This window comes from Euphorbia lathyris, chromosome 4 (assembly GCF_963576675.1).
Source record: "Euphorbia lathyris chromosome 4, ddEupLath1.1, whole genome shotgun sequence".
In the NCBI taxonomy this organism is placed as follows: domain Eukaryota; kingdom Viridiplantae; phylum Streptophyta; class Magnoliopsida; order Malpighiales; family Euphorbiaceae; genus Euphorbia; species Euphorbia lathyris.
Window position 1 is genome coordinate 76,734,386 of NC_088913.1, and position 72,089 is coordinate 76,806,474.

General features: G+C 38.2%; 1 protein-coding gene across 1 annotated transcript; it reads right to left on the bottom strand.

Moving 5' to 3' along the window:
- Positions 1-24,760: 24,760 nt before the first annotated feature.
- Positions 24,761-30,271, bottom strand: LOC136226723 (26S proteasome non-ATPase regulatory subunit 7 homolog A). The gene is made up of 10 exons (XM_066015363.1): positions 29,869-30,271; positions 26,827-26,919; positions 26,663-26,744; positions 26,366-26,462; positions 26,106-26,181; positions 25,933-25,991; positions 25,681-25,803; positions 25,413-25,470; positions 25,223-25,308; positions 24,761-24,952 (listed from the first exon to the last, which is right to left on the bottom strand). The coding sequence occupies exons 1-10, from the start codon at positions 30,053-30,055 to the stop codon at positions 24,869-24,871; spliced, it is 945 nt and encodes a 314-aa protein (XP_065871435.1). The 5' UTR covers positions 30,056-30,271; the 3' UTR covers positions 24,761-24,868.
- Positions 30,272-72,089: the final 41,818 nt, after the last annotated feature.

Consider the following 72,089-nt stretch of genomic DNA (forward strand, 5'->3'; position numbering starts at 1 on the left):
TTTGTAAATCTTTTCTGTTTTTTCTAAAAAAAACACTATAAGGATCGTTTTAGGACTTGTTAGAAATGATCCTCTGGTGTTTCTTTCAACATGAATGTAACAGAATTTTGAATGAATGAAATGGGGCTTTCTGGAAACCTTCAAATGTCACTATCATGGTTTGAATAGGGAAATAATATCATGCATATGGCACGTGTATTAGTAAATAATTTCTGCGCACTAACGATCTTGCTTCTTTCATGTTTATTATCAAATAAATATATAAACAGGGATATTTGGCACTCTCTTATGGCGGCTTATTTAAACATGTGCACTGCCTTTAATGAACCTGATGTCGAAGCTTGGTCACGGAAAAGTCAGGGGATACATGGTGATAGTATGGCGGCTCCGGAAGATTCTCCCCTACCGGACCCGTATGAGGTTAGTTGTGTCCAAATTGAGCTAACGGAGTTGAAGGAACTTACAGCGAGAATGTCGGGAGAGGCAGTCCGAAGGTTCTACTTGCAGTATGGGTGGCTCACCTTCTTGTCACTAATTCCGGTTCACTCATCATTGATCAGGGCCCTGGTCGAATTTTGGGATCCAAGCTATAAATGCTTCACCTTCGGAACCTACGACTTGGCTCCTACGCTGGAAGAATACCATAAGCTCCTCAACATCCCACTAAAAGATGAAAACAGATTATACGAATATAGTAAAAATGAGAATCCGAGTAGGCAACTAACCAATCTGATCGGTATACAGGTTAAGGATTTGGGAGACTTAGTGAGCGGTAGTGACTTCAACGTTGCTAGAATGCTGGAATTTGCCCGGGAAAATTTGAACTGCGATAAAGGCTCCAGAATGCTGGCGTTGCTTCTATATGGCCTCGTCCTTTTCCCAAAACATCTAGGAAAAATCGATCCTAAGGTAGTGGTTTTCTTCTCCAAAGTTGTTCAGAACTCAGTCCTCGGAGTGAATCCTATCATTGGAATATTAGCCGAGACGATCAGATCTTTGGACAATTGTCGGATATTCGGGGGCAGATTCGAAGGGTGTGCACAACTCTTATGTGTATGGATGTTAAGTCACATTCGATGCCCTGAACACTTCAGATACCCGGATGTAAAATATGAACAAAGGTACGACCTACTCAGGAATCACATAGCTTGTTATGGGAAAGCAGAATGGCCCAGGACCGGACAACCTAAGAAGAATTGGGTAAAGTTCTTCTTGAACATCCAGGAGGATAATATCAAATGGCAGGCCCCATGGGCGAATGATAGGGAGACCATCTTCAAATGTGGTACATACCTATGGGTACCGCTCTTGGGACCATGGGGGGGAGTTGGCTATGCCCCGTGCATGGTAAGAAGACAGTTTGGTTCTAAGCAATTCATACCAGCGACAGCCAACCTCAGGCAATCAGGGTTCACGTATGGAGACAACTATGCTCAGAACAATATCAAAACCATATCCCAGGCTTGGAGAAAAGTGACCACAATCAAGAATGTTCATAACAGTTCAGTTAGCACTGGGTACGAAAACTGGATCCAAACACGGGATAAGAAATTCGCATTCAATCCCCCAAGGATGGTATTGGAAGAAGTATCACCAGAAAGAATAGTGGAGATGGAAGAACGATCTGCCAAAATACCCCGGGATAGAGAAGTGGATCGTTTGCGGAACAAGGTGTATGATCTTGAACAAGCTAATCTACTCATGAAAGAAGAAAGGGATCGGGCAACCCAAAAGTACAATTGTTATGTTGAAGCCGTGGAAGCAAAAATCCAGGCATACAACACTGATGTTCACACATTACGGGCAATGCACCAACACAGTCAAGAACATCTAAAGAAGATGAGTGAAGAATTGCAACACCAACAGAAGGCAAGGTCAACGGCCGAGGGACACATGTCAGATGCTATAAGAACCTTACGCCAAGTGGCTATGAGAGCAGGGGATATGGCCCAGGATTTGGCTAATGAAAGGGCAAATTTCGTCGCACTGGACACCCAAGGAGAAGGGCTGGCAAGGTACCTCGACGAGCTCATCAGTGAACTAAGGCACTATGGGAGATACACTTGAAGGATGAGAGAGGAGTCAAATATCTTTGCTTATATGTTGTTTTGATGTTCTTCATGTATGATGTAATGAACGTGTTTTGCTTGAATGAAATCATTTGTTATCTCCACATTTTATTTACCTTTTGATTCTCCTTTTTGCAAAAAAGCATGTGATAAGATCACGACATTAATAATAATGATATATTCACAGATCTTTTAAAAGCACAAACCTGACTCACGAAAAGTTCTGCTGGCCTATCACTACCAAACCTGATCGAGAACAATGGCAGAGCAGTTGCGGGAGGAGATGGATCAGCTAAGAGAGCAGTTGGCCGGAATCGATAAGCTAAAGGAACAGATGGCCGTCTTGATGAGGCTCTTGAAAGGAAAAAATAAGAGCGGTGACGATGCAGAAACTTCAGGACCCGACTCACCAAAAGGGTCGAAAAATGGAGAGGATGAGGAAAGGCCTCCGACTAAGACTGCCTACAAGCCAAAAGTAGAAGAGGTGCCAGACCTTGATGAGGATAAGGCCGAGAAGGAGATGATGAATATGATAGAGGAACGACTAAGGAATGTGGAAGGAAGTTATGACATGGTGGACACTAGGGCCCTTTGCTTGGTCCCAGATGTTATAGTTCCGTATAAATTCCGCATCCCGGATTTTGAGAAGTTCTCGGGCTTGACAAGTCCAAAGGACCATTTGACCATGTACTGCCAGAAAATGTCATCATACATTAGTAACGACAAGCTACTGATGCATATATTCCAAGAAAGCCTGCAGGGGACCGCTATGAGCTGGTACATGCAACTGGAAAAGACCTCTATCCGAAAATGGAATGATCTAGCCGACGCTTTCATTAGGCAGTACAGACACAACATGGACCTAGCACCAACAAGGGAGGACTTAAGGAACACTGAAAAGAGAAAGGATCAGACTTTCAGAGAATATGCACAGGCTTGGAGGGACAAGGCTTCTCAAGTAAAACCAACCCTGACAGAAAAAGAAATGATTGGAATATTCTTGGAAACTCTGCATGCACCTTTTTACGGCGCCCTCGTTGCACATAGCGCGACAAGGTTCTCAGATTTTGTCATAACAGGAGAAAGGATAGAGGTGGCTTTTCGAAGTGGAAAACTGGAGTCAGCATTCCAAGACAAGCCAGGAATCAAAAGAATCGGGAATAATGGGATCAAGAAAAAAGAAGAGAATCATATGATAGACTTCACCCAAGAAGTGAAAACATATGCCCCTACCATGCCTCGAGAGAGTTACGTGGCAAGCGTGCCTCAGGGGAATGATTTCAAGAATCAAAGGGGAGGACGAGTATTTGAACCTATTGATCCGATACCTATCACGTATGCAGAATTGTTCCCTCAGTTGTTAAAAAGCAAGCAGATAGCAGTCTCCCCTCTAGGTGTCATGAGTGAACCTTATCCAAAATGGTACAAGCCGGAGCACAAGTGTGAATATCATGCAGGGTCTCTTGGGCATATGATCGAGAACTGCATGGCCTTTAAGAGGAAGGTGCAATCCCTCGTAAGGGCGGGATGGTTAAAATTCAATGAAACCAGCCGGAAGCCCGATGTGAAAACCAATCCCCTCCCAAGTCATGGGGGTGGCACCAGTACCAATGCGATCATTAGTGAAGACTGGTATGAATACAAGACCAAAGTGGACAAAGTCTACATGCCAATGGAACAGGTCTATTGGGCAATGTGCCAGGTCGGTCTGATTCAAGAAAGAACAAAGAATGGTAGTTGTCTGTATCATGAAGAGAATGTCGATCATGTAATCCAGAAATGCAACCGGTTCAGAGACAAAGTCCAAGAGTACATGGACTCCGGAATCATGGCGTTTGGGCAAGGAGTTACCGGGGCCTCTCCAGTAAGCATGATACAAGGTGATGAGGTAGCAGAGCTAGTCCGATTAGTAATAGATTGGACGCCAAAGGAACCAGAAAAAGGGGAAGACTTTGTGACATCCTTTGCAAAGATAGACATTCAGACCCCACACCCTTTCCCTTACAATAGCGACAAGGCGGTGCCATGGGTGTATGGGAACGTTGTCACAACCCAGACATGTAACAATGCCCAAACTAGGGAAGAGATCACTGGCGTTTCTGGAATGACCCGAAGCGGGCGTTGTTTTTCTTCAGAAGAGATTGCAAGAAAACGCCAAGAGGAAGTTGATAGACGAAGAAAGGGCAAGGCAAAGGAGGGTGAATGCCCTATGGAGGAGGAACTTGAGGCTCCCCCCGCCAGGAGTTCTGTGGATGATCAAGACGCACTTGAGTTTCTAAGGATAGTGAAACAAAGCGAATATAAAGTGATTGAGCAACTGAACAAGATTCCTACTCGAATCTCTTTACTATCTCTGATCCTAACTTCAGAGTCCCATCGAGTTGCATTACTCAAGGTTTTAAATCGGGCTTACATCTGCCATGAGATCTCTGTAGAAAGTATGAGTAATATTGTGGGCAATGTGGTGGCATCCAACTATCTAACCTTCACCGATGATGAGCTACCAAGTGAAGGAACTGGACACACTAAGGCATTGCACATAACAGTAAAATGTAAAGAATTTTCAGTTGCCAAAGTGCTAATTGATAATGGGTCCTCCCTGAATATCATGCCAAGAACAACACTGGCAAAGCTACCAGTTGACGGTTCGTACATACGCCCGAGCCGGGTGTTTGTGAGAGCATTTGATGGGACTAGAAGAGAAGTAATCAGAGATGTAGACTTGCCCATCCAGGTAGGGCCGACTGTATTCAACGTAGTCTTTCAAGTCATGGATATATACCCGGCCTACAGCATGTTGCTAGGAAGGCCTTGGATCCACTCTGCTGGAGCAGTACCTTCGTCTCTACATCAGAAGATTAAGTTCATTGTGAATGACCAGTTGATAGAAGTATTTGGGGAGGAGGATATGCTTGTTAGTCAGTGCTCATCATTCCCTTTCATAGAGGAGGTGGAAAACGCGATCGAAAGCGCATATCAGGTGTTTGAAGTAGTAAATGCTATATACACTGGAAATGGGCTATGTTCCTTTTCCCCAAGGCACTCGCCGACCGCCTTGATGGTGGCAAGAGAGATGATTCGGGGACAGGGATTAGATAAAAACCTGGCTCAATACGGGGAGGACTTCGATATAGAAGGTAACCGCTTCCGACAGGGGTTGGGATACAAGCCAAAGCCAGAAGACAGGGCAATGATTCACACACTGATGAGGGAAAGGAGATTGGCAAGCCTAGAGGGTAAACCAATAAGGGACCACTCAATGAACATCCCTCATATTGGTTATACTTTCAAAAAGGCACGAAGCCAGCCGGCCCCAATTAGAGCAATCATCGAAGAAGAAGAAGATAACGGGGGCGGGGACTGGGTTTTCGCCAATGGGCATGAGCTGCGAAATTGGAGGGCATTTGAATTGCCAACTCTTATGTAATGAACCTGTGATATGTTCTTTAAATTATGCCTAAGATTTAAAGAGCTAATGTATGTTTAGGGCGCTGTTTTCAAATAAAGTTCAAAGTAATAAATATGCACTTTCTATCGTACAAAGACTGGCATGAGATGTTACCATTCGCACTCCACAGATATAGAACCACGATGAGGACATCAGTAGGGGCTACACCATATTCTCTTGTTTATGGGATGGAGGCGGTCGTACCAATAGAAGTGGAAATCCCTTCACCAAGAATAATCTTGGAGTCCAGTATCGAAGAATCAGAGTGGATTCAGAAGAGATACGACCAATTAAACTTCATTGAAGAAAAGAGATTGGCTGCAATCTGCCACGGGCAACTATACCAGAGGAGGCTCATCAAGTCGTTTGGTAAGAAAATGAGAGCTAGGAGCTTCCAAGAAGGGGATCTGGTCCTGAAAAAGATCATCCTTAGACATCAAGACCCCCGAGGAAAGTGGGCCCCAAAGTATGAAGGACCTTACGTTGTCAAGAAAGCATTCTCCAGAGGAGCACTAATCCTTGTTGACATGGAAGGAGAAGAGATACCGAACCCCATAAACTCAGATGCCGTTAGGAGATATTATGCATAGTTCACGAGTAACTTGAATATCAAAGTTGTATATCTCTCCTTGAATGAACAAAAGTGACTTGTCGATCTTTTGTTTCTTAGTAACTCATTCCATATATAAATAAAAGTCCGTACTATATTTCTCCGCCTCCTAAAAAGAAAAAAAATGTCTATCCTCTCACCAATGTGCATATTTATTACATAAAAAAAACACTTTATTAAATTTGACATAACAAAGGAAAGAGTAAATAATAAAAAAGGGATAAGAAAGAAGGGGGGGCACATGAGACTGTTACACAACAGGCCCGAGACTCAAGAAAAAGAAGTAGAAAGAGCACCATATGAGGTCGCCTCATGTCATGCTTAGGACTCAAATGGAGAAAGAAAGAAAAACGAAAGGAAAATACACGTATATGCGGACGATAAAGAAAAGAAAAAGAAAGGATAACGATGAAAAAATGCTTCCTGCAAGGAAAGTCCCTGAATCAGTTCCAAAGTACAAAAATTGTGCTCTGTCATTGCTACCTTGAAAGATCATGTGGGTGATGTGGCCAAACGAACAATTCAACTTTCAGAAAAGTGCTAATAGAGGATAAACTAAAAGGAAATATATATATATATATATATATATATATATATATATATATATATAAGGAGATGTGTAACGTGATAAATAACTGGAAAGTTCGTACATAGGATCACCACAAAATTTCCATACAATGAAAAAACATTTTCTTTAAAGTAGTCGTCCACACGCCATGCATAAGCATCATTATACATTTTCCATTGCATAGCCCTGATGTTCTTACCATAAAGGCTAAAAAAAACTAAAATAAAATAATAATAAAAAAAAACCTAGAGAATCTTCAGCAGAATTAATCCGGATCGGAGATCAGTAACAGTTAAGCGCTGTCTACATCCAATGCGCATTTTTGGCGGGGAGCCGCTCACAAAACTCACACCGGTTGCGGGAAGTCGCTCTAAACACTCAAAGAACAGTTGCAACGAGACGTGGCTATCCTTGCAGGAAGTCACCGCATCTAAGTAGAAGGGTGCAGTCGAAGCGTCTAAGCAGCAAGACGCGTTGACGAAAACATCTTTAAGCAACACCTGACTGTCTAAGCAGTCCGAATGGCAAGACAAGACAATCACCGCACCTAAGCAGCAGGGTGCAGTCAAAGCGTCTAAGCAGTAGGGCGCAACGACGAAAACATGTTATCAACAAGACGTGGCTGTCCTAACAGACGGTCACCGCATCTAAGTAGCAGGGTGCAGTCAAAGCTTCTAGGTAGCAGGGCGCATCGACGAAAACGTCTTTAAGTAGCATGTGGTTGTCTTAGCAGTTCGGCCTCTGAAACTAGACAGTCATTGCATCTAAGTAGCAAGATGCAGTCAAGACGTCTAAGCAGCAGGACGCACCGATGAAAATAACTCAAAACAATATGTGGCTATCTTTGCAGTTCGACTAAAAGAACAAGATAGTCACAACACCCATCCAAACCTGAAGAATGGTCGGTCAAAGCCATTCTGAGACACTTCAAGCACTTCAGACGCACACAGGCAAAAATCAAACAGGAGCAGGGAGACTGCAATCACTCACTTCTAACCCTTTCTAATAATAAACCGGCGAAAATGTGTATCTCGGTCTACTTTGTATACTCCATTTTCAATGGAGATATACAAAGGGGAGCAACTGTAGATACCCATTTTTGTCCGGGTCCTTTTTATTGTCTTTTTTGTCAATTTACTTAAAATCTGAACAATTCGTAAATTATTCAAAATATGTAATGTTATCTCAAAAATAATTCGCTAGGAAAAATTGTATTATTAAGGCTAATTTGTCACATTGCAGTATAGGTTGGTATAAATATCGGTTTATATTCCAAGGGCGGCTTAATAGAATTAAAGTACAATTTTAACCTATTATGAATTCGACATATGTTCCCGTATTTTGAATAAAATCGAATTTGCTTAAATTTGAGCTATAAATTATTTATTTAGTCGAGTCGTCAATTTATGCTAAATCAGTGTGACTCGTAAATAGTGAGCCGTAATTAATACCGTGTTGAGCAATTCTTTAAATGCCCTTCATAATCACGGTCCAAACTTGTTTTACCAAATGGCCCGCGATTGATATTTTTTCATGATTATTATTCGTGTTCTTTTTATTAGCCGTGTACGTACGTTTAAATTATCTTGTCTCCAAATTTTAATTGTCGAGTTATTATGGTTAGAGTTGCATTTTCGAACTCTTATTAGCAATTAATTAATTTGGCTAATTGGAGTATGCTAATAAAGACAACAATATGGAAAGAAACTCAAGCTTTATTAATATATAAATACATAGGTACATTTACATTCTGCTACAAATATCTAATCTGTGATTACATTCTTTTTTGCAGAAAAATTAAAGTCTAACACATATATATAGCGGACCCGGAGGCCCGCACTTCAATATCGGGAGTTTCTGTACTCCACTTCAAACTTCGAGGCAACTCAAGGCCCTCGAAAAGTAGGGTCAAAGCCCACATTCGAACCGAGGTAACCTAATTACATCTGAGGCAACCGAATTAAATCCGAGGCGACCGAATTACATCTGAGGCGACCAAATTACATCCGAGGCAACCAAATTTAATCGGGGCTATTGAATTTAACCACGTTAAATTAAAATTCAACCGAAGCAGCAAAGGTCATCCGAGACAAAAAAGTTCAATAGGCGTTCCAAAAAGTTCAAGGACCAAATGGTAATTTTGGTAAGTCAAGCAAGAGGAGAAGCCTCACAAATTCAAAAAGTGCGGATTCAGCCCATGCTGAGGATGGAAGACTTCAGAAGCTTCTGATTAGTGAAAAGGTAGGCAAATATCCTTCACACTCCTCAAAGGGTAGGGATGTAATATATGAATTACCCAAAAGATAGTCTGTAAATCCATCATGTAAACCCATCATTTTAGTATAAATAGGGGCAAGGTCCCACGACAGAGGGGTGGTGGAGGAAGGAAAAGATCTCTCCTTTTTGTTACTGGATATGGTAATCTTAGTTACTGTGTCCAGTGATTGAAGAAGAAGAGAGCTTACGAAAACTCAAAGCTGTAATAGGAACACAGACATACATAATCAAAGGTAGTAAAACTACCACCTTTACATATCTTATCTTTCAATAACGTATATACCTGCTTTAAAGCTTGTTATTTTGTTTATTTCTTTTTGCTCAGCTCTCATATTCACAAAGTATATTGTTCACATGAGGTTAAACAAAATATGAGCTCAGATATAAGCGAATGATAAACTGAAACTGGGTTTCACCAAAAGAAAAAAACATCAAGTTCATATTTTCTTAAGACAAAAATGCCTTCCCAAAATCTAACAAAGAGATGGTTACAGTTTTTGCCTAAGAAGAAAAGAATCGACATTTTTACTGGTAAAAAGCTTTTCCTTTCAAAACAAAAGCGTTTTCATCATGGCCCTCTCTCATTTCTTTTCGTATATGAAAAAAGACAACCAAAAAATACCAAGCATTCATTTTCATCCAGTAACATAGAACAGGAATGGAGCTGAAATAGCAGCATTAATCCTACGTTTGAGTTCCAGAAACTCAAAAAACCAAAAAAATACCAAGCATTCATTTTCATCCAGCAACATAGAACATGAATGGGGCTAAAATAGCAAACGTTAATCCTACATTCGAGTTCCAGAAACTCAAGGAACCAAAATACCAACATAGCAAGCATTCATTTTCCATCCAATAACACAGAATAGGAGTAGATTAGGAACAGCACATAGCACTCTCAAGTTTGAGTTCTAGAAACTCAAGAAACCAAAGAAGCCCAGCACAGCAAGCATTTAGCCCAAAAACACCGAATATGGTTATAAGAGTTCTCAGAACTCATGATAAACCCAGGGAAAAATAGCCAAATCAGGGAAGAAGGGGTAGAGAGAGAGAGAGGAGACCATAAATCACCTAACTTACCTTGCATGTCGAAATTAGGACTAGATCGGACCTCCTCAGGTCCTCAAATGTTCTCATCGGAGGTAGAAAAGGGGCGGTCGCCACCGTCGATAGAATCCGTTCGACAGAGCCTCTTAAAGGCTCGAAATGAGACGAGAGGCCATGGGGCTTGGTTGAGAGAGCCTACGGAAGAGTGAATAAGAGTGAAAACGGTGGGGAAAGAAGTCAGAATCCATGGAGCCGGCGAGAGCATACTGATCATGTTACAGGGATGTGAGAAAAGAAGAGAAAGCAAGGGGAGGCGTAGATGTGTCTGTCAATTTGAGAAAGAATATGTGTGTAGGGTTTAAGTTTAGGAAAATCATTTTAATTTCTTGCTTTGGGCTGGCCGAATTCTTTGCCTCACCAAAGGCCCACTTCAATTTTATTTTTCATTTTCTCACATTTTGTTGGTATGATTTGGTATTAATTTTGTAATTAGTTTGTTATTTCATTTTCATATACGAAAATATAAATGATTAAGCTACTAATTCTAAGATTAGACTCAATATGATTTAGGTACTGATGTAATTTATTTTTGTTATGTTGTTATAGATTAACTCCTTAGACTATTTTACTTTCTTTTTATTAATTTGAGTTATTTTCTTATGTTAACTTAGTTTGATTAGTTACCTATTTTAAACTAATATTTGTCTCCCATTTTACTCTTGTTTTTATTTTTAGTTTTATTTTTTTTTTTGTTAAATCTGGATTTGTCCGTTACATATATTCTTTTTGTTAATCTTATGTTTTGATTTAAATAATTCGTTTTTTTTCTCTAATGAAGTATAGTCTAGAGATGATTTCCATGTTTAAGTCAATTTACATGTAATTTTACATATTTTTGCAACTTTAGGTAATGTTTATCAAGTTAATTCTAAATGGCGCGAAACGTTAGCGTTCAATAATAAACTCGGAATACCTTTTATCAAATTCCGCTATTCTATTTATCGTATATGTGATATACGTAAAATACGGTATGAGTTTAATTCGATAAATACGAATACGTGTATGGCATACACTTATTTCCAAAATAAAAAAAAATAATCAAGTCGAGAAGTTATCCCGAACCCACAAAGTCAATCAACTTAGCTCAATATGATGTGAAAATGTCTCTTGAACTCAATAATACATTTAAAATACTCCTGATTAAAATCCATGTTATATTTATCGTATATGTGATATACGTAAAATAAAACGAGATTTTGATTTGATAAATATAATCACGTGTATGTTATATATATGATTTCAAACTAAAACAAATCCAAATCCCGATAACCCCAAAACACGAGTATCTGGTTTACATAAAATACTTAAAGCGAAACAAATGGTGGACACCTAATATCGTTATAGTATCGATACGTCAGGCGGGGTAGGATGAGATCACGTCTCTTCCCTACACGTAACCGGAAAAACAAACTCGGATCTCTGCAATGACTATCCTTATCAAAACCCTAACTATACAGAGTTCGATCCGAATAAGTAGGGTGCCCAATCACGCCCGCACACGTGTTTTAAAGTGTTGATTGGTGGTGACTCGAAACCTCCAAATATAGAAAGGCATCGAGCCGGCCACGCACCCCGACCTGTGAAAAACCGAAAGCCAGGGTGCGACATGATCGCAATAAAATGTCCCTGAGCATTTCGAATTACCGCCCCAAAACCCATATGGTTGTCGTCGGGATGAACAGCAGCATCAAATTAATTTTCAGCCCCACAGCAGGAGGTATCCAAACATCAGACTGAGTTAGAGTAACCTTGTTTTCTCCGCTTACTGATATTCCATGTGCCTCCTTCCAAGCAGAAAGAACAGTTGCAGCCGGTTCTCCCATCCTTTCCGGAGCAACAAATGATCCGTTCCAGAGCCATTGGTTCCTGCAATACCATAGGTACCATACTAAAGTGGCACACTGACCTGCAATCTCTGCTGATGAATTATTAAGCAGTTCCGCCCACCATTGTGTAAAATCCATACTCTCCGGGGCCCTAAGATGAGCCAAACTCGAATTATTCCAAGTTGTTGTAACAACGGGACAGCGAAGCAAAATGTGGGAAATGTCTTCGTTTGAGTTCGAACAGAACGGGCATAGGGGATCAACATCAACACGTCGGTTGAAAAGAGAGACCTTGGTTGGAATAATGTTCCAGGCAGCCCGCTATAGAAATTTTTTTACCTTAGAGGGACAATTCATTTGCCATAGCTTACCCCATGGAGCCTTACAACCCGCCTCCAGCGGCTTTGGGTAATCCTCCATTAGAGGGTAGTAAGCTGTTTTGACGCTATAATTGCCTTTCTTCTCCCTCCTCCAGTACCAAAGGTCTTTCTTATCACACGAGGGGAGAGGGATTTGAAGGATACAATTTCTATCCTCCGGTGAGAAACATTCATTGAGCAAGTCCAATCTCCAATTTCCATTATTGATGAACCGATCCACCGTACAGTTAGGATTCAATTGATCCGGTGGTAGTTCAGGGATCCCTGAGGCTGATGGAATCCATTTATCTTTCCAAACCCATGTGTCTTTACCATTGCCTATCCTCATGAAGACTTCTCTGTTAATCAAACGTTGTGATTGTAATATACTCGACCAAATTGCACTCGGGTTTGAACCCAGGACGGCATCCCGGAAAAGAAATCATATGGTTAGTTCCATATAATTTATCAATAGTATGATTCCAGAAAGAAAAAAAAAGAGAGATAGAGAAGAATATACTAGAGAAGAATATACATACCAGTTTTATTTTGTCAATAAAAAGATGGATGCGTCTTTAAAAGATGTAACCAACGTCATCTTTGAAATATGATTACAAATTAAAAATGACAATGATTGCATCTTTTAAAGGTACATCTTTCTTTTTCTTTTTTCTTCTTGTTGTTGATCGAATGCCCAGCAATAATTGTAAATTGGAAAGTAAGAGGGTATGAGAATATATACAGAAAGAAAGAAAGAGTTGCATAAAATTAAAAGGAGAGATAAGGTACCAAAATAGGCATAAGGTTTTTGGGGAAGTACCAATTTAGGCTCAACGTTCAAAATAGCATCAATATAGACTTAACGTTTACAACATAATATCAATTTAGGCTTAACGTTTATAATATAACATCAATTTAGGCCACACGTACAAAATAGCACAAATATATGCTTAACGTTTACAAAATAATACGAATTTAAGCTTAACGTTTACAAAATATATCCAATTTAAGCTAAACGTCACAATTAAATTAACCATATTATATTCTTTTCCTATTAACTTTATATGTTATCTTTTTATTTAATTCTATTTTCTTATTTATTATAATACAATTAATTAGTATTCTTGCCCATTAAAACCTTATATTTATTTTTCATCAACCATTCCATGACTCCTAAATTACATGGCTCATGTAATATATGCAAACTAAAAGTAATTGAATATCCACAATCTTTCGAACACTGACATATATCAATATTATTTTAACTAGTGTTCAAAATATTGTGGATATTCAATTACTTTTAGTTTACATATATTACATGAGCAATGAAATTTAGTAGTTACGGAATCATTGATGAAAAACAAATATAATATCTTAATGGTCAAGAATACTAATAATAAATAAAAATATAGAACTAAATAAAAAATATAACATATAAAGTTAATAGGGAAAGAATATAATATGATTAATTTAATGATGATGTTTAGCTTAAATTGTATATATTTTGTAAACGTTAAGCCTAAATTCATATTATTTTGTAAACGTTAAGCATATATTTGTGATATTTTGTACGTGGAGCCTAAATTGCAGGGCCGGTCCTGAGGCCTGTTTTGTGGGGCGCCTGCCCAGGGTCCAAGAATTTAAGGGGCCCAAAAAAATATTTTTCACATAGTGTATATATATATATATATATAAAATGAGAGCAGCAGGGGTTTATTAGAAATTTGTCATCCTTTTTTTAGGTTTCTTTCTTCTACCGTCTGCGCGAGTATCGTCTGTGCTTTCTCTCTATTTTCTTCATCTTTCTTTTCCGACTTCGAGTTGTTTTTCTTAGGCTCTACTCTCCGTTTTTCTTCCTCCTTCTCTGCTTGTTTGTGTTCTTTTGTCTTAGTGCTATGATTTTGGTTTTTTTATTGGTAAGAAATCTTTTAACCTAACTTTTTTTTATTTTGAATTTTTATGTTCTTATGCTGCTGTGATTTGGGTCTATTTTTATTGCTACTTGGTAAAAAAATCTCTTAACATACATCAGTTACTAATTTAGGGTTTTTTTGGTAATTACTAATTTGATAGAAATCAGGTGAACAATTATTTATTTGGGTCCTATATTATGTTAGGTTAATAGCAATTTTATATTTTTAATTGGATTATGATATGAATTATCTTCATATTTGCTACAATATCTATTCATTAAATATGAAGATCATACGGTATTAACAATTTCATAGAAATTTTATAATTTTAATAGGAATTATAATTTATATTTAGTACCTAGCAGGTTACCATTATCACATCATCCTAAGTTTTTCATATTTCCTAAAATATTTCAATTTAATTCAAATCCTTATATATTATAAACTTTACTCTTCATTTAGTTACACACTCTTCATTTACAATTACATGTTATACTATAATTAGAGATTGATTAAAGTGTGCATAATCTAAATGAAGATTGATTAAAGTGGGCATAATCTAGGTGTTATAACTCCTTTTATATTTTGATTGATTAAGTGATTATTAACTTTTATTCGTATTTGTTGTTGTTATTGTTTATAAATTATAATATGCCTCCTAAAATACATTTGTCTGGAAGTGAAAAAAGAAATAGGAGAAAACGATTAGATGCTTTAGTAAAATCGCAGCAATGAGCTATTGATAGATTCATAATTAAAAAGAAAGAATATCATGAAAGTCAAAGTAGAGAAGGTGCAACTAATGTGGATCATTTGATTATTTACATATTTTGTTTTGTGGGTAATTAGAGATGATCTTGAAGGGTTGGAAAAAAGTTAGAAAATGAAGAATCTCATTATAAAGAGAGATCTTTAGTGATTTAGAACAATTTTGATTTTGTTTAGTATCTTTTGAAGTTGCATTCTTAACTGTTTTGTTCTTTTTCATTGCCTATTAATAAAATCAGACTTAGGTGTAGGGGAGTTCGTTAGGGGGTGCCAACCTAGTTGGATGTCCGACAACCTCTATTTCATCTAAGTTCTAACCTTCAACTTCTAAGAAAAAAAAATTTAAAATTTATGTATGAAGAGGCCCAAATTTATTATCTCGCCCCGGGCCAAGAAGAAGAAGAAGAAGAAGAAGAAGAAGAAGAAGAAGAAGAAGAAGAAGAAGAAGAAGAAGAAGAAGAAGAAGAAGAAGAAGAAGAAGAGAAAACAATAAAAAGATGTATCGTCAAATGATGCTAATAATCTGATCTGTGCATATATATGTAAATTAGGTTCAGGTTATTAGCATCTTTTGATGATTCATCTTTTGCAATTGTCATCTGCTGCATAGTTCTCCAACCTAAACAAGCTTTCAAATCTTCAATCGGTACAGGATCACAAATAAACATGGTATGTATGTATGTATGTATGCGGCTTTGTTTAAAATCTGAATCGGATCGGATGATATTCTATATGTTTCTTTTGAGTTCCCAGATAATCAATTTCTCTTCTCTTTCTTTACTTTCTGTTCTGTCGATGAATTCGTTATTTATCAAAATCCGAATCGTATGATAATACATATGTTCTTCTGTCAGAATTGATGGGTGATGATGCTGGGTTTTGGAATTCAAAGATAGTTTTGTTTCATGCTTACTGTTTGTTTGTTTGTTTTTTTCTTTTCTATTTACTTTCAAAGATACATTCGATTTATTGAAATTATGCGCATAGACAAGACATCTAAATGTTTGTATGGAATCAATATTTGTATTTTTTTCTTTCTGTAAATGAATTTCTTACTACAGTTCCAATCTGAGATTTCTTTTCTTTACATTAGAAGTACAGAGTATTGATTTCAAAGTTAGGTTATTGAACAAAAGATGGTGGAGGAAATTAGTGGCTGGGAGGGACTAAACCCTAATTTGGGCTTCTTTGAAAAATTAATTATTTAAGTGGTATCAGTTATAAAATTTAACAGATTTTTTATAACAGTAAACCAGTTTTTTTTTTCAAATTTCGGTAACGCAAGGTTAAAATTGATCTTGCTTGTAAATGTTAGGTTAAATTTAGACTATTCTATACGTTAAACAAAATCTATAATTCACTAAAAAAATCAGGATCAAACAGTGGTGAATATATGATTGTTCGGTTGGGGAGCAATTTTACATGTGGTTTGTAAAACAAATTTTTTTTAGGTAGTTTCAAAAAACTAAACCCGTTACATGTAAATTAATCACAATATTTTTTTTAAATTGTCTAAAATATTTTACTATATTATTAATACACTAAATATTTAACCTTAACATTTCAAGCGAAGTGCAGATTTAACCCTAATGTATGAAACTGTGCAAATTTAACCCTAATATTTCCAAACAAGATAAATTTTAACCATACGCTACTGAAAATTTGAAAAGATTTGTTTGACTGTTATTTAGCCACATCGAACCTTCTAAAAATATTTTAGACAGTTTAAAAAAACTAAACATGTTACCGATAAATTAATCATAATTTTTTTGAAACTGTCTAAATATTTCACCGTGTTATTAATGTACTAAATATATATTTTTATTAGTAATGCACTAAATATTTAACCTTAACGTTTTAAGCGAAGTGCAGATTTAACCTAACATCGAATGGCAGATTAGGAGTTTGGTTTAGCATGAAATCGAATTTACATAAAGTTTGACTTAATTTACGTAAAATTGTATTTTTATAAAAAAAGATCATTACGTTTGCAAAAAATCGATTTTTACATAAAACCTTTATGCTTTACGTAAATTTTCTATTTTTAGACATAATTTACGTAAAATTGGACATAATTTATGTAACATTGTTTTTTTATATAAAAATCATTAATTTGCAAAACCCTTGAACTTTATGTAAATCTTCTTATTTTAGACGTAATTTACGTAAACTTGGAGTTAATTTCGTAAAGTTAAAAAATCATTAAGTTTACATAAAACTTTTAAACTTTACGTAAATATTCTATTTTAAACATAATTTAGGTAAAGTTCGATGTAATTTAATTACTATAGATATATTTTCATATAAAAAATCATTAAGTTTGTGAAAAATGAAATTTTACTTAAAATATTTTAACATTTAAACTTTACATATATCTTATATTTTTAAACATAATTTATATAAAGTCGGACTTAACATTTGTACTTCAGGAAGTCATTGAAAAATAAGAAGGTACTAGTGATGCGTTTTAGCTAAAATTCAAAATTCTAGTTATTTAGCAAACTTTTTACTAACATCGATTCATCTCATGAACCAAGTTTCCGTAGGATCGTTTATTCATATTTATAATCATCTAATTATAACCTTATTAAAGCGGCAATAATATTGCCTTTTGTAGATTGCTCGTAGAGTTTGATGTAGTGCACAGGGGCGGATCCAGCCCAGAGCCCGGAGGGACCGAAGCCCCCCCGGCCATCGTTATTTTTGTCCCGTGTAGCCCCCCCAAATATTAGTATATATTTAACCTATATAGTATTATCTCAAAAGTTTAAAGTAGTTGAGTTGGTTAAGAGTCTTATTTTAAGGTGAGAGGTAATGGGTTCAAACCACACCAAACTCATTTTTTGTTTTTATATGAAGTTATTTTTATTATATCTCTTTTTTAAGAATTTATTATCTCTTTTCTATGAAACAAATCAATTTCTTATTTTGAGATTCAATTTAACTTAATTTCTCATTTAAATTATAAAAAAATTATAGCTAAAAATAAAAAAAAAATGTGAAAATGTTACATTTTTTAGCTAACATACCAAAACCATAAATTTTAAGTGTGCTAAAAGCTTAAAAAAAAAAAAATTCCACCCCTAACAGACTGGACTTCGAAAAATTACTCCCAATAATCGGACTAAAATCAGCCCCCGGACGTCGATTCCTGGATCCGTCACTGGTATTGCACCAAACGTTGTACCTCTAGTTAGTCCATACAAATTCCTTTTGCTCTAATCTAAGGTATGTCTTATTATTCTTGTTTGATCAAAATGGAAATCTTAAATGAAAAACTATTTTTCATTTGAAGTCCAACTTATGATATATTTTGAACAAAGAGAAACACTCATGGAAAACTATTTTTCAATTTTATTCTTTCTTTTATTCTTTCTTCCTACAAATAAAACAAATGGAGTTCATATAAATATGAAGAAAAATGGATGGTTAGTAATCTTTAACTGAATAAAAAGATGACACATGTTTACCTTTCACATGTTGTTGGGGTGAAAATAAAAATCATTTTATTTTCATTAAAATATCAAAAATAGGGAAAAAATAATCATTTTATTTCATTAATTATAATCTCAAAAAATATCAAAAATTAACAAAAAAAAAAAAATTTATTTTGGCACGTCTCGACGAGACGGGCTCCTGAAAAAGTTTCTTTCACTGAAAATGCCACGTCTCGGCGAGACATGGTTAGTTGGTATTATGCCCCATTTTTATTATTTGATAATTTAGAACTATTTTTTTATAATTAATTAAAAAATTGCCATGGGTAATTGATAATTTGTATTTTTTTTGTAATGTAAGGGTAAAATTGTTCTAACTTTTTTAAAATTTTCAGTAACGTAAGAGTAAAATGGATCTTACTTGGAAAGATTAGGCTAAATATATAAAATTTAGCTCTTATCCTTTAATTTAAGACAAATTGCAATACGTCTTAAGAAATTTGAAGTTTTAAGCTTACTTTAATTACCTCTGAAAAGCATATTGGTTTTATCTGTAAATTATTTTCCTTTAGCTCAACTCATATACTATAGAATATGTTGTTATGTGAATATGATCTGCTTGAATTATGTGTATTAAGCTCCATTAAGAACCTTTTTATTGGTTATTTTAGTTCTATATTACTGTTTGTTGGTTCTGAAATTACTCAAGCCTAAAGGTCAGTTTGGTACAGCTGTTAGATAATAGTTGTTAGGTTACTGTAGCTGTGTGTAGTTGTTGTAAGTTGTTTATTATTAGCCCTTTAATTACTAGTGTTTGGTAAAATTATATTGAATTGTTGCTGTTCGGATTTAAAATGTATAAAAATAGACATGTTTTAAATTAATCAACGATGAAATTATAAAAGGGAAAATGCGAAAAAATGCCCATAAAATTACTTTTGGCTGCCAACATTAGGAGTATAATTACATTATTTTAAACGTTAAGGGTAAAATTACTCCTGGTTATAAATGTTAGAGATATTTTTGCACCTTATCCTATTAATTATAAAATAAAAATTATGTTACACAAATTAATAAAAATAATCTATATAAAAAATAAAAAATTTATTGAACGCAATAAAACCTTGTTCTTCCAGTAATTATGTTGTATAAATATAAATAAGGTTAAAGAATAAACATATTTTGTGGAAATAAGAAACATAATTTTGTCAATAACATATAATACAAACAACTGTTTACGAAAAGCTCCAAATTGAAGCTTTTCGTGAAAAGCTCCAAAACGTTGCAGTTCCAGAGAAAACCCAAACACATGCTATATTTCTTACAGTTTGGAGTGAAACTCTAAATGTTCACTCCGAAAAGCTGAAACAAACCCCCTCCAAATTTTATTTTACTTAGATTAACTTATATTCATTACTGTGATTACATTTCTACTCTTTTTATTTGGTTATGTTTATTACTTGTTTGGCATTTGATACTGTCTAATCCATTTCTTATATGACAGACAGATGCTCAACTCTCCACTCAATGCTCATTTTTCCCAATCATAATAGAAACTCAGAATAAAAATAAAAATAAAATATTTATGTTCCTACATCCAATTGACAAGCCTACATACATTTCTATCAAATAGACAAATGTTATAATTAATAAATAATCTTCTCATGTTTTTTGTTGAGCATCTGAAAATCACATTCAGAAACACAATGTTTTTCCACTATATAGGCCTCCAAACCTATAGAATCTCATGGATAAATCTGCTTGTTATGCATCTGAAACTGTGTTCATACTAATTTAAATTGATTACGTACAAACATAAATAAATAGTCGATTCACCAAAGGACGCAACATAAATTGATTATTTGAGTATCTGGAAATCATATTCCAAAAAGTTGAAAGAATGAATTAAAAACCATTTTGCGATACATCCATAGCAAATAATCTTTTTAATTAAAAATTGAAAAAGATAAGAAGAAAAAAAAAACGAACGATCGAAAGAAAGAAAAGAATAGCATAATCGAAGAAAATCAAAAGAAATATGTATTACCCCAAAATAGGAGAACTTGACAGCAGTTATTTATTACCATATCAATCTCTGAATAAATTGAACTTGTTATCAAATAATTACAACAAATAATCTTTTTATTAATAAGAAAAAAACCAACGATAGAAAGAAAAGAAAAGCAGAATGAAAGAAAATCAAAAGAAATCCGTACCAGTAGCATGTTTATTTTGTGTGTTCATAAAAAGATGATGGATGTGTCTTTAAAAGATGTAACCAGCCTCATCTTTTAAATTTAAAAATGACGCTGATTACATCTTTTAAAGATGCATCTTTCCTTTTCTTCTTGTTGATCGAATGCCCATAAAGAAATAATTGTAAATTGGAAAGTAAGAGAATATATACACAAAGAAAGAAACCTAATTCTACTCAAACTCTAATTCTAATTTCAGAGTAATTAATTATCTTTTAGTTGCATAGAGTTAAAAGGTGGATAAGGTAAGTATTTCAAGGGCCCACTTTGAAGCCTCTCAGCAAGAGTTGCAATACGCATCATAAAAAATTCTCCATATTTTTTTCTTCTGTATTTCAAAATTCAACTACGTTTTTTTTTTAATTTGTGTCGTTTTTATAATTATTTAATCACGCTTTTAGTTTTTTTTGATAAGGTGTAAAACTACTTTAATGTTTACACTTACGAGCAATTTTACTCTTAACGTATAAAATAGTATAATTTTACCCTTAACGTTAGGAGCAAAGAGCAATTTTACACAATGTTGACAATTTTGGTTAGTTGGAGAAATTATTGATCAAATGGTCTTCTTTGTTATGAATTATTACCAATTAGTAACAAATCACAATAAAAAAAATTAAAAATAAAAATTAAAATATTTTACCGAATTTAAAAATATTAATTTCCAATTTTATTATTAAATCACAAAAATATATGAAATCTTTTTTCTTAGAATCAGCTTATACATGCAATTGGTGTAGAATAAGAAATAAGATATTTGTGTTTTATAATACTATCTGAAATTGATCTAACTTGTCAACACTAGGGGTAAAATTGCTCTTGGCTGCCAATTTTAGGAGTAAAAAATTCTACAATTTTAGACATTAAAAGTAAAATTGCTCTTATCTGTAAACTTTAGGAGTATTTTTACCTCTTATCCGTAGTTTTTTTACTAGTATTTTTAAAAATTAAATACACATTTTTAGTGCCAAAAGCCAAACAAACTTTCTATGCTAAGGGTCCATTTGTTTCAACAGTTCATGTTTACTATTACTGTCAGTTGTTTGCTGTTTGCTAATAGACAATAGATATTAGTCGTTTTTTCTGCAAAAAAAACAGTTGTTTCGAAATTTTACCAAACACTTTCTATCTCCTGTTTAGTATTGAAAGGTAAAAAGCAGTTCTAAAAAATGGAAACAAACGGCTCAAGGAAACAAAGGTGGTGTTTTTTTAGTTTTTCTACTTTTGCATGAAACTATTTAGAGCAACTATAATGGTTGGAGGGATGCACACCCTCCAACCATTTCATCTCATCCATTTTTAACAATTCTCTTTTTAAAATCACTCTGTAGAAAAATCTAATCTAATGGTTAATCACAATCACACCATTCAATGAGTCTCACATGCCTATAATATTTTATTTTCTTTACTTTTTAATTAAGGAGATACATTTACATATTTAGGCTCATTTAGATATATGCTACCAAACTAAACTCTTCCACTTCTAGGCGCTCATTTCTCTCCAACTCAAACTCAAGATGAGCAAATTAGTGAGTTGAGATCTTTGGTTGAAAGATTAATTGAAGAAAGAGTTTGATAAGGTAATATGTTTTTTTTGCTATTTTAAATGTTTTATTCATGTCAAATTTTATTCCACCAAATTATTATATTTATGTATTTAATTATATTTTGAACTAGTGTTATATTAATTGTTTATATTTTCATTTGCAGGTTGCAAAATACAGAGGAACTTCTATGCAGTTAATTTATTAGTTATATTTATTTTATTTTGTTTTTGTTTTCAAATATTAAGCATTTTCATTTTAAAATATTCTGTATTTTATATATTTTTAGTTTGTTTAATTTTGATGGATGATGATTTTTTAGCTAATTGTTATTTTAGTTTTATGACACTCCTTTATAGTCTATCGTTAATAGTAGCTTGTCAAATAAAAAATATTAATTATTTTATTCATTAAAAGAATCATATAGAGTATCAATTGTAATAAAATTTATTATTACATATTACTAATTTTAAGACAAATATTATTCTCTCATCAAATTACAATTTGATTGTAGTAAAACATTAAATTATGACAAAAATAATTCACCAAATTAATTTACCATGTTATACAATTATGGAAAACAATATTCGTCATAATAGTAAAATTATAATAAAAGTCATTTCATAAAAAAAATGAAATTATAGCAAATAATATTTTATTGCTATATTGAAGTTGTGACAAACTCTATTTTATGGTAATTGTTATTTTCTGACAACTTCTATTTTTTTACAAAATATAAATTGTGTAAAAAACAAATTTCCTTACAATACAAATTATGAGAAATAAGTTTTCATCATAAATTTAAAATTGTGATGACATTTTTATTATCGGTATAAAAATATAAAAAATAAGGTTTTCTCACAACTTATTATTGTGACAAACTTATATTTATCAAAATATTAATTTGTGATATATAATATTTTCTCACTTAAATACAATTGTTACAAATTATATTTCGTCGTATAAATAAGATTGAAACAATATTTATTTAGTCATAATATGACTATTGTGACAAACTTATATTATCAAAATATTAATTTATGATAAATAATATTTTCTCACGTAAATAAAATGCTTACAAATTATATTTCCTCATAAAAATTAGATTGAGATAATTTATATTTAATCATAACATAACTATTGTGATAAACTTATATTATCAAAATATTAATTAGTGATAAATAATATTTTCTCACGTAAATAAAATTGCTACAAATTATGTTCCCTCATACAAATAAGATTGAGACAATATTTACTTAATCATAACATAACTATTGTGACAACGTAACATTTTCCTTACTACATTATTTAGTCACAATAGATCATATTTCACGGGTATTTCAATTTAACATATTATGACAAACAATTGTATTATGATAAAAGATTTTGTCATAATAGTTAGATTAATGACAAATTATAGTTGTAACAATAAGTAGTAGTTTATTGCGAGGTAATACAAATTTGTCACTAAAAACATATTAAGACGAGCTTATTGTGACTAGGATGGTGATAAAATAATTTGTAACATGAAGTTTTTTATGACAAAAATATGAGTTATTTTGACAAATTAAATTGTCACAACAAGCTTGAATTCTTGTAGCGTCTCTTGTCTAAAAATATCAACTAGCTTTCTATACTTGTCTAAAAATATAAGTTCATGGGGTTAAAAAATGACTTATAAACCCTTTAAAATCCACCTGGTGAAATAATGAGAAATTTTACAAAAAAAAAAAAAAAAAAAAGTTAAAATGTGTTTATTTTAAACAAGTTTAAAGATCAATAAATCACTATTAGGGAATCAATAGTTTATTTTAAGCAAATTCACTGGATTAACATAACTTTTTTAGACAAATACAAGGACTAGAGATATATTAAGAATTTAGGTCATAAAGCTCAATGATGTTGATTTGAGTTTCAAAATGGCCAATTTGATTGGAAGAGTGCCTTTGATGCTACAACATTAATTTTAGGGTAATTAATTTATTAGTCCCTATATTTTGACAAAACACACTGTTTAGTCCCTGTATTTTCAAAAACACATGGTAAGGTCCCTAACCTTTTTCTCAGTGAACTGTTTAGTCCTTCCGTCTGTTTGTTACATTTTTTACCGTTTATGACTTCGGAAATGACTAAATTACCCTTTACTATTTACCTTCAAACTTCAGAAGAGTAATCCAATTTAGAAGAAGCTATTTGCATGGAGAACAATAAAAAGAACAGACTCAACGCTTACGAATTTGAACGATTAAGAAGAAAATTAAGAACAAGAACACTCAAAGTTGATTTCAGATGCATTAGAGTTTAAAGGAAAGCAAAATAAAGGAAAAGAAGAACACAAATCCAAATTGACTAACAGAATCTTCATGAGAGTCTAACGGCAGGGACTAAACAGTTCACCAAGAAAAACATTAGGGACTAAACAGTTCACCGAGAAAAACGTTAGGGACTTTAGTGTGTGTTTTTGAAAATACAGGGACTAAACAGTGTGTTTTGTCAAAATATAGGGACTAATAAATTAATTACCCTTAATTTTATAGGTTGAGATGTCATTTGAAATAATAAAATAGGAGAAATTCTGATGGCAAAGAATTAAGCATACATTTCCATCAAATAGAAAAATGGAACTATAGTCAATGAAAAATATTCTAGTAAAACCAAAGAAACACCACATATTGAACAAAGGAGATCTAGCTACCAGCAGCAGCAGAAACAGCAGCAGATACAGTAACTGGCTTCGAGTCTTCCGCCTTCTCATGTTCTTTGTTGAGTATCTGAAAATCACATTCCAAAACTCAAATTTCTTCCATTATGTAATATAATTGAGTCGAACCGGGTCTACAAGGACTATAATACTCACGAAGTGAACATACTTTAAACTAAAGGGGTTCAATTATGGACTTTCAAGGAAGGAAGCTGAAAGGCTTTCCAATTTTCCAAATTGGACAACAAGGTTACATCTAAGGTATAAACTAAGCAATTTGGTAAATCACATAGGCAAAAGGCGTTATTTGGTAAAAGACAATTCACGAAAACACACTTACCTTATTGTTGATCAAATTGTGGAGAGCAATTACACTTCGGATCAGGGAAGAGAGATAGATAACCAACATCATATCATTTGTTTTCACTGCACATATTAAAAATATGTTAACAACCCAAGTAAGATAGCAGAATAAATAACTAACAATAACAGCTTTTTGCCCTTTTTTTTTTTTTGGTAAATTTCAGCACCTGCGAACGATTTGATCAACTCATTGACATTTAGGTTTGGAAGGAGATTGAATACATCCTGTAAAATGCAGACAAGAAGCTTATGAAGTGAGAAGATCAGTCCCCGTCATTCAGGCAGAATATGGAGGTTGCTTTTACAACATAGAAAGTATGCTTGAAAACTAGACAAAATGGGCAATAAAAGATAGGCTACAGCTCATTATCAAATTGATTTGAACCCACAAAATGGGCAATAAAAGATAGGCTACAGCTCAATAATAATAATAACCTGTAAATGGTACAAAATCTCGTGATTCAAGGGGAGCTTTCCATCAATGACAAGGTCAAGATAACTACGTATTTCTCGAAGTCGAGCATCCAACCCTTTCAAAGCAGTAAGTTTTCCAGAGACCTAGAAGTATCAAAAGAAACACTCAGCAAGTTTTCCAGTCTCCAGTACTGAGAAAAGATAAAACTGAAATGCTCAATCGAAAAGGCGTAAAGCCAGATAAAAGGGGATAAAATGAAGAGCATCCAAGACCTCTGTTGCAAGGGTACTAATAGTAGTGTCTTTCACATCCCGTAGTAAGTGTTCCACACCTGTCAAAGTATGCACCAAAACAGTTGTTAAGTACAAAATATTAATGCAATAGGAAGCTAATTTGAATGAACTCTGCTTTTCAATCAAGAAAATGCTGGATTTCAAAGGCATACCTATTTCCTCAACTTCATGAGCAGCAATTTCTGATGGTACATGCACAAACACCTTCTGGCTTTTCTGAGTCGCATTCTGTGACCATGCAGAAGCATAAATAAACATTGAAACATATTTCGAGGTAGCAGTTTAAGGAGGTCTAGCCGAAAGATCCCTTCAATCAACTGCCCCATTTTCTATTTCTATGTATCAGCAAAGCTCAATTAACACAACAGATTAATTGCTCATCATGCTTTAATCTGAGAAAGAATGCCCTTACCTCTTTTACCTCCTCAACAGCACAATAAGCTTTTGTTGGTATTCCCAGCTCTAGTGGTTGGACATCAATTATGACCAATACAGGATTTGGAACATAACTGTAATAGCAGATAAGAATTGGTAAATAAAGCAGAAAAAATTACATGCATAAACCTGAAGTACTGATCAAAGGAAGGTGAAATTTATTTTTTCAGGAAGCGGGTAACTTCAAGTCAGACATATAATAGAACACCAGCAAAAAAAAAAAAAATAAGTAAGAAAGAAAGAAGACAATAAAAGCCATAGGCAATTATCTTACTCGTTAAATAATCCATGAATATCCAGGTCATTTTCCCTGAGTTTCGGACCAGTGCTGTACCAACCCACAACATGCTCCTTTGCTGAAAAGGTAATTTGCTAATAAGATATTATGAAAATCCACAGAAAGAAATCAAGTATAAAGAATGGTGTCCGAGGCAGTACCATTTATTCTTTTGAACATGGAAAACATTGATTCATGATAATTGTGGTCAAGAAACCAGATGCTAGGATCCTTGTCATCTTCTTCAAATGGCACTGAGAAAATACAATTCAAGTATTCAACGAGCTTTCAACACAAAGAACTTGCTCTAGAGACCTAAAAGAGGTGAAGTATCAAAGATAGAAGAGCTAAGAAATAGTAAAAAACTGGGGCGAAAAAAACAAGCTGTGGCCTGAAAGTCACATAAAATCAGGTTAACATGAAATAATCCTCATGCAACATTCATTGAAATTTGATGTCAGCATCAAGAAGGTATGGAGAACTCAGGGCATCCAACAAGTACAACTGCATGTCAGAACCTTCAGTGGCAAGACAGGATGCATCCCAGTTCAAACGGCATTAAAGGTCAATACCTATAGCCATATCGTCCATAAGAGCAATTTGCACCATACCCATGACACTGTTGGCTATCTACAAGCATAGTATAAATTTAGAAGTTTGTACATAACAAAAGTAATACCCATTCATAATGCACAAATACCCATGGCATCACTATATCTCATTCTGTGAACTTTTTGTCTTGCTTTCTTGCTAGAGAGCAAATGGTTTTTTACTTTTATGGCACCAGCAACCAACATAAAAATTTCACCAACTTTATCAACCTTGACTCATTAAGCAAGAAAAATGTGGGATACCAACCTAAAGTAGATACATGTATCCATCTAATTTAGCACTTCTTGAAAAATCGAAAATCGAAAATCTCGGGATATCTCGCTAAATAGCCATCATGATGCACAAATGCCCATGGCCAGATTCAATAGAACTTATTCTGTCTCTTTTCTATCTTTTTAGTCTCTTGCCAAAGCAGCTTCAAATGTTTTTTACTTCCATGGCACTACAAACCACCTCAAAAAAAAATAAAAAAAAGCATCAACTTTCTCAACTCAGACAGCAGTGACCGATTCATAGCAAGAAAACTGTTGAATGCCAACCTAAAACACATGCATATTATCCATCTAGCATTTTGGAAAAATCTAAAATCCAAAATCAGGATTTCTCACCAAATACCCATCCATGATCAACAAATCCCATAAGATTTACTATAACTTATTATGTGTCCTTTCTTTCTTTTTGTTTTCTTGCCAAAGCAGCTTCAAACCGGTTTTTACTTCCATCACACCAGCAACAACCAAAAAAACTGCATCAATTTTCTCAACCTAGACATCAATGACTTATTCATAGCAAGAAAAAAGTCATAAGCTGATAGAGATCACAATGGGTTGCAGCAGCAAGGGTGTATTGGCCCAACTCTTTGGCAAGTCTACTCAAGGAAGAAAAGTGAGTTAAGTGGCACATAGATGAGCTAGATGTTTGTTATGCTTGGGAGAGAGTGTAGGTTGTTGTTAGTAACCGTTTCCTGATTAGAAAAGGCAGAGTGGAATTACATTGTATTGAGTAGTGTTTGCACCAAAAATAAAGTTTTCTTGTTTTGCATACCCTGGTTTACACTTTTCATGGGATAAACTTTTCTTTTTAGGAAATTCTAAAAGAACATTTTAGGAAACTTTTTCATAAAAGGCCTGTTTAGGAAACTTTTCATTTCAGGAAACTTTTCATGTTTTCCTAGTACATCGTTCACTTAGAATTTCCTAGAGTGAACTTCAGTTTCCCTTAGGGGAAACATCTAAAATAGTGTACCTCGTGGGAAACCGACTTCCTATATAGTGTACCTCGTGGGAAACCAACTTCCTAGAGTGAACATCATGGGATACTTGAGGTAAACCTAGGAGATCATGAGGCCATTTAATATTTCTAACGTGTCTTTTGTGAGCCATTTAATATTTCTAACGTGACTTGTGGAATGAAGCACGAAGTTATCCCAACGTCTATAAAAGCAAGGAATCACGATAACAACTGGACAACCGAACAACTCAACATCTCAACACACTCAAGCAAAACTCTAGCAAATTATCTCTAGACTTGAGCAATTTAGAATACTCAGTCATTCCCTTAGTTTTCCATTTTCAATTTTATTGCTCAGTTTGTAGACCTCCAATTTAATTTCAATCCAAGCACATCATTTCCTTTCAATTTTATTTTATTTGTTGTTTCAATCATTGGCCATGTGAGACGTAGAGCGCTTGATGCGCCGGTTAGGAGAACCGAAGAGTGGCAAAGGGATGTAGTGGTGAGGGGTAGGGGAAGACCTAAGCAAACTTGGAGGAGGGTGATCGAGAGTGATATGAGTTTATTGGGAATTGAGGAAAATATGGTAGTGGATAGGACGGAGTGGAGGGAGCGAATCTGTGTCGCTGACACGACTTGATTTTCACGGTTTTATATGATGGTTCATGTTAGCCGACCCCGAATCATTTCGGGACTAAGGCTTTGTTGTTGTTGTTGTTGTTGTTGTTGTTTCAATCATTTTCTGTAAGGTCAGTCTCTTTAATTCTAGGTAGAAGTTAGAAAGCGCACTCAATTTCACTCCATAGTTCGAGCATACTATAATTCCCTGGGACGCCCGCAATTTCCCACAAAAGAGCCAAACAAGTAGTTTTGGCTCTTGGCTTCAGCTAAGAGAACGGAGAGAGTCCCTGGGTACTGGGTTGATTGTGTAACTATTACCTCTAATACTTCATCCATTTGTACACACTCAGTAAAGCTTTCTTATCTTAATCTACTCTATCATCTGCATTTAGTTTATATTGTCTGTGATTATCTATCATATTGCAACCTAATAGCACTTTCAACAAATCTAAATTCCAAACTCTCCGGATTCCCCACCAAATACCAGTCCGAGATCGAGACATGAAGTAAAATCACACAGCTCCAAAGTCCTAACGCAAACATTAAGCCTCCACTAACCCAATTTTCACATTCTTATAGAAAATTAAAATTGGACACCAATCTTATACGCAACAATTGTAAATTATTATAAGCAACCACAACAGTGATTTCAACTACTCGGAGAAAACCATAAAGGGTGGGAGTAAAAAAGAACAAAAAGGAGATCTAGAAATTGCAAAGAAGGGAGAAAATTGAACCTGCGTAGCTGTTAGTGACATCAACAGTGCCTCTAGAAGAAGAACCAAGCAAGACACCAACGACACGTTTGCGAGTATCCTTTGCGACTCTGGTGTAGTTATCGACAATGCTAAGTAGCACAAGTGGATGGACTATCACCTTCTCAATCGGTCTCGCCGATACTTGCTGAGTCTTTATGACATCCATTTCTAAATCTCACTGAATAATAATGATTCAGCGATCCAAATCCCAATTAGTCTCCCCTTCAATTTCTACTTAATTTGATGGAAGACTCTGGTTCTGGCTTGTATCGAGGGTTTTTGTTGGATTCTCGTTGCTTCTTCCCCAGGAAATGTCGTCTTTATATACGTATGTTCTTTTCGGGGAAAGAAAAATGATTTCAGCTTTCAACCTTTGATTACTTCTTCGTTCAAGCAAGCCTTCAAGGATCTGTTAATGGATACGAATTGGGCCAAATGTGACTTCAACCTCAAACCTAATGGAGACAAGTCCACTTTGGGCTAAATACTGCATCAATGGATATTAATTGGGCCAAACGCAGTTGGTGGACTTATTCTTTAAGATTCGCCAATATTTGGTTTTTTACTTATTTAGTGGAGTCAGGTTTGATCACATGGATCTTAACGCCTTTACCTATACTATTAGGTCATTCACCATTAGATCTAGACTTATTAGAATCTTAAGGTGGAGATTCAAAGCATCATGCGGCTTAGATTTAATAAACCTATATCTAACTGTGAATGACCAAATTCATTTGGTCATTAAGGTCCATGTGAATATTCCTGGGAGTGGAGATTGAAGAATTATATTGTAAAATAATTTAGAAAAAAATGCAAATTTAAATCCGTGATGAATTTAATTTTTATTGATTAAGTCTTTGATCTTTTTGACTAGATATATTAAGCTCTGATTAATTATTTACGAACACATTAAGTCTCTAATCTTTTAAATAGAAACATTAAGTTCTTGATCATTATTTTTTAACACATTAAGTCTTTCTTAGATGGTCTAATTATGTGTGTGATTGAAACTCCATTTCGCGCAACAGTTGCATTATTTTAACATGCCAATTGACATATAAATTATCACGTCAGATAATTTCTTAACTATTTTACTTTAGAAAACGGTGATATTTTTTATGTTTTACGTATGCTAAACGGAGTTTGAATTATTCGCATAATTGACTTGTCAAATAGGGGGTTTAATGTCTTATATTAAGGGTTTAGTATATCCATTAAAAGATCAAGGGGCTTAATGTGTTTAAAAACAATTAATCAATAGCTTAATTTGGAGATTTCATAGAATTTGAAACCATGGGCTAGTTTAGGGGGGTTGGCCAAGGCTTCCGCCTAGGGCCTCTAGTCCGGGAATATGGTAGACTAGATGAAATAGATTTGACCAATGAAAAATGAAATGTATACCATCTCAATCAGAATAATTGGTTTAAAGAATAAAGTTGTATAATAATAGATTTGACCAATAGAGCTTACCTTCCTATCGGTAAGCTCTATTGGACTGCAACCATAGTAGAGTTTTCCTCCAATCCAACTTTTTTGATAAAATTTAAAACTTATTTTAATTATAATACAATTATTATTAAGGTCTCAATTGTTAAAATTTATCCAGATAAATAATTATTATCTCGTCTCTGAATTTAATAGTATATATATAAAGAGTAAATCCTAAAATAAAATCGAAACTCGACAAAAATAGCACATATTGTCTCTCTTTTTTTTCAATGATCGTCTCTCTATAACAATAACACAAAGGAGCCTCCAAAATTATTTCACTACTTCTCTCTTAACAATTATCAGGATCAGTTATAAATTTAGCCTTATGATAATTCGAGGAGATTAAATTTAGCCTTCACATACAAAACAATATAAACTTAAGCCAAATATTTATTGCAATTTCAAACCTCATTAATAGAAGATGAGTATTTTTCACTAACATAAAATGTGCAATTTCAAACCTTTTTGGATGATCAGAATGCTAAAGGTAGAATAGTAGACAGAACATGAAATTATACATGAAAAATTCATCTTTCATTAATGAGGTCTAAATTTTATAGTCTCATAAACGTTAGGTTTAAGATTGCAATATTTTATACGATATATTCTTTCCCAGTAACTATAGACTAAATGTGTAATATATAGTTGTTGATTGACCTTTTTTTATCTAGAGCCACTAAAATATTGGAACAGCGACCGTCTAAAACAGCTCCCAAGGCTAGTATAAGAGACTCTGAAGACTATTGATCCACGTGTCCACTTAGGCAGTCCTCAAATAGATTTTGGGATCCAAAACAGTTATTGGTCTACATATCCACTTAGGCAGCTCCTAAAGAGGTTTTATTCATCCTTAAGTGTCCATATAACCAAACACTGATGGGCCTGGCAAGCTCGGGCCCAAATGTTGGATTTGGGCTTTAAGCCAATAATTAAGTATTCAGGCCCAATTATTTGTTCCAGTATCAATTACCAATCCCAATTCCAAAAGTTGACCATTCCTTAGCTAAATCTATTTGTCAAGTTTTTATAGGTTTTGTCCAGTAATTTTTCATCTCCAGTTCAGATCCTCTAAAGTCTGTTCTTGCTCTAAATGTTTACATACACTTGTTACTGACTTCCTGAATTTGAAATTCGCCTTTCGTTTTGCCTGATTCTGTATCCCAAAACTCATTTTACGAGCTATTTTTTGCACTATAAATCATTTTACATATTTTGTCGGGCTTTTACACATTTTGTCTACCTATCGTTTTCATGTTCCGAGTCTTTCTAATCTGTTTTTGTCCCTGATTTTGACATAAACTCATTATTGACTTCCTGAATTTTATTTTAGCCTTTTATTTTACTCAATTCCATGTCTAAAAGCTCTCATACAAGTCATCCAATGTTTGAGCCAAATTTGCCTCAAATCTAGTTACTTGTTCCATTTTTAACAATCTGCTCAAATAATGCTCGAATTAGAAATTTGAAGACGAAATCAACCCCATTATGTGCCTAACCGCTCATAGTGTCTAGAAATCGAGAGCGGACGTTAATTCAATGCCTCACCGAGATAGCCAACCGTGGCTCTAAGTTGGTAGTTTGAATTTTCAATTACATTTCTTTTATTGTGAATAATGTAATTCAGTTATTGTACATGTTAGTGATTTGTATCTATTTAATTCTTGTAATTGTGTTAGATGTGATTAAATCAAAAAAAAAAACAAAACGAACACAGAAAAGTATATAAACATTAAAAATGGAAACTAAAAAACATAGTTAGACAAATCTGAGACTTGTATTAGTAGTCTCCTTAAGACAGATTTTTTTGCTATTAACGATCGTCCCCCAGGATACAATAGATTACGCAAGTGAACACTTACCGTATGTGAACTTGTTATCACTGGAGCAGGAAAACAAGAACAATATAAACAGACAGAGAGCAGAAAATTTCAGAAAGTATTTTTATTTTTTTCTTGTGTCTAATCTCTCAAATTTGACAGTTTCAATCTGTATAAATAGAACATGAAATGACATGTTTGTTCATAAATGAACACGACTATTCACAGAAAGACATGATTGTTCACGAATGAATAAGACTGTTCACGAACGAATACGGCTTTTCATGAAAGGACACGACTTTTCATGAAGGGGGATATTTGTTGGTATTTAAATTAATTTCATAATTTTATTTATTTTGTCCAACAAATTGTTAACCATATTGATATATGTTTTATTTCAATTGTAATTATTTGTCATTAAATAGTTGTATTCAGACTCGTTCATTATCAATAAAATACTCATTTTTCACTAAACCTCATGGCTTTTTCGCACTTTCATCTCCTTTAATTACTCATCCTTTACTCACTCGTGACAGTTGAAATACAATTAACTATCTAGCAAAGTTTTTATAACGGTGCTAGAGAGATTTTTTCCATCTATGTGTCACTCTCTAATCGTTTCATTAAGATTTCAAGTTTTGGTGCGTAAATCCATGAACTTAACCATCCAAATTAATTGTGTAATAATTTCTCTGACACGTGATAGGGGTGAAAAAGCCCTATCTTTTAGTACGATTTTTGGGATGTTTTTATGCTAATTCCAATAAGTTAACATCAGTTTTGCACACGTTATTTCACTTTTGTCAACTATTGAGTTCTTAGTTTTCTTTTAAAAAAATTATCAATTTTATGTATTATTTATGTCATTTTGAATAAAATAATGCCAAGTTAAGTGTTCATCTAAATTTTCCTTAAATATTTTGGACTAATTGATACACCAAATATCAATATAAATCAATTTAGTACTTAAAGACTTACTTTGGAGAACAATTTAGCCGTAGAACTAATGATTTCAGAGTTTTAGTGTGATGTTTACAGGTCAATACAAAAGAGGCAACACCGTCAAAGACATTTGAAGAATAAAATTTGCATTTACGAACCTCCTACAGGCCAACTCGGCGAGCTGGCCCTTGTTTCGACTGGCAAAGCCAGTCTATGGTGTTGAAACACCTTTCCACATGATTTTGATTTGACAAAATTATTTAAGTTAATCCCATGATTAAGACAATTAAATTTAAGTGCTTTGATTTAATTGTACTAATGTGTTTGTTCAATGTTGAGTATATTAATAAATAAGAACAGGAACAAAAAGTAAGACAGAACGAAGTCAGCATGAGTCACAGAAGCTGAGTAGAACACAACTCAGCATCATAGAAGAAAAGTCTTCTTCTTAATAAACGCTTGAAGACGAAGCTGTCCAAAGAAGCTGAGTAGAACATAACTCAGCATCACAGAAGAAAAATCTTCTTCAGAACAAACGCTTGAAGACGAAGCTGACCGAAGAAGCTGAGTAGAACTCAGCCCCATCAGAAGAGATCTTAAAGGCAACGTCAATTAAGTCAAGCTGAGTGATCATCAGGACAGTACCAATTATCCGTTGACTAAAAGACAAGGCCCGACAAAGGTCTGCATCAATTCAGAAGCCTCGGAATTACGCCCAGAAACCTTTTCGAGACGCATGGATCAATTGGCGTTTGGTAAGAAGACGAACCTGGCGCTAGAAGATGAAACCTGACGCTAGAAGACGAAACTGGCAAGCCTGGCGCCTACTAAATTCAGACGACAGGATTGGCCTGCAAATCTGAATGCTGACCAATGCATGATGAAAGAAGACCGTTTGAATTCAACGGATATGTCTGAATTGAAATCATTGAAGCTTCAGAGTTTGCTATAAAAGGACAAGTTCATCACTTGGATCCTTTGTCGAAATACAAGAAAGCACAAACAGAAAAGCAAATCTTCACAAGAGTGAAAATCCAAATAGAAGCTGTCTAAATAGAAAAAGCAAGTTCTTACACCCAAATCCAATCTCTGTGTAAAAGTCTAGAGTGAATTTGTATTCATCTAAAGTGTTCTTCGTTTGAGAGAACAAATTTTGTATCAATTGTAAAGATTGAGAGAGTGGTGCTGAGTACTCGGTTTTAGTACTCAGTGGTAGAGAAAATCTAAGTGTTCGGTTATAGCGCTTAGTAGGATTGAGTAGACGAATAGAGGACGGTACTATTGCATACTCAATTGCTTTGTAAACGGTTTGTGCTCAACCTTTAAAGAGCTCAGTAGTGGATTGAAAAAGCCCGGGAGGATTCTGGGGACTAGACGTAGGCGGTGAGGCCGAACCAGGATAAGACTGCTGAGTAATCTCTAACCTTTCTCTTGATATATATATATATGTATGTGTTGCTTGCTTAAATTACTCAGTATATAATTTGTATTAGCCGACGCTGAGTAATCAGAGTGTTGAGTTGGAAGTTGACCTTAAGTGTTATTTCCCAACTCACAAGTAAAACAGCTCTAGTCAGCCTCTGACTAAAGCTGTCTTACATCACACTCAGCCTTACTGACGAAAACTGAGTGAAGTTATTTAAAGAATTAAATTAAGTCATCATAATTAAGCGAAAAAGTTACATTAGTTCCTAAGCCCCCTGGAACTAATCCTATTATATTACACGGGACCAACAAGTGGTATCAGAGCTCAGTAGCTCACTACTCAAAGATAAAACTATCTTGAGCTGATCCCTATAAATGGCTGAGAACAGCACTCGTTTCCTTCCAGGAAATCAAACAACACAGATACTTCCTGAGGGATTGTCTATCAGTCGGCCTCCCTTGTTCTTCAGGTCAAATTATACATTTTGGAAGAACAGGATGAAAAACTTTATTCAGGCAACAAACATGAGTGCATGGCTTGCAATAGTCCAAGGCCCGTTTGTTCCCTACAAACTTGTAAACAATGAGAAAGTTGTTAAAAGTGAAACTGAGTGGTCAGAAGATGACCTTAAGAAATTACAGAATAATGCTTCGGCTATCAATATGCTTCACTGTGCGTTAGATGTTGCAGAGTACAACAAAATTTCAGGTCGTGAGTCAGCGCAGGAAATCTGGAAGAAGTTGGAGGTGACCTATGAAGGCACAAGCAAGGTCAATGAGTCCAAGGTGAACCAACACATGAGACTATATGAGCTGTTCGAGATGAATGAAAATGAAGACATCTCTGAGATGAACTCAAGGTTCACTAATATCATCAATGAGCTTAAGAGACTCGGCAAGAACTTCACAGAAGAAGAACAGGTGAAGAAAATCTTGAGAAATCTCCCCAAGAGCTGGCAAGCTAAGAAGACGGCTATGGAAGAAGCTCAGGACCTAACCACATACAAATATGATGAGCTCATAGGATCTCTGCTAACCCACGAGATCTCCATAAAGAATTTCGAAGCTAAAAAAATCAGAGGAAAAGAAGCAAAAATCTCGTCATGAAAGCTGACTCAACAGAAGCTGATTCATCAGATGATGAGGAGATGGCCATATTCACCAGAAAGATGAAGAAGCTGTTCAGAAAGAATGACAAGAACAACAAAAGGCCATTCAGAAGAAGTGATAAATATAAAGCTGAGTCCAGCGACAGCAGATACAAGAAGGACAGTTCGAAGCCTGTCACTTGCTTTGAATGCCATCAAACTGGGCACATTAAATCAAGCTGTCCCACTTTGAAGAAAGAAAAGAAAGGTAGAAAAAAAGCAATGGTGGCAACATGGAGCGATAGTGATGAGTCAACCTCGTCAGAAGCTGATGCCACTGAGTCAGCCAACATATGTTTCATGGCTGACGAATCTGCTGACCAATGCCGATCTGAGCAAGCTGGCCTCTCAGATGGATCTGACCAAGAGGAACACTCCAATGAGGTAACATCTCTTCTTCTGCTCAAAAATGAAATGGTTAATGCCCTGAGGGATCTCTATACACTGACCAAAAAGTGTAATAAGAAAATAAGAGCACTCAGCAGGCAATGTGATGAGATTGAAGAGGTCAAACTTAGTGACCTCCGACATCTGCTTCAAGACAACACCAGGCAAGATGAAAATCTAAAAATCATGCATCGGTTTGTCTCGGAAGTCCAATCAGATTCTAAGAAGCTGAGAAAGGACATCACATCTTTACTGAACCAGCTGAGTTCATCGGCTAAGAAAAGGTTCTATCCAAATGTTGAGTATCAAAGTACTGGTCAGCATAGACAGTACACTCAGCAGAACAGTCAGTGTGACTGTTGTGGAAAAAGAGGACACACTATAAATGTGTGTTGGTATGCTCAGCACCATCGTGCTGACAAAAAGAGGAAATTCCCTCAAAGGGTAATTTTTTGTGACTATTGTGGTAAAGATGGCTACACCATAAATGTATGTCGTCACAAAATAAAATATGATGTTTCACATGTTCATGCTAACCAACGAGGACCCAAAAAGAATTGGGTACCTAAAGATGAATAGTTTAAATTGCAGGTGAGCCTGAGGTGCACGGAGAAGTCAAAGTTATGGTACATTGACAGCGCATGCTCGAGGCATATGACTGGTGATGAAACTTAGTTCATCACACTTGTGCATAAACGAGGTGAAAATGTAAGCTTTGGAGACAATAAAAAGGGTAAGATAGTAGGATCAGGTACTATCGAAGGAAATCCCACTATTGAGCCAGTCTCCTTAGTCAGGGGTCTCATATATAACCTATTGAGCGTGGCTCAGCTGTGTGACAGCGGTAGAAAGGTTGTATTTGATGCCACTGAGTGTCGGATACTCGAGGGAAAAACAAATGATTTGATTTTAACTGCCCCTCGTGTTGACAATGTTTTCATGTTGAGTTTAGAAAAGAAGTTTTCGAAAAACATATGCTTAGTGTCAAAGGGAGATAATTCCTGGCTATGGCATAGGAGACTTGGTCATGTAAGCATGGACCTCCTTGCCAAATTAGCAAGAAAGCAATTAGTTGAGGGCTTGCCCAAACTTAGATTTGAGAAAGATCAATTATGCAATGCTTGTCATCAAGGTAAACAAACCAAAAAGTCTTTTCAAAGTAAAAATATTGTCTCAACCAAGCGTCCATTGGAATTACTACATTTGGATCTTTTCGGACATGTCCAGCCACTTAGCTTGGGCGGTAAGAGATTTTCCTTGGTCATTGTAGATGATTTCTCTCGATATACTTGGGTCATCTTGCTGAGTAGCAAGGATGAAGCTTTTGAGATGTTCTCAACACTAATCAGAAAACTTGAAAACGACAAAGATTTAAAATTAGCTCACATCCGAAGTGATAATGGCAGAGAATTCAAAAACCAACAGTTTGATGAATTCTGTGAAGTCAGCGGTATTGACCACAATTTTTCTGCTCCTAGAACTCCTCAACAAAATGGGGTAGTTGAGAGGAAGAACACAACCTTAGTTGAAATAGCTAGGAAAATGCTGAGTGAGAATAGGCTTCCAAAGTATTTCTGGGGTGAAGCTTGTTGGTCCCTTGTAAGGTTGCAAAGATAGTTCCAAGGGGGGGTTAGGAACTATTTTACCCTTTTTAAATAATTAGGGCAAACTTCTTTTTCTTAAGAAGAAAATATATGACAGCGGCGCTGAGCAATCAGCAAGACACTGGCTTAGTCAACTGGTGACTAGGTCAGTTTCGTTGCTTAAGTCAGGAAATAGCACTTAGAGTCTATTCCTGAACTAAGTCGTTTGCAGCGCACAACTCAGCTTGACCTCTTTTACTTGGTCAGTTTTAGTTTGTTTTAAGCAAGCAATGTATTAAGGAGTTAAGGGTTAGAAATACTTCACTCAGCAGAGTTATCCAGGTTCGGCTTCTTCTAAGCCTACGTCCTGTCCCCGGAACATGTTCCGAGATTTCCAATTCACTACTGAGCTCTTTAAAGGTATAGACTCAAAAACCCTTTACAAATCAGAAGCTGAGTATAACAAGAGTACCTTCCTCTATACTTCTACTCACTTCTACTCTAATTCACTAAGTACTAAAACCGAGTACTCAGCTTCTCCTTTCTAATTCTAGAAATGATTAAGATTTGTCCTAAACAACAATTGCTAGAACACCTTAGATGATTGAGGATCAATCACTCTAGACTTTTACACAGATGTGAAAATTGTCGTGTAAGATTTGCTTTGCTTTTGGATGCAGAACTTTTGTATACTTTTGGTCAGCGTAACGGCTTTGCTCAAAGTTCTGTGTGGAATAAGGATTCTGAATGCTCTATTTATAGAGAGTTGTGAGAGCTTCTGGTTATTTCGAATTTCGAAATAACCGTTGGAGGGAAACGACTTCATGTCGTTTTCACTCAGTCTGTTCAGCAGTTCTCTTAGCCAATCAGATTCTAGCATCTTCTGTTCTTCGGTCAGTGTGGCAGTATGTTCCTCCAAATCTGGTAATGTCAAACAGACAGCTTCCTGCGTCTTCTGTTCTTTACCAAAAGAGGAAATACTTGGTCTGGAAGTTGCTTTGTGGTCAGCGGCTGTCTTATACGTTTTGTCGAGACAGCTCAGCAGCTTCTTACCGAAGTTGTCTACGTGGATCTTCTGGATCCTTCATTGCTGAGCTGCGTTTCAATACTCAATGGCAGCGTTTTGTAATACGCGGGCTGAGTGATCTTGGCCTTGTTTGACTTGGGCTTTGACTTTCATATAGGGCTTGGGCCTTATGATCTTTATGTTTTGTAACAATTATAAACTCAACATTGAACACACACATTAGTAACAATAAATCAAAGCATTTAAACTTAGTGTGTTATAGAATATTTAATTGTACTTAAATAATTTTGTCAAATCAAAATCCTGTGGAAAGGTGTTTCAACAAACTCCCCCATTTTGATGTTGGCAAAACTATTCAGCAAGGAAATCAGCATTGAGCTCCCCCATGATAGTTGACCTATTTGACTAAGTAAACTCCCCCATCAGGGTTGAGCTACTGACTTAGTTTTATTCTAAACATTTTAAGGTTTAATTGAATAAGTCTAAGATCAGTTTTCAAGTATAGGTCAGCTTGTGGGATATATTCTATTTTACTCAGTTTTAGCGGAAGTGTAGTATAGTAAAAGAGCGCTGAGTAATTAATTTGTTCAATGGTTGATTTTAGACAAGTTCAAACATTAATTTTTACGCAGCATACATTCAGCAGGTATTTTACTCGTTTACTGAGTTCAATTTGTACTTAGAAGATGCATTCATAATACTTAGCATGAAAGGATAAATAACACAAGTTGAGTCGACAATGCATGCAAGTATTGTATTAAATAACATAGGATAGTCAGCATACATAATACATGTTACAAGAAGGAAGAAATAAGCTAAGTGTAAACTAAGTTTTTTTTTTATCTATTTCTTCTTCTTTTGCTGACTGCCTTCAGCTTGAGTTCTGCGCTGATCTTTCTTCTCCCCCATTTTGCCAGCACCGGGTGGAGGCAACTTGAAGGAATCCAAAAGAACAACTCTAGAGAGCTCAGCAGAGAAGGTCTTCAAACGATAAGCACTTTCGTCTATGCCATCAAAGATAGGAGCACCGTTGCTGAGGACCTCGGGACTAATACGGATATCAGCAACACTGAGCATACTGAGTACATAAGCTTGTCCTTTTCCCAGCCATGTAATTGTGTCTGTCAGCGCAGCAAAGGAGTTGTGGAAGGTTTTGAGAAGTGAAGTATCATAGTGCTCACGCTGAAGATTCGTGTGTCTAACATGGTCGAATATCTTCTGGGAATTGGTCAGTATTTGATCCTGTTTGAGCTGGTCGGTGTCCATTTCTTCCTTGTGGAGATTAAGTAGACGAACTGCCTCACTGAGTTGCTCCATTGAGCATTGAGATATGTTGGCAAGCTGTGCATTAGTCTTGTTTTGCTCAGTATGGATCTGAGCAAACATCATTTTTAACTCAGAGGAAGTGGCGAGATTTGGGTTCGCAGCTGACAAGTTATGGATCTGGGAAGATAAAGAAGTGAGACATTGTACAGTTGTCAGCTGGATCTCAGCCAACTTAGCAATCGAATCCTGCCTAGCTTGCTGTGTTTGTGAAGATAGTAGAATACTCAGCAGGTCCTTGAGTTCCTTAACTTCATTGAGAAGTTGAGTTACTTGAGAAGGCTGAGTAGTTTCTATATGGGAAATAGCAGCAGCAGGAGGAGTTGAATGCTGAATATCTCTAATCAGAGCCTGCACTGAGTCAATGATTCTTTGAATGGACTCAGTAACATTGATTGTGGCCTGAGAGATGGCAGTTTGACCAGATAGAGAAGAGGTTGCTGGGTCAGGGACTGGGGTTATTGTTGGGTTCTGCCCAAGTGTTGATTGGATAGTTTTTGGGTTAGCAGGTTCAACCTCAGTGGAACAGTCAGGTTGGATGGGTTCAGAGCTGACGGGTGCTGTGTTTTCTTCGAGATTTTTCTCGGTTTGGATTGGTGGGTTTGCAGAGTTAAGTTGTTCGGCTTGTTCCTGAGTAGAGACAGAGGCTTGTTTTTCTGCTGCTTGTGAAGGTTGAGGAGATGGTGCAGAAGGAATTTGCTTCCGGAAGAAGGTCATCTTGACCTTGGATGGATCATGCACTGGTGCACTGACTGGTTGGTCTAAGATGCTGGCCTTTACCAGTCTTCTTCTGGTTTTTTGTACAGGAGGAGGGTCAGCTTGATTTACATCAGCTTGAGATGGAGAGTCGTCTACATTCTGATCAGCAGTGTGCTGGACAGTTGGCTCATGATGTTGTTCAACTCCATCAGCTGACTCAGTGTGAGCTTGGTCAGCTTGATCATGGTCACTAGCTGTCCTTTCAGAGTCAGCTTCCTTCTCTTGCTCCTGTGCATGTCCTTCATCCTCAGTGTCTTCATTCTCAAGCTCTTCCTCGAGCTGAGTGACGAAATGTTCGTCTAGGTCCACCTCATCTTCCTGTTGCTCAGTTTCTTCAGCATGATGCTGAGCATAATGTGAGTCCGAAGTGACTACGAAGTCAAGTGGAAGGACGTTGATGGGTGAAAGAGTAGAAGTCTTCTGCTTCTTCTGAGGAGGATCAGTTGTATCCTCAGTTGCAGGCTCATCTTGCCTGCTGTGCTTTTTAGCTGACTGAGTTTTGTCTTGGTTTGACTCAGTAGCTGATTTGGTCTTTTTGGACTTAGGCTCAGCTTCCTTAGATGGAGTACCAGTGGGCTTCCTTTTTCTTATGGCTGGAGCTTTAGTCCGTTTTCCTTTTGCTGGAACAATCACCTCAGCAGGTAGCACTTCCTCAGCTTGCTCCTCTGGCTGCTCAATAAATTTTCCCTTCTTCAAAGGTTGGTTGAATTTAAGAGCACGCAGTGATGCTGCTGTGATCTCAGATCCTTTCACACAGGTTTCTCCTTGTAAGTCAACCTTGTGGTCAACTAGAATCTTTGTGATCAGCGAGCCTAGCCTTAGATTGTTCGTGCTGCGCAGGAATCCAGCTATTAGAAACACTGGCATGTTTATCGGTTTGTAGGTCAGCATGTGCTAGATAAAGCACATCTCGAAGTGGGAGGCTGAGCTGGTGCAGTTGACCTTCTGGTAGATCAGTTGGACCAGCAGGAAGTGGGCCATCTTCTGATGCTGACCCATGGACGAGCTGGATACTTCTCCAATGTACCCAGCAGGCTTACAGAAGGTTTCATCATAGTAGATGTCCTCCTGATCACCATTTCTTCTTAACTCAGCGCCCTCAGTCTTGAGGCTGAGTAAGGATCCCAAATACGTTGGGTTGATGAAAATGGTCTTTCCCCTGACTTCAGTGACTAAGTAGTCATGGTCCTTTGCGTCAGCTTTGAGGTTATGGTAGAATTCCATAACCAGGTCAGGGTAGGTGGGGAATCGTAGGGAGAACAACTCAGTCCAGCCGTTGTTCTTTATCCAGTCACAGAACGGTTGTTCTGAGTCAATGAAGGTCTGAGATACCCAGCGAGAAGGTTCCACTTTCCATTCTCGGACATTCTCGAATACGCGAATGTACTATCTAGGTTTAGCTGGTTTTCCCTGAGCTTGAGTGGCTTTTTCTTTTCCATGTCCAGTAGCTTTGGATGGAGAAGGCTGAGTGGAGGTTTTGTTTGTCTGTTCATCGGTGGTGGCCTTGGAATGACCGGCACCGGAGATGTTGAAAGAGGCTTTAGTCATTTTAGGAGTTCTGAAGTTCTTAAGTTCTTAAGGAAATTTTGAAGCTTTTGAAAGTTCAGTATGCGTAAAGAGAAGGTAGTGGGGAAATACCCACTATTTATAGATTTTTAATTAAGGTTTCCGTTTGACTTTAGGTCGGTTTTGCCCTTGGGTTGTCCAATCGGCAGAAACCCTGACATTTATGACACTTTATGACATATTCGGCGCATGCGTTGTACAGGTGTCATTACGCGTGCGTTTGCATTGAATGCTAATGATTACCTTTACTCAGCATTTGTTGGTACAAACGTTTCATATTCTGAGTAGTCAGTTTTGTGCAACGGATAGTGGGAGTAATTAGTTACTCGGTCTGAGATAACTTACTCAGTGTGCATTAGTTACTGTGCATGTGATTTTGACAGATATTCTTTAAAACACTCAGCATGTTAACATTCATTCAGCATGCATTATATCAGATTTTTACTTAGGAATTTAAGACAGTGGATTAAACATACCAATGGCTTCTCTCAGTATGCTGAATTGCTCTCGTGCTAGAGGCTTTGTAAAGATATCAGCGAGCTGCTCATCTGTTGGCACATAGGTCAGCTTGATTTCTTCCTTGAGTACATGATCTCTGATGAAGTGATGTCTTATGCTGACATGCTTCATCCTGCTGTGCTGGATTGGGTTCTTTGAGAGGTCAATTGCGCTTTTGTTGTCGCATTTAACTTCAATTGTCTTTGTTTGTACACCATAGTCTTCAAGCTGTTGCTTAATCCATAGGACTTGAGCAACACAGCTTCCAACAGCAATGTACTCAGCTTCAGTGGTGGACAGGGCTACTGACGCTTGCTTCTTGCTGAACCAAGATACAAGACAGCTTCCTAGGAAATGGCATCCTCCAGAGGTGCTTTTTCTTTCCAGCTTGTCTCGTCCATAGTCAGCGTCAGTGTATCCGATGAGTGTAAAGTCATGAGTATTTGGATACCACAAGCCTGCATTTACCGAGCTTTGCAAATATCTAAGGATCCTTTTTACAGCAATGTAATAGGATTCCTTAGGGTTAGCCTGATATCTAGCACAATAACATACTGAGAACTGAATGTCCGGCCTACTTGCTGTTAAGTAAAGTAGAGAGCCAATCATACCTCGGTACAACTTGCTGTCTACTGACTTACCATTTTCGTCAGCGCAGAGGACAGTGTCAGTGCCCATAGGAGTGGATATTGGCTTACAATGTTCTAGTTCATATTTCTTCAATATCTCCTTGGCATATTTAGCTTGACTGATGAATATGCCATTCTTTCCTTGTTTAATTTGAAGTCCAAGGAAGAAGTTGAGTTCTCCCATCATTGACATCTCGAACTCAGTCTGCATTTGCTTACCAAATTCCTTGCACATAGATTCATTAGTAGCACCAAATATAATGTCATCTACATATATTTGAGCCAGCAGGGTATCTTTACCCTTTCTCTTAATGAATAAGGTTGTATCAGCTTGACCCCTGACATAGTTTCTAGTCAGTAAGAAGTTGGTCAGCCTCTCATACCAAGCACGTGGTGCTTGCTTGAGGCCATACAGAGCCTTTTTGAGTTTATAAACGTGGTTTGGGAACTTAGGATCCTCAAACCCTGGAGGCTGATTGACATAGACCTCCTCGTTTATTACTCCATTACGAAATGCACTCTTAACATCCATTTGAAACAATTTAAAATTCATATAAGATGCATATGCACATAAAATCCTAATTGCTTCTAGCCTTGCCACTGGGGCAAAGGTCTCACCATAGTCAATACCTTCTTGCTGACTGTAGCCCTGAGCTACAAGCCGTGCTTTGTTTCTGACTACGTTTCCTTATTCATCCAGCTTGTTCCTGAAGACCCATCTGGTTCCAATGGTCTTCTGGCTTCTTGGATGTGGCACTAGCTCCCATACATTATTCCTTCTGAATTGGTCGAGTTCCTCTTGCATGGCATTCATCCAGAATTCATCATGCTCAGCTTCAGCAAAGTTCTTCGGCTCCTGAACTGAGACAAAGGCTACATTGCCGAGATACTTCCTGAGTTGATTCCTTGTCATCGGGGTATTTCCAGCTGAGTCAAGAATTGCATTTTCTGAATGCCCTCTTGGGACTCTTATCTCCTTGGGTAGATTTGTGTCTTGTTCTATTCGTGTTTCAACATTCTCTGCAGAAGTAGATTGGTCAGTGAAAACAATCTTAGGTTCACTCTTACTCTTGGTCAGCCGCTTTGTGAAGGACTCAGTAGATGGTTCTTGATCAGCAGGTGCTGAGTTTGGTTCATCTTCTGTCAGCGGCTGGTATCTTCCTGCAGGGTCAGTTTCATCGAATTGCACATGTATAGACTCTTCTAATACTTGGGTTCTCTTATTAAAAACTCTGTATGCTTTGCTGTTTGTTGAGTAGCCTAGAAAGATAGCCTCATCAGCTTTTGAATCAAATTTGGCTAAGCTATCTTTGGTATTTAAAATGAAACATCTACAGCCAAAGGCACGAAAGTATCCAATGTTGGGCTTTCGTCCTTTCCAAAGTTCATAAGGGGTTTTCTTAAGTATAGGTCTAACTAGAGCCCTATTGAGAATATAGCATGCTGTGTTAACAGCTTCTCCCCAAAAATACTTTGGAAGCCTATGCTCATCCAGCATTGTCCTGGCTATTTCAACCAGAGTTCTATTCTTCCTTTCTACAACCCCATTTTGCTGAGGTGTTCTAAGAGCAGAAAAATTGTGGTCAATGCCGCTGGCTTCACAGAATTCAACAAACTTTTGGTTTTTGAATTCTCCATCGTTATCACTACGGATATGAGCTAATTTTAGGTCTTTTTCATTTTCAATTTTTCTAACCAAATTTGAAAATGTCTCAAAGGTCTCATCCTTGCTGGTCAGCAAGATAACCCACGTATACCGAGAGAAGTCATCTACAATGACCAAGGAAAATATTCTTCCACCCAGACTTAGCGGCTGGACTAGACCAAAGAGATCCAAGTGTAGTAACTCTAACGGACGTTTAGTTGAGACAATGTTTTTACTATGAAAAGATTGTTTGGTTTGTTTTCCAGCTTGGCAAGCGTGACATAGTTGATCTTTTTGAAATTTAAGTTCAGGCAGTCCCTCAACCAATTGCTTTCTTGCTAATTTGGCCAGGAGGTCCATGCTTACATGACCAAGTCTCCTGTGCCATAGCCAGGAATTTTCTTCCTTTGTGACTAAGCATACAGTTTTTGAAAACTTCTTTTCTAGGTTCAGCATGAAGACATTGTCTATCCGAGGGGCAGTTAAAATTAACTCATTTGTTTTTCCCTCATATATTTTACATTCAGTATCATCAAATATAACTTTTCTCCCATTATCACATAGCTGAGCTACGCTGAGTAAGTTATATTTGAGTCCACTGACTAGGGAGACAGATTCAATAGTGGGATTACCTCCAACGGTGCCTGATCCTACTATCTTACCCTTTCTGTTGTCTCCAAAACTTACGCTTCCTCCTCGTTTACGTTCAAACGTGATGAACTGAGTTTCATCACCCGTCATATGCCTTGAGCATGCGCTGTCAATATACCACATTTTTTACTTCTCGGCACATCTCAGGCTTACCTGCATTGTGATCAGTTTCCTTTAGGTACCCAATTCTTTTTGGGTCCTGACTTGTTAGGTTCAACAGGTAAAGCATCATATTTTATTTTGTGGCGACATATATTGATAGTATGGCCACTTTTTCCACAGAAGTCACAACTGACCTTCTGTTTAGGATTCTTTACTGACTTGTCAGCACCCCAGTGCTGAGCGTGCCAGCACACCTTAGTGGTGTGTCCTAACTTCCCACAAAAGTCACACTGGACTCTTCGCTGGGGATTTCGTCTCTGTTGAGTACCTTGGTACTGAGTACCTTGGTACTGAGTACCTTGATACTGAGTTCTCAGAGGAAAATTGTTTTTGTTTGGAACCTTTAATTGGTTCTGAATGGTTATGACATCCTTCCTCAGTTTCTTTGAAACTGACTGGACTTCAGAGACAGACTCATGAATGGTTTTCATATTTTCATGCAAAACTGAGTTGTCCTGAAGAAGGTATCTGAGGTCACTCAGTTTGACCTCTTCTACTTCATCACAGCGCCGGCTGAGTGCTTTAATCTTCTTGTTACACTTTTTGACAAGTGTATAGAGATCACTCAGGGCATTACCCATTTCATTTCTGAGTTGAGAGAGTGAGATTACCTCATTAGATTGCTCTTCATTATCTGACTCATCAGATTGGTCAGCATGCTCAGAAATGCATGGCTCAACAAGTTCGTCAGCCATGAAGCATATCTTCGCTGACTCTGTGGCCTCAGCTTCAGTTGATGAAGAATCATCACTGTCACTCCATGTTGCCACCATTGCCTTCTTGCCATTCTTTTTGTCTTTCCTCAGCATTGGGCAGCTTGACTTGATGTGGCCGGTTTGATGGCATTCAAAGCATGTAATGGGCTTTGAGCTGTCCTTCTTGAATTTGATGTCACTTGAGTCAGCCTTATATTTATCAAATTTTCTATAAGGCTTCTTGGAGTATTTGTCATTTCTTTTGAACAGTCTCTTCATTTTTCTTGTAAACATTGCCATCTCCTCATCGTCAGTTGAGCCATCATCAGTTGAATCAGCTTTCATGACAAGTGACTTCTGCTTCTTGTCTTCGGATTTTTCCTTCACCTCGAAATTCTTCATAGATATCTCATGAGTCAGCAGTGAGCCGATGAGTTCATCATATTTGTAGGTGGTTAAATCCTGAGCTTCTTCAATGGCTGTCTTCTTGGCTTGCCAGTCTTTAGGAAGACTTCTGAGTATCTTCTTGACTTGTTCTTCCTCAGTGAAGATTTTTCCAAGTCTTTTGAGCTCATTTATGATGTTGGTGAATCTTGCATTCATTTCAGAAATCCCCTCATCATTGTTCATTTCGAACAGCTCATACAATCTCATCTGCTGGTTGACCTTGGACTCCTTCACCTTGTTGGTTCCTTCGTAGGTGACCTCCAGCTTCTTCCAGATCTCCTGTGCTGACTCACAACCTGATATTTTGTTGTATTCTGCAGCATCCAGCGCACAGTGAAGCATATTTATAGCCAAAGCATGATTTTGTAGCTTCTTGAGATCATCCTCTGTCCATTCAACCTCAGCTTTAACAACTGACTAGCCAGCAACAACTTTCACAGGTACAAACGGGCCTTGGACTATAGATAGCCAGGCACTCATGTTTGTAGCTTGAATGAAGTTCTTCATCCTATTCTTCCAAAAGGTATAGTTTGACCCGAAGAATAGGGGAGGCCTAGTAATGGACAGCCCCTCAGGTAATATCTGAGTTGTCTGGTTTCCAGGGAGAAACCGAGTGCTGTTTTCACCCATGGTATGGATCAACTCAAGGTTGTTAAACCTTTAGTAATGAGCTTTTAGGCTCTGATACCACTTGTTGGTCCCTTGTAAGGTTGCAAAGATAGTTCCAAGGGGGGGTTAGGAACTATTTTACCCTTTTTAAATAATTAGGGCAAACTTCTTTTTCTTAAGAAGAAAATATATGACAGCGGCGCTGAGCAATCAGTAAGACACTGGCTTAGTCAACTGGTGACTAGGTCAGTTTCGTTGCTTAAGTCAGGAAAGAGCACTTAGAGTCTATTCCTGAACTAAGTCGTTTGCAGTGCACAACTCAGCTTGACCTCTTTTACTTGGTCAGTTTTAGTTTGTTTTAAGCAAGCAATGTATTAAGGAGTTAAGGGTTAGAAATACTTCACTCAGCAGAGTTATCCAGGTTCGGCTTCTTCTAAGCCTACGTCCTGTCCCCGGAACACGTTCCGAGATTTCCAATTCACTACTGAGCTCTTTAAAGGTAGAGACTCAAAAACCCTTTACAAATCAGAAGCTGAGTATAACAAGAGTACCTTCCTCTATACCTCTACTCACTTCTACTCTAATTCACTAAGTACTAAAACCGAGTACTCAGCTTCTCCTTTCTAATTCTAGAAATGATTAAGATTTGTCCTAAACAACAATTGCTAGAACACCTTAGATGATTGAGGATCAATCACTCTAGACTTTTACACAGATGTGAAAATTGTCGTGTAAGATTTGCTTTGCTTTTGGATGCAGAACTTTTGTATACTTTTGGTCAGCGTAACGGCTTTTGCTCAAAGTTCTGTGTGGAATAAGGATTCTGAATGCTCTATTTATAGAGAGCTGTAAGAGCTTCTGGTTATTTCGAATTTCGAAATAACCGTTGGAGGGAAACGACTTCATGTCGTTTTCACTCAGTCTGTTCAGCAGTTCTCTTAGCCAATCAGATTCTAGCATCTTCTATTCTTCGGTCAGTGTGGCAGTATGTTCCTCCAAATCTGGTAATGTCAAACAGACAGCTTCCTGCGTCTTCTGTTCTTTACCAAAAGAGGAAATACTTGGTCTGGAAGTTGCTTTGTGGTCAGCGGCTGTCTTGTACGTTTTGTCGAGACAGCTCAGCAGCTTCTTACCGAAGTTGTCTACGTGGATCTTCTGGATCCTTCATTGCTGAGCTGCGTTTCAATACTCAACGACAGCATTTTGTAATACGCGGGCTGAGTGATCTTGGCCTTGTTTGACTTGGTTTTGACTTTCATATAGGGCGTGGGCCTTATGATCTTTATGTTTTGTAACAATTATAAACTCAACATTGAACACACACATTAGTAACAATAAATCAAAGCATTTAAACTTAGTGTGTTATAGAATATTTAATTGTACTTAAATAATTTTGTCAAATCAAAATCCTGTGGAAAGGTGTTTCAACAAAGCTGTCAACACAGCGTGCTATATACTCAATAGGGCTTTAGTTAGACCTATACTTAAGAAAACCCCCTACGAACTTTGGAAAGGACGAAAACCCAACATTGGATATTTTCGTGCCTTTGGTTGTAAATGTTTTATACTGAATACAAAAGACAACCTTGCCAAGTTTGACTCTAAAGCTGACGAAGCGATCTTTCTAGGGTACTCAACTAACAGTAAAGCATATAGGGTGTTCAATAAACGAACTCAGGTTGTAGAACAGTCTGTACATGTTGAGTTCGATGAAACTGACCCTGCAGGAAAGTCAAGTCAGTCCGCCGAAGATGACCCATGCTCAGCTTCCGCTGACCAAAATGGAGCCGCTGAGTCATTACCACACGGGCTGACCAAAGGTAAAAACGAACCTGAAATTAACTTTGCTGACAATCTAAAACTGCAGAAATTTTTGAAACACTTGCTCCTGAAAACTCAACATTACCCAAAGAGATCAAGATTCCAAGAGGACACTCGGAGAAGTCCATTCTTGATGCTGCTGAGAACAACCTGATGACAAGAAATCAGCTCAGGAGATATCTCAGTAATGTTGCATTCGTCTCAATTCATGAACCAAAGAACTTCACCGAAGCTGATGTTAGATAAGGTGCCGAACGGCCTCGCCCGGGCGGACCGGGGGGGTGGACACCTCATGGCGACGTAAGCGGTGATTGGCGCCGAAAGCAACCAATCGTGGAATCAAGCTGCTCGGCAGGACCGGAGCACGGAGTATGGAAGAGTCGCCACCCACGAATGGGAAAATGAACACTGATCCCTTGCGGGAGACCGGTGAGGGTTCGGGAAACTTAGGTACGAGCCGAGAAGGCTAGCTCCTTTCCGGAGAAAGGCCACTAGGCACCCCGACATCACCCGGTTATGAACCACCGGCCTCCTACTCAGCGTGTTAGGCGATAACGGACTAATCGTATATTTCTTTAAGTTTAAAATTCATTTGAAACCTTTTCTTCCTTGTTTTTGAAAACCGTTTTGAGCATGTTTATTAAAAGCCATTTCAGTAAAGAATCACCCATTTACATGAATTTAAAATACATAGGAGAGAGAAGGGGGAGAAGAAAGAATTGATTTGTTTACAATGTGATTTATGCTTTATATTGTACACTAACTCTAAGCTAATCTCATTCCCCAAAACGAGCTTATTTACATGGTTCGTACCTTAATCGCCGTTGGAACGATTTAGGTACGTTTCAAAACCCCATTAATTTACATGATATTCACTCGAATCGTCGTTGGAACGACTCGAGCATTTGAAAACGTTTGAACAATAAATTTTAACCAAAAGCGTGATTAAGCATACAAGTACATTTATTTTTGTACCAAACCATTACGAAAACGATTCAAAACTCTATTATTTACAATCTAAGAAACGATTTTAATTACAAGGTTTGCTTAATCCGTCGTTGGAACGGATTAAGGTTTTAAAACGTGATATTTTAGAAAACAATTTAAAACGGCAAAAACCTTTCATTTACATTGAGAATCAGGAAAACTCTTTAGTTTAAATAACCAAATTGAAGTCTCTTTTTTGTGGTTTATTTCCCTTTTTTCACTCAAATGAATCTTTGCTTATCATAATCACAATAAATTAAATTACAATTACCAAACAAAACCCATTTAAAATATACATATCCATAAATGTCAAAAGAATAAGAAAAGGAATATATACATATATATATACATTTTAACCGAAAATAATGATATATCTATAACTAAAAAAAACGAGTAAAAGGTACCATATAATATAGCTAAGTATAGGTAGAATGATGAAAATAATACTAAGTATATTATATTGTAACCAAAACATATGAAAATAATGAACAAAGTTTATAAGTAAGGAAAATCACATTTATACCAAAATAGTTTTTTTACATAATATGTACTAAACCAACATTAATAACCCAAAAATCATTTACCCAAAAAGGCAAACAAGTAGAAAAACCATACATATATATGTACAAAGGATTTACAAAGCTAGATTAAGTTTAAAAAAAAAATAAATAATTACATAATACATAATTAATAATTATATAACCCAAAAATGATTTTAATAAAATAATTACATAGTTAAATACATGTATATACAAGTATAAATACCAAAAGGTTGAGAAAAGAGGGTTAAAAGAGGAATTTTCGGATTCCAGCAGATTACCGACGGAAAATCAGTCGCCAATCTGCTGTTAGTGACAGAAAAGGCAGAATAACAGAAACAGTCCAGAAGTTTCCAGATTTGTTCAAAAGCTTTAGATTAGATCTATTCTATCGTTTTGGGTCCCCGAACTACTAAAATTGGATCATAGTCTATAACGGAGATTCCTAAAACGACGTTTTATTTTTAAAACACTATTTAGAAATATTTTCAAAAATTTATAATTACAACGTTTTTAATCCCGAACTACCTTTGAATCGGATCACGGTTCGTGTTGAGATATCAAAACGAGGTTTTTATTTCAAAACAAAACCGAACGTTTATTTAACACGTGACGAAAATTAAATAAATACGGAATAATAAATAAAACGTGATAAATAAATGACTAAATAAATAAAAAACTATAACATAAAAATAAATAAATAAAGAGAAAAAAATTTAAATAAAATAAAACGAGTCTAGTCCTCGGATAATACCTTAAGATCGGTATTTGACAGTCGAAGTCGTTTGATTCCACGAGTTATGATTTTCCGGCGTTTTTTTGTGTTTTCGATAAAATATTCAACTTTGGAAAATTTGGATTTTTTTGGGAAAAAAAATATTTTCTCCAAAAAATTAACTTTCTCTCTCTAAAAATGTCTAGAGTGAGAAAGCTCCAAAAATTCGCTCTCCCTCTTCGCATGGGGATTCGTACCTTTTTAATAGGCACAGATCCCCGGAGACTTTGGGCGACGCCCGATTAAGATTGGGCGTCGCCCAAAGCAGGTTGGGCGGACGCCCAACTTATGTTGGACGGACGCCCAACTTGCGTTGGGCGAACGCCCAACCTGGTTGGGCGGACGCCCAACTCTTGTTGGGCGCACGCCCAACTCTCGTTGGGCGCATGCCCAACTTTCGTTGGGCGCGCGCCCAACAGGCGTTGGGCGTTCGCCCAACGCAGGTTGGGCGTTCGCCCAACGTCGTTGGGCGTTCGCCCAACGGGCGTCGGGCGTTCGCCCCACCTACGTTGGGCAGTTGCCCCACGTCGTTGGGCGCTCGCCCAACGGCCATCGGGCGTGCACGCCCATCGGACGTCAACCGTGTGCCCCGCGCTGCCGGGCGCGCGTCCAACTGTCGTCGGCTGCCGCTAGGCGTTCGCACCACGTCGCTGAGCACTCGCGAGCCGTCCACTCGATGACCGCGACTCCTATTAACTTTTTCCTTTTTTATTATATATTTTTGTTTTAAAACTTCCGGAACCAACCGCTTCGACCGTCTTGTTACAGGTTTTCGTCACAGGTCCTCCGACTCGGTGTCTACAGTTGCCCCTACTTTCCTATTTTGATAGTGATGTGTGTGTTTTGAAAACGTTTTTTACTAACGCAACACATGCAATGTAAATATATTAAAGTAAAAGACACGTAAAGAGTGGGAGGAAGAATACCTGATCTCTGCGCTGCGCGCTCCCGCTTCGTTTTTTTTCTTAAGGATCCTAGCCTAAATCGACTGCGAGTAAACAGCTCTTTCTAGCGACCCTGGTCTCTAAGTCGATCGCGGGTAAAAATGGCTCAATAGCAACCTCGGTCCACGACCACGGGTAAAATGGCCCAAAAGCAACCCCGGTCCACGACCGCGGGTAAAATGGCTCAGAAGCAACCCTGGTCTGCGACCGCGGGTAAAATGGCTCAGAAGCAAGCCTGGTCCACGACCGCGGGTAAAATGGCTCAAAAGCAACCCTGGTCCACGACCGTGGGTAAAATGGCTCAGAAGCAACCCTGGTCCACGACTGCGGGTAAAATGGCTCAAAAGCAACCCTGGTCCACGACCGCGGGTAAAATGGCTCAAAAGCAAAAAAAGTTCTTTCTAACAATTCTGAATTCTAAAACACTGTCGTTCGTATTTTTTACTAGAGCTATCATCTCGGGTATTTGAGTTGTTTGATAGGAGCATCCTTATCTTTTCGTCTGGAATGCTTCAGACTAATAAATATTTTTCCATTGACTGTTGTCTGTATTTTGACTGGCGCTACTGTTCTGTAAAATTTTGGCTGTCGTTTGGGGTCATATCCTCGTGGTATTGGTCACCGTCTGGCAGAAGCGCAGGCTGAAACGGACTGCAAATCGGAGGTTTGTGCACCTGGTAATTAATTATTTACTTTTCACATTTATGTCACATCGTACCTTTTTCACTATTTACGGGAATGTCATTCCCTTTTCCTATATAAGGTGGTGGGGTTTCATTTCAACCCCACACCTTCTCTCTCTTCTTTCTCTCTCTAACTTCTAACTTTGAGCATTCTCGTGATGGATTCGGATAGATATGACGGCACGAAGGGCATGGATGCGGGTTTCGAGAACCTGACTGGAGTGGTCCCCTTTCAGGACCCTGCTTCTCATTTGAGCCGGATCAACATTAACCAGGTAAGTACCCTTCTACTCTTTTATCCTTTGACTAGACTTTTAGGCTTTAGTAGCCCTACTTTGAACATGATTTGCATGCCAACCTCTAAGTCGTTTAGAAGACTTTTAGCTAGAAAACACGAATTTCTACGCCCATAAGCAACGTTTTATTTATCTTTTGAAAGAATGTGAATACGTGAATAGTAAAAACGTGAATAGTGCACGTGAATAGTAAAAACATGAATAGTGCACGTGAATAGTGCACATGAATAATAAAAACGTGAATAATGCACGTGAATAGTAAAAAAAGCCTAAACGACCAAATTAAATGTTAAAATTGGATCAATCTCTTTGCCAACACGCAGGAGAGTGGAACACCAAAGAATAATGAACTAGTCAAATCTTATACAAATGACCCTAAGAACAAAATTTCACCAAATGACGGTCCTAATTGACAAAGAGTCTCTAGGTTAGACTTAAGCATGACTGAAAGAACAACTAGGTTAACAAACCTTTATTAGACACAAGCATAGGAGCGAGATTTAAACTTACCCATTTTGTTCCTTCCAGGTCATTGGTATTTCCGGGACCACTGAGGAGATTCATGTCTGGTATGCCATGCTGAGCCCGGCGGCTAAAGCCCGGGTTCGAGAGTTGGGCTTTGAGCCTTTTATCCTGGTGTTGCCTCACGCCAACAGAGTGTGTGATCGATTCGGCCTTCGCGCCTTATGTGAGAGATGGGTAGACTCGACCCACACCTTCCACCTTTCGTTTGGGGAGATGACGATCTCGCCCCGTGACTTCTCCCTACTGATCGGGTTGCGGGGGAGCGGTATCCCGGTTCCCCTCTTCTTCGACATGGTGCGTCCCCGGGTCGACCGCGCCGAGCTATTTACTTTGATTGGACCCGGAGTCTACACGGGTGTCAAGGTCTCTCCGGCGAAGTTTATTACCACATCCGGACTATTGAGTCGCAGGGACTCCTGCGGGCTAGACGACACGGATCGGGCCGTCCGCAGCTTTCATCTATATGCCTTGGGCGAGACGATCTTCCGCACCAAGAGCGGGACGATACACGCGGGTCTTATCCAGGCCTTCCGTGATTTGGATGCGGTGTCGTCTTATGATTGGGCAGGAGCCGGTTTGGCTTTTCTGTACAAGTTTTTGGATTTGACTTGCCGGAAGCGCAAGGACTTCGGTGGTTACACCTTTGCTCTCCTGGTACGTCGTTCATCCTTAGCTTGTTTCTTTATTCTTTTCGTGATTTCTGTTAGTAACCTTTGTTTCTACGAGCAGGTTTGGGCTTACGAGAGGCGGATTCTTCCGTGCACGCATCGGAGCAGGCCGCGGGTGGTTAGGCTCCCACTTATGGCTCGGTGGGGTGATTTTGATCTGGGCGCCGAGGAGAGGCGGACAGTGGCACGATTCCTAGCGTGGATTGACTAGCGGACCTTGGGGCAGGTAAACCTCTTCTAACTATGCTAGATTTTTGTTTGATCAGACCTGACTTTTCTCTTTTTTTTTTAGATTCGATTCAAATGGGACGACCTCGACTTTGGTCCCGACTATGCTTACGTTACCCGCATCCAGGGGCAGCGGTGCGTACTTACAGGCCCCTGCGTGCGGGCATAGTATTTGGGCGATCGGGGCATCACCGGGGTTAGCGCCTCGCATTGGTCGCCTGGCGAGATTCCCGTGTCCATATTTGCCGTGAGGACCATGCCCCTGTCGGACATTCGTCGTGACTTGACCCGCGAGTTTGCCCCTTTAGACGTATGGGACCATGCAGGGGGTTACGCTCGCTATTTATCGACGCTGTTGACTCCGGCGGACGCCCCCGAGGTTGCGATGGATGTGGATCCTAGGACGGACGTGTTTTCAGCAGAGGCTGTCACGGCGGTTTTTGGTCGAGAGGAGCTCCCTGTGAGTGTTCGACCCCTTTTTATTCTTTATTCGCGAGATGGTTAGGGATACTCATTGTGTCTTTATATGCAGGAGGGTTCCTTGAGGAGCACTCGGATGTCCGACTTTTTCGACGGTGCTCAGGCTCGAACGCCTACGGGCGAGCCCTCCTATTATGCGGGTGAGTCCTCAGGCACCGCCCGGCCAGAGTGGCCTCCCTTAGGTGTACCTATCCCTGACTTTGGGAGGAACTTCTCGGTAGTTCATTATGACGAGACAGGAGTGGCCTATGCCGGCATTGAGATAGCTCCTCCCATTTTCACATCGAGGGTGCCGTTTGATCCCCCGGATGCCCTCCGCACTTCGAGGGAGACATGCACGGATTACGTGGGGTTATCTAGTTATCTCAGAGAGCGACTCAGCCTGCGTTGCGCCAGCCACCTGGTAAGTATCGTTATTTTATTTTAGTGTAGTGGAATGTATGCACATATGTATGTATGACTTCTGTTGTTGTCTGTTCTTCTTCTTTTTTCTTATATCTATATTTTTTACAGAGCGATGTCCATGCAAATGAGCAGAGTCGGAGCGAGTCACAGCGGGATGCCGATGCTAGGGTCGGCCAGGTCTATCGGGAGAGGAACGCTCATTGGTCGGGGATGATGCAAGCGGAGACCGAGGGGCGTCTTGCTGCCTAGGAGAGGACGCGAGTGGAGACCGCGGGGCGCCTTGCCGCCGAGGAGGGTCGTCGGATCGCTGAGGAGGCCTTATCTGCAGAGCGGGCTTCTCGTCTGAGGGACTTTGAGGACTACTAGGATCTTCCCCCTTATTAGGCTTATTATTTGTAGGTTTTTCATTAGTATTACCCCGATGTATAGCTTGTATATAGGGAGAGGGATGGATAGGACGTAGGCTTTTTATGTGAAAAGAGAGGTAAGAAATGTATAACTCATGATTCATATTACCATGCATTCAGTAGATTGTAATGATTCCAATCATCCTCTTCAAATATATTCATGCCTTTATTTATTTACAAATAATAGAAATACTTAGCCGCTTATACATTATTTTTATAATTGCTCAAGATACAACTACTGTTACCAGGACCTGCCTTTTTTCGGTTTTCAGATCCCAGCGATTTTTCATCTCTCCTTTTACTATCCCGGAATTTTCAAATGAGTGCCCTTTCGGGTTTTCACCCACTGGGAGGTCCCTTATTGTTGCACAGGTCGCTCTTTGCGGGTTTTCAACCTATCGGGAATTTTTCTTCTTTTTTTTTTTTTTTTTTACGAGAAGTATTTCTTAAGCCTATCCAGATTGGTAGGTTCGGAGAACTCCATGCCGTCCATAGTGGTAAGCTTCACTGCCCCTTTGCTTAGGATTTTCTTCACGAGGAATGGTCCTTCCCAGTTTGGCTTGAACTTGCCCCTAGGGTCGGTGTGCGTCACTCGGATCTGTTTCAGCACCAGGTCCCCTTCTTTGATAGGGCTGGCCTTGACCTTTTTATTGAAGGCTCAGGCCATCCTTCTCTGATATAACTGCACATGGTAAAGGGCCTCCATTCTTTTCTCGTCTACAATGCTAACTGTTCATATCGCTTCTTCACCCATTCCGTCTCGGGAATCTCTGCTTCTACTGTGATTCTCAATGATCGCTTTTCAAACTCGATTGGGAGAACGGCTTCCGCACCATATACCAAGGAGAACGGCGTTGCCCCAGTTGACGTTCTAACTGTCGTGCGATAAGCCCATAAAGCGAGCGGAAGCTGTTCGTGCCAGTTCCGGTGCGATTCTACTGTCTTTACGAGAATCCTTTTAAGGTTCTTGTTAGCCACCTCTACTGCCCCATTAGCTTGTTGTTGGAAATTAGGCTAAGGTATAGCAGCGGAAATATAAAAATTTTAGCCTACTTCCTTTTAACCATAGGATCCGTTAATCGTTATTTCATATAAAGAGGGATAAGAAGGAATACCTTTTGAAGAACAATCTACCGTTGTTAAAGAAGCGCCCACAATTCTTCTCCGAGATCCCAAGCACGAAGTATAACACGGTGAGGTTAAGATATAATCAACCCTTATGAGATGCAACCAAAATAGATTGCCTCTAATTAACCAACACAAGATCAAAGAGAAAAGGAGATGAATGTAATTAATCAATCGACGGAAGTCGTATGAATTCTTGTCCACGAAAACGGGAAGTCGAATTCTCTTTCTCTCACTAGCTAGGGATTTCGAAAATCACAAAGGGGGAGGGGATAGGCTTAGTCGAAATTCACACATTAGGGGGGTATATATAATAACTTGTATCTAAACCCTAATTAGATAGGAATAGGTTACTTAATAGGAATTCAATTCGGAATAGGATTCCTAATTATTATCTTATAATATATCTAATATATTTAGGATAATAATAAATAACCTAATTGGATAATAATAGGAGTATATTAATCAAATTAAAACTCCTAATTTAATTATCTCTCTTAATTAATTTAATTCACAAACCTAATCAAATTAGGATTAAGGGAATTAAAATAATTCCTAACTTATTATATACAAATTTCGGCCTCCCCTAATTAAATGGGCCTTACTGGGCTCATTTGGGCTTCCATTTATTAATGACATCCATCTCTCTTTTGGTTTCAAGTCTTATGTGTGATCCATTAGGTTCTTACTACTTCTGGCCGTATGCAACTATTAAATTAATTTCTTCAAGAATTATATTTAATCCTTGCATAACGGAATGATGTACTGAGTATGTTATTGGCAAGTCTGTAATCATTCCCCCAGAGTCCGTTAAGAAGACAAGTTGATTCTGTCGTTAACCCTTCCGTATTAGTTACAGTATAATTCGATCCTTTATCAACTATATCCTTGAACTGAATCTTATGACTATGGATGATGTCAAGTCACATATAGCGAGACGTTCGTTTTACTTGTACAGGCCGAGTCAACTCAAATAGATAGGTTAAGTGAAATCTGTATTTCAAGTCTTAAGCTATCACCTTGCAAGGATTTAGAGTCGAGTCTTCCACAAGCGATCCTTGGATATATCTCCCACTAATCGGGAGTGATAAATGCTCAATCCAATGTATAACTACCCTGACATTACTTCCTGTGACACCCAACCTTTGCAGTTCACACCCCAGAGTCATCTCTGTTAAGGATCGTGGGACCGCAGGATCAAAGTCTCACATTCAGTAATTCAGGATGACCAATTAACATTCCTTTGAGTCTGAGGATTACTTATACCTATTAATACCAATGAGATGAACAGGTGACAAGGATGAATCTATCCATCCTGTTATCTCAAATTGGATCCCCAATCCTAATGAACGACGTTTCATCGGATCTATGTAACTGTCCAGATATCTATATATATGAAGCTTGTGAGATCAGCTTTCTGTCGGACAGAAGACATTGTTACATACAAGTCTCAACAGTGATATATCAATCCTAAACATATCACTTGACTTGGGGTGGTTTTAAGTTTATTAGTTTATTATAAAGTTTTGTCTCACTTCATGCTTGTATGAACACTTTATAATCACTTTAAACAAACTTACGGATTTCCTTTTATTAGACTTTATTTAGTGCTTAAAAGGGATTGCCTTTATATAGTTATAAAACATATATCTCATTAAAACAAATGATATAAAGAACAATTCATTTACATTAAGTTTGTATCCTGCAACAATTGTCTATAGGACACTAAACCCCAACACTTGTGGGCGATACGGAGAAGACCTATGATGCTCAATACCGTACTCTTGGAAGAGACTTCTCACCTCTCCCTGAAACTGGACCCCATTATCTGTAATCATGTGATGAGGCACTCCGAACCTGGTGATTAAGTGCTTTTCAATGAACTTCCTCATCTGCTTAGACCCCAACTTGCTAAATGATTCTGCCTCTACCCACTTGGTGAAGTAATCAATGGCGACTGTAATGAATTTGTGCCCGTTTGACGCATTAGGCCTCACCTCCCCGATGATGTCAATGCCCCAAGCCGCAAACGGCCAAATAGGTGCTAACACTTGCAATTCCATAGCTGGTAAGTGATTATAATCTCCGTGGATTTGACAATCATGGCATTTCTTCGCATACTCGCTACAATCCCTTTCCATGGTGAGCCAATAGAAGCCTTGCCTTATGATTTTCTTTGCCAATACTACTCCTCCCATATGGGCCCCACAAATTCCCGAGTGTACTGATTCCATTGCCTCACGGGCTTCTCTCACATCCAAGCACCTTAGTTGTAAACCATCGGCGTGCCTTTTGTAAAGCAAGTCGTTGTGGATGACGAACTGCTGAGCTAACCTTCTAATCACAGCCTGATCCCTAAGTTCCGATTCCGCCGGGTATGTTCCACTCTTCATGAAGTTCACGATATCGAAATACCAAGGCTTTTCATCTGCCCCCAATAGCATTACATCTTCGTAGCACGGTTTGTGGGACCTTCTCAACACCAAAGGCTTCGAGGCAAGGTTCCGAGGATTATCCCATACTGACACCAAAGTGGCCAAAGCATCCGCTGCCTGGTTCTGTGCTCGAGGAATGTGATAAAAACAACACTCGCTGAATCTTTGCGCCAATCCTTCCAACTAGTCTAGGTATGGATGCAACCTTTCCTCCCTTACTTCCCAGTTTCCCTGCGCTTGTTCGATAATTAGTTTTGAGTCGCCCCAAATTTCAACACATGACGCTCCCAGTGCTGCTAATGACTCCAACCCATAGATGCATGCTTCATATTCGGCCATATTATTGGTGAGAGGGAAGGATAACTTCTTTGCCATTGGGACCCTTTCTCCTTCTGGTGAGATAAGTAGCACTCCTACCCCGGCTCCATTTGAGTTAACCGCTCCATCGAAGAACATTTTCCACGGTATCACTTCGATCGCGTTCAAGTGTTCGTCAGGGAAATCATAATTTATCTCTCTCTCTTCCGTATTTAGAGGCTGATTGGCCAGAAATTCCGCTACGGCTCTCCCCTTAATAACCTTTTTCGTTATATATTCGATGTCAAATTCGGACAAGAGCAACAACCATCGGGCTAGCTTCCCTGTTAGAGACGGAGTTCGGTACAGATACTTCACGGGATCCATCCGAGAAATAATGATCACTTTGTAAGATTGAAAATAGTGCCGTAGCTTCTTTGTTAGCCATACTACTGCCACGCACGTCTTTTCGATCATGTTATACTTAAGCTCGTATTCCAGGAACTTTTTACTCAGATAATACACCGCGTGCTCCACACCGGTGTCCCCTTCTTGGGCCAGCATTGCCCCAATAGATCGCTCCTCGATTGCTACATAGAGGAGAAGTGGTTTTCCAAGTTTAGGCGGTCTTAAAACCGATGGATTAGACAGATAGTTCCGGACACTTTCCAATGCTTGCTGGAACTTATCATTCCAAACCGTTGGTTGATCTTTCCGTAGCAACTTAAAGATCGGCTCGCAGATCGTAGTGAGTCGTGCTATGAACCGACTGATATACTGAACCTGCCCCAGAAATCCTCTCACTTCTTTCTCATTCTTGGGTGCTGGCATTTCCTGTATGGCCTTTACCTTGTCGGGATCCACCTCAATCCCCTTGTTACTGATCACATAGCCTAAGATCTTCCCCGATGAAACGCCAAAGAAGCACTTCTTCGGGTTCAACCTTAGCTTGAACTCTGCGATTCGGGCCAAAAACTTTTCAAGTGCCGCGAAATGCCCCTCTCTTGTCTCCGACTTGACCATCATGTCGTCCACATAAACTTCTACCTCTTTGTGTACCATATCATGGAACAGTGCCGTAGCCATTCGTTGATAAGTTGCCCCGGCATTTTTCAAACCAAACGGCATTACCCTATAGCAGTACGTTCCCCACTCAGTTGTGAACGAGGTCTTTGCCTTGTGCTTTTCTGCCATTTGAACCTGCATGTAGCCCATGAAGCCGTCCACATTTATGTGCAAGACGCTCGATGCTGCACTGTCGATTAATACGTCAATGTGAGGCATTACGAATTCATCTTTGGGGCACGCCTTGTTAAGATCTCTATAATCGACGCACATTCTCACTTTGCCGTCCTTCTTCGCGATGGGCACTACATTTGCGACCCAAGGGGGATAGTCGATTACTTCGATGAACCCCGCTTCTAACTGTTTCTTCACTTCTTCTCTGATCTTATCTGCCCATTCCGGCCTCATGCGTCGGAGTTTCTGTTTCACGGGCTTAGCATCGGGGTATGTCGGAATATGGTGAGTTACGATTGATTGATCGATTCCTGGCATGTCTTTGTATGTCCAAGCAAACACTATTTCATATTTTTTAATTATTCTCTCAAATTCTTTCCTCTCTTCAGTAGTTAATTCTTGAGCAATTTGTATAAGTTTAGGATTTTCATCCGTGCCAAGATTGAAAGTTGACATTTCTATTGTATTGATTTCAAATGTAGGCATGTTATATGAATGAGAATGCATGGAATGATTAGAATCAACATCAAGCAAGTAAGCAAAATCAGAATTCATTTCATTGATAGTGTTGGCGAGTACATCATCGGATTCAAATAAAGCAGTAATACAATTGTTATCAATCGGGTTCTCGGGTTTCTCATAAGCCTTGGAGGTACTAGGCTCGTCCATCGCTCCCACAGTTGCTTCAATAGTGATGACCTGCTCCTCAGCATTCAGATCTAACATCATGATCTCCTCGACGAAGCAGCTCGCCTCTCCCTTGCCCCAACTGGTAACATCATTGAAGATCTCAAAACCCGGCAGAATCTTTCCTTCGGCGCTAGCAGCCACTTCCGACTCATCATCAGATTCATCCCAGATGTTGATCGGAACCCTCTGATTGATACCTTCCTCGTCGAAGGAATTTCCCCAAATGTCCACGACCATCAGATCCATTATGTGAGGGACATTCGGATTTACGTAGGAAGGGTCCGACGATCCATACCGAGCCCAGCCTATCAGTTCTTCATAGTCCTTGAGGAACACTCCGTTCATTCTTCTAGCCACAAGTGGAATAGCACCCTTCCGGATGCACATGAGTTGCTCCTGATCGCTCAAGGTGACCCGACATGAAGCATACTTGAACCTCCATATTCTAGCATAATCCACGAATGCTTCCTCGGGAAATTGCTTGATCCTTTCTAAATCTTCCAATGACCCTGTCCACGGAATGTACATCTCATACCTCTGCACAAAGGCCTCCATGAGGGATCCCCAGTCCCCTTTTGTCTTTACCGAGAGCATTTGGTGCCACATCAAAGCTTCTCCTATGATTTTCTTTGGAAAATGCTGGACTAACTCACTTCGGTAGAGTCCCGCGTCAAACATGTAGACACGGAAACAGTTTATGTGATCAATGGGGTCCTCATCTCCCTTATACTTAGACATGGCTGTTACTGCCTCAGGTGTCTCCTCTTCGGGTAACGCAGGCATTTCCTCTGGACATTCCCATGCGGCGTATTTCTTGATGAATCTCTTAGTCATTTTTTCCCAATCTGCTTTAACGTGCATTGGAAGAGACATGTACCACACCAGTGACTCTCCGGCCAATGAGTTGCAAAACAAGTTCGTAATCTCCTCCTCTTTGAAACATAGAGGACCCATAGCTGACAGATAAAAATGCAGGTGCTCCATGGGGTCCTTCCCTTCATTATACTTTTCTGACCATCGGAAACGGACGTTTGATAGGCCCAATTTGCATCGCGCTATGTTCCCCTGCCTGTGTTTTGTCTCTTCGATACTTCATCAAAAACAAGCTTGACATCAGTGACCAATCATGCTTAGTCGAGTCAGGTAGCGATTGAAACCACTTCAAAGGTTCACCCACCAGCGAAAGATAGAACCATGGAGCGACTTCTTCCACTTTGTATGGCTCCCTAAACATAGCGCACAAGTATCCATACAAATGAGCTTCGGGGTCTTCTACCCCACTAAACAATTTCAACACAGGCATGATCCTCCGAGACGATACTTCCTCGGTTTCCTCAGTTTTAGTTCTGTCGTCCATCACTTCTTCCGTCGGCTCTTCCTCCAAAACAGATACGTATAAACCATTTCCCACATTCCTTTTCTCATCGGAGTCCAGCAGCTCCTCCTTAAATTCGCAGAATGACCCTACCCCCAAGTTTTCCTCCAACTTAGATCCGATTGCGCTTACCCCATGGCTAGTTTTCTCGATTGCATTGAGTTCAAGAACTCCTACCATGACGGGTTCTATGTGAGCACTCGGCCCCCCGGCACCATTCCCCAACTTCCTCCGTTTAGTATGAGCTATTTTCGGCTCTCTCTCAACTGTCAAGGCGTAGTAGTACATTTGATTGAAATTGGTGAAAGACACATACCGTAGCTCCTCCTTAATATACGGCGATGTGTTGCCAATTACCATTCGGATCTGATCCTGTTCAAGCGGCTCCTGCTTCATAACTGCCGCTTTGGCTCTCCACCTGCCCATAAAGTCAAACAAGGATTCCCCCGCTTGCTGCTTGGTGCTCTCTAGCTCCTTCAAAGTAACCTCCAACATAGTGTTGAAGCTATATCGGGTAATGAATGCCTTTGCTAGTCCCTTCCAATTTCTCTTTGTTACCAATGGCAGCGCATGAAACCATATGAGGGCAGCTCCCTCCAGATAAGCATTAAACAGTCCCAAGACTTGCTCCTCAGTCAAGATCGTGTGCTTCATCACAGCAACATACCGATTCATGTGAGCGGTAGGATCCCCTGTTCCATCAAACTTCTCCATGTCCGGGATCCAAAATTTCAAAGGCAAAGCCGTTGCCGATAAACAGTTCTTCAACTCATAAAAATCCTGACCCCCGGAGCTTCCTCCATGCAAATCTTTCACCTCCTGAGTGATGTGCTGCTTCCATTCCTTTCCTTCAACTTTCTCCTTCTCAAGATGTTTCTGGATGTAATCCTGATAGCCATCCTCGTTCCCAAAGCGGGGACCAGTGTTCACGTCATTCTGAGTACGCTTACATCCACTCTTGTTATCCTTCAGTGCCAACCCAGTTAGTTGGTCTAAAATTGTAGTCAACTGATCGCTGATATTGTTTACGACTCTTTCTAACCTAGCAATCCTCTCATCTGGTGTAGACATACTGACAGAATATCAAGCTAACTTGAACGAAGATGATTCAGAAGCCACTACTCTTGATTCGGAACTGTCAATCTGTAGCTGATCAAACTGCCTGACTAGCCGGTTACTCTCGCGAAACCACAACCGCTTAATGATGAAGTCTGTGCGAACGGCATCCATTAGTATGTATGCATGATTTTATATGCATGATTCGTGGTGTGTGCGTTTATTTATTTACGGATATATAAGATAAGAAGAACAAACGTCAGTCTAATTACACGTATCACAACATCTCTCTTCCACCCTTATTCCTCCACACACTCGATGGTCCAAGTCTTTTTCCTAGGATTTTGGTTTGGGGCTCACATTGCGGTCCAGGGGACGCGTGATGCCGTCGATTATTGCGGAAAAGTAAATCATCCATCAGACAATACAGTTCGTTTTAACGTATCAGCGTTCAGTGACTAAGATATCGACCAAATGGATTGCCCTTTTGAATAACTCGTCTTTTGTTATTTCACGAGATGCATCAGTTCTGGTTTTGACACCCTTTGAACGTATCTCGGATTTTAGACGTGGTACGAGTTATTTTTCTGGTCCAATCATTCGTTATTGACAATGACTCGTTCCCTTTTTTTCGCGTGGGTTCGTGTCTCGATTTTTGGATTACAACGGGATCTTTTTTGGATCTATCGAGAGACGTAACCACGTGTTCATTTAGTGATGAAAGCACTTTTTATTTTAAGGAACGGACTCATCGTGTAACGTGTTTGTTTTTAGCGTTAAGAATCCGTTTGCTCGTTTTGGCTACGTGAAAAAGACGGCGAGTCTTTATTCGAGCGCACGATAATCCTTCGGCTATTAACAACTCTTTATTTCTTCCAATTTACAGGATATACTATCCTAGCGTGGTTATAGAAAATCAACGTTTCATTGAATCGCATGCTTATTCGAAGCAGGGATATCACCGTTCTTTTTCATTTAGGCACGAGTCAAGCAAACACGCAGATCGGGCCATACTTCTTGTAGTTTTGGTAACGGTCGAAATGATTGAGCCATTAGTCAAACCCACAGTCTCGTCCATATGGCGCAATTATGCGGTTTTAGCTTAATTCGGCTTTATGATTTTAAACGGCGTATATACCGGCTCGAGGCACGTATTTAACGGCATTGGTTCATTTTCTTTAACTACCCTCGGGATGGATATACATCGTAGATGCAGAATGACTTTGGTCGTTTGTTTATTTTTGCTTTTCTTTTATTTTCTTAGTCACTTTCGCGGACACGTCCATTTCTCTTAAGAACAACACAAGGCATAACGTAAGAGCTCATCTTTTATTCGGAAGGGACGGGCCACATTTGCGAAACTCTTTATGTTACAACGGGGTCATTCGAAACAGTAATGTTCTTTGTTTTCGTTTTGTCATAATCTCGTTTTATCCCAACCTATTTAAAGAATGTGAACAACAGCTACTGTTAATATAGTCTTTTGAATCGAGATATAACTATCCTTAATACCAAACCAATTCATATTAATACGTGCTTACATCATAACGTATTTCCTGAACATGTGCCTTCTTCGGGACATAGAAAGGGACCAGGCGGGCCGCACAAGTTCATTCATACGAGATGACTAAGTCGTCTTTAGTTCGAATCGTTTCGACGTTTTGGGGTAGTTTGTATATTGGTTTAAGAGTATATATTAACGTATCGTTTCATTTTCTTTACATATTTTAGGATTAGACACGTATCATGGCAATTTGAAAACACGAACTGATTCATTTATCACATCAAAAATAGTAACGGGTAATCCTATGGCAACTTCTAAGGCTACTATATGCTGACACGGCTAATCGCGGGACCTCACAGGACCGCACAAATTCACCCCTAACGAATGGATGGGGACCCTTTGGCGCCTTACTGTAAGGGGGAACTTACGCTAGCCTCTTTAGAGCGACGAATGGACTCTCGCTAGAGGTTTCGCGAAAATTACCCAAAAGGTTTGCAATAATGCTTATGAATGCATACGAAAAGAAATAATACGATCCGTCCCCGTTAAGGGCTTAATACACGCCTTCGGGAAACTTAGGTACGAGCCGAGAAGGCTAGCTCCTTTCCGGAGAAAGGCTACTAGGCACCCCGACATCGCCCGGTTATGAACCACCGGCTTCCTACTCAGCGTGTTAGGCGATAATGGACTAATCGTATATTTCTTTAAGTTTAAAATTCATTTGAAACCTTTTCTTCCTTGTTTTTGAAAACCGTTTTGAGCATGTTTATTAAAAGCCATTTCAGTAAAGAATCACCCATTTACATGAATTTAAAATACATAAGAGAGAGAAGGGGGAGAAGAAAGAATTGATTTGTTTACAATGTGATTTATGCTTTATATTGTACACTAACTCTAAGCTAATCTCATTCCCCAAAACGAGCTTATTTACATGGTTCGTACCTTAATCGCCGTTGGAACGATTTAGGTACGTTTCAAAACCCCGTTAATTTACATGATATTCACTCGAATCGTCGTTGGAACGACTCGAGCATTTGAAAACGTTTGAACAAGAAATTTTAACCAAAAGCGTGATTAAGCATACAAGTCCATTTATTTTTATACCAAACCATTACGAAAACGATTCAAAACTCCATTATTTACAATCTAAGAAACGATTTTAATTACAAGGTTCGCTTAATCCGTCGTTGGAACGGATTAAGGTTTTAAAACGTGATATTTTAGAAAACAATTTAAAACGGCAAAAACCTTTCATTTACATTGAGAATCAGGAAAACTCTTTAGTTTAAATAACCAAATTGAAGTCTCTTTTTTGTGGTTTATTTCCCTTTTTTCACTCAAATGAATCTTTGCTTATCATAATCACAATAAATTAAATCACAATTACCAAACAAAACCCATTTAAAATATACATATCCATAAATGTCAAAAGAATAAGAAAAGGAATATATACATATATATATACATTTTAACCGAAAATAATGATATATCTATAACTAAAAAAAACGAGTAAAAGGTACCATATAATATAGCTAAGTATAGGTAGAATGATGAAAATAATACTAAGTATATTATATTGTAACCAAAACATATGAAAATAATGAACAAAGTTTATAAGTAAGGAAAATCACATTTATACCAAAATAGTTTTTTACATAGTATGTACTAAACCAATATTAATAACCCAAAAATCATTTACCCAAAAAGGCAAACAAGTAGAAAAACCATACATATATATGTATAAAGGATTTACAAAGCTAGATTAAATTTAAAAAAAAAAAAGATAAATAATTACATAATACATAATTAATAATTATATAACCCAAAAATGATTTTAATAAAATAATTACATAGTTAAATACATGTATATACAAGTATAAATACCAAAAGGTTGAAAAAAGAGGGTTAAAAGAGGAATTTTCGGATTCCAGCAGATTACCGACGGAAAATCCGTCGCCAATCTGCTGTTAGTGACAGAAAAGGCAGAATTACAGAAACAGTCCAGAAGTTTCCAGATTTGTTCAAAAGCTTTCGATTAGATCTATTCTATCGTTTTGGGTCCCCGAACTACCAAAATTGGATCCTAGTCTATAACGGAGATTCCTAAAACGACGTTTTATTTTTAAAACACTATTTAGAAATATTTTCAAAAATTTATAATTACAACGTTTTTAATCTCGAACTACCTTTGAATCGGATCACGGTTCGTGTTGGGATATCAAAACGAGGTTTTTATTTCAAAACAAAATCGAACGTTTATTTAACACGTGACGAAAATTAAATAAATACGGAATAATAAATAAAACGTGATAAATAAATGACTAAATAAATAAAAAAACTATAACATAAAAATAAATAAATAAAGAGAAAAAAATTTAAATAAAATAAAACGAGTCTAGTCCTCGGATAATACCTTAAGATCGGTATCTGACAGTCGAAGTCGTTTGATTCCACGAGTTATGATTTTCTGGCGTTTTGTTGTGTTTTCGATAAAATATTCAACTTTGGAAAATTTGGATTTTTTTGGGAAAAAAAATATTTTCTCCAAAAAATTAACTTTCTCTCTCTAAAAATGTCTAGAGTGAGAAAGCTCCAAAAATTCTCTCTCCCTCTTTGCATGGGGATCCGTGCCTTTTATAGGCACGGATCCCCGGAGACTTTGGGCGACGTCCGATTAAGATTGGGCGTCGCCCAAAGTAGGTTGGGCGGATGCCCAACTTATGTTGGGCGAACGCCCAACTTATGTTGGGCGGACGCCCAACGCAGGTTGGGCGTTCGCCCAACGGATGTTGGGCGTCCGCCCAACGGGCGTCGGGCGTTCGCCCCACCTACGTTGGGCGCTTGCCTTACGTCGTTGGGCGCTCGCCCAACGGCCGTCGGGCGCGCGCGCCCAGCGGACGTCAAGCGTGCGCCCCGCGCTGCCGGGCGCGCGTCAAACTATCGTCGGACGCGCGTCGGCTGCCGGTAGGCGCTCGCACCACGTCGCTGAGCACTCGCGAGCCATCCACTCGACGACCGCGACTCCCATTAACTTCTTTCTTTTTTATTATATATTTTTGTTTTAAAACTTTCGGAACCAACCGCTTCGACCGTCTTGTTACAGGTTTTCGTCACAGGTCCTCCGACTCGGTGTCTACAGCTGAGCACGAAGAATTATGGATCAATGCGATGCAAGAAGAGCTTGATCAATTCAAGAGAAATGAGGTATGGGATTTAGTGCCAAACCCTAGGAATCAAAAGACCATAGGAACTAAATGGGTCTTTCGAAATAAGCTAGATGAACAAGGTAACGTAGTCAGGAACAAAGCCAGACTCGTAGCTCAGGGCTATAGTCAGCAAGAAGGCATTGACTATGGTGAGACCTTTGCACCCGTAGCTAGGTTAGAGGCTATAAGAATATTGTGTGCATATGCTAGCTTCATGAACTTTAAACTATTCCAAATGGATGTAAAGAGTGCATTTCTTAATGGAGTTATAAACGAAGAGGTATATGTTAGTCAGCCTCTAGGGTTTGAAGATCCAAAATTTCCAAACCACGTTTATAAACTCAAGAGGGCCCTGTACGGCCTGAAACAAGCACCACGTGCTTGGTACGAAAGGTTGACCAGTTTTCTGCTGACCAGGAACTATGTCAGAGGCAAAGCTGAAATAACCTTATTCATTAAGAAGAAGGATAAAGATACCCTGCTGGCACAAATTTACGTAGATGATATTATCTTTGGTGCTACTAATGAATCTATGTGCAAGGAATTTAGTAAACAGATGCAAACTGAGTTCGAGATGTCAATGATGGGTGAACTCAACTTCTTCCTTGGACTTCAAATTAAGCAAGGGAAGAATGGCATCTTCATTAGTCAGTCTAAGTATGCCAAAGAAATATTGAAGAAATTCGATATGGAAGAATGTAAACCCATATCTACCCCAATGGGTACTGACACTGTGCTTTGCGCTGACAAGAAATGTAAGTCAGTAGACAGCAAGTTGTATCGAGGTATGATTGCCTCTCTACTTTATCTAACTGCTAGTAGGCTAGACATTCAGTACTCAGTATGTTATTGTGCGAGATATCAAGCTAACCCTAGGGAATCTCACTATATAGCTGTCAAAAGAATTTTTAGATACTTGCAGAGCTCAGTTAATGCAGGTTTATGGTATCCAAACACAAATGACTTCACACTCATTGGATACACTGATGCTGACTATGGACGAGACAAGCTGGAGCGTAAAAGCACCTCAGGAGGATGTCACTTCCTTGGAAGCTGTCTAGTGTCTTGGTTCAGTAAGAAGCAATCGTCAGTGGCCCTGTCAACAACTGAAGCTGAGTATATTGCTGCTGGAAGCTGTGTGGCACAAGTCCTATGGATTAAGCAACAGTTGGAGGATTATGGAGAACAAACAGAAACAATCGAAGTCAAATGCGACAACAAGAGTGCCATTGACTTATCCAAAAATCCAATCCAACACAGCAGGATGAAGCATGTCAGCATTCGGCATCACTTCATCAGAGACCATGTACTCAAAGGTGAGATCAAGCTGACCTATGTTCCAACAGATGAACAGCTTGCGGATATCTTTACGAAGCCCCTGGCTCGTGAGCAATTTAACATACTAAGGGAAGCTATCGGTATGTCTAATCCTCTCCAATAAATTTCTGAGCTTAAATGAATGTTGAGTGATTATTACATGCTGAGTGATTAGTGCTTAATGAGTAACTATTGCATGCTGAGCTAATATGAATAACATGAAATCACCTTATGCTGAGTAGACATACATACTAAGTGATTACTATGAGCTGAGTTACTAAGCATGCTAAAATCCCTTCTACGTAAAACTGAGCACTCAGAACTTTAAACTGTTTCATATTCTAGATACTGAGTAAAGCCGCTTGCATAATTAATGCTAGCACGCGCATTAAGT

What these genes read in the sequence shown, in the direction of transcription:
- LOC136226723 (XM_066015363.1), bottom strand. Translation starts at nt 30,055, where the DNA reads ATGGATGTCATAAAGACTCAGCAAGTATCGGCGAGACCGATTGAGAAG. An exon ending in ATTCATGGATTATTTAACGA is followed by an intron (nt 26,463 to 26,662) that starts GTAAGATAATTG and finishes CTGCTATTACAG; the next exon opens with TTATGTTCCAAATCCTGTAT. An exon ending in AGATTTTGTACCATTTACAG is followed by an intron (nt 25,471 to 25,680) that starts GTTATTATTATT and finishes TGCATTTTACAG; the next exon opens with GATGTATTCAATCTCCTTCC.